We start from the raw sequence: 60,948 nt of genomic DNA, 5'->3' as shown, positions 1-60,948 counted from the left end.
TTCTTTTGTTCGTCTGTTAATTCTTCATCATGATAGTTTAATAATTCATATGTATATTAACCATCATCATTAACATGTTTTAATCATCATAAATCCGACTCAAATCCCGAGTAATCAATATTTGCGGGTTTTTCGTCATTAAATTCAATTCGAGTTTTAGAGATTCAATTCGTTCATGTTGAGTTTCTGGGATTCATTGTTGATATATTTTCACCTGTTTAGTCATTAATCCGTCGTCAATTCATCATGTTTAGTTAATAATTCGTTTAGTTAGTTAGTTTAATTAATTATTCATTAACATCGACCCTTCACATAATTAATCCGTTTATTTCCGTCTCATCCATGTTTTACTGTTTTATGACCTCAATCATATGTAAATAATCTGCTAATAACTTTCATCCGAGTCTAAAATCGCAATCAATCCATTAATTTACCAATTAACATTAACGGTTTGCAGTTCCGGCTTCACAGCCAGAACTCACCCTTGGAACAGACGAAGAATCGCTGCGCGCCTCTTCCAAAGGGCGCGATTGCCGCGCTTGCGCTGTTCAGGTTGAGTTCTGTCTCGAACTCCTTTTCGCCTTGACGTAGTTTAATTAGTTTACGTATTAATCAACTAATATTCGTATTATCACCTTTCGATCGTCGTGTTTTATTCTTTTATTCCTTTTTTTCTCAAGTCATCCGTTTTAAAGGTATTTTCGACATAAATCGTCTATCCAATGTAATCGTTGTAAATTTTTATTATTGTAATTTATAATTATTATGTTTCTTTTATTGTTTGTATGTTTTCACATGTAAATGAGCATTAAATCCTATTTCGACATTAATTGTATGCTTAATTATGTGTCAACCGACTTAGTATAAATTCTCACATGTTAGGATTAATCTATGGATGTTGCATTGCATGCATATAGCCGACAATATATCAAGTGCGAATAACTTCCCTAATCATTAGTAGAGGCCGCTATCGAGGCGGGCGGGATTAGGTGTTCGATCAAAAGAGCTTCCTAATACGTACCCTCACCCCTTACTCCAGATCTCCGTGAGCACCCGTGTTCATTGGCATCCGCGAGAGTCATTCTAGACATAGAATGCTAAGGGTAACGATTGCTTAGTGTTCATGTCACTACTTTGTGTCTTGACATGACACGAGGTATTCGAACGGTTCCAATTTTCCATAAAAATTGGTGGCGACTCCTTACAAAATGCAAACGCTTGTTTTCGAGCCCCTTCACCAAGCGCCCCCGTGGGCGGCCCGCTGTTCACAATATGTTGACGATATATTATGACAATATACGTATTGATTAATAATTTTTTTTTCTTACGAGCTTTTTTTTCCTTCTGACTCAGTGCAATCTCAAATCTGAGCTTGCATAACACCACCAACATGACAATATAGCTAACCCCGTGAATTTCACGGGTAGTAAAACTAGTTCATAGTAAATTGAAAATCTAATCGTCTTTAATTGCTAAATCAATAATTGAGCACAAATTTTGATTTACGTTACTAATTATTCAACTAATAGCAGTATTGTTTATAGGGTCAAGATTCGAATTATGCGTATGGTCATAAATTCAGTCAAGTGTAGGAAATGAAAATTAAATTGTGTTCGGTATTTCAATCAAGTGAATAAACCGAAAAAACAATAAAGTTAAACTGGTGTACTCCATAACTCGTTTTTGCATGTAAATTGTCAATAATCATGATTAAAATAATTGTAACTATGTAATTACGTAAAAATAATAATAAAAATAAAAATATTAATCAAGAGGCAGGAGATAAGACAACAAACACAAAATGATAACCACTAATAGCATTACTAGAAGTCGATGAAATTTAGAAATATGTCATGGAACTAAATCATCTATTATCTGATCTGCTACTAATACAATATCAGTAGAGATAAAGTAACCAGTAGCACTATAACGCTCGCCTTCTTGCACAGTACTCTGTATTAGATAAAACGATATCGTTTTTTTATTATGAGATAAACTTGTCCCTCATTTTATTATCTTTAGGTTAAAAGAAGGCAAGGAGGCAGATAATAAGAGATTAGGCCTAGGATGCTACTGATCAGAGAACTATTACTTGAAAGTCATTTCAGCAGTGTCATCGGCAAATAAATATGATGAATAATTGAATACAAAGAGGAGAGAAAAACTAACCCCATTTTGATAGCTCGTTAAATATTCTTGGAGATAGCTGAAGTGAACAAACATACTGATGATATTATTATGACTGCCAGATAGAATTCCGATGATACGGCCTCTCCAATCAAAGATAGGGGCACCAGATTCGCCCTTAGTGGAATGGATATTAAGCACTTGAACATAAGGAAGGTCCGGCGAGAAGTTGCCAGGCCACATACTGCAATCCTTAGTCAATCTCCTATCAAAATCAACGGTTCCGATGCTAAGATGATGGTCCAAACAATCACGAGAAGTAATCATAAACACCCTCTGACCCATTGTGCATTCAGAAGCAAGGGATGCATATTTGAATTTTAATTTTTCCACCTTGCCTTCCACAGGCTTTAGAATTTGGACTAATGCCACATCAAAGGATATATCTATTGATCTAATTACGGCATGAAACCGCGACATTGGTGATCCAAGAGTATAAACTATAACTTGATCACCCGCTAATTCGAAATGAACAGTCATGCGCATTTTAGGATCATATGATGAAAAAAGATGTGCAGCTGTTAATATTAAGCCCTCAGGGTTGATAATAACATCGTGGCCTCGGCCACGGTCTGGATTACTTGAAGTCTGTATCTGCACAACTCTTTCTTCCCCAAGTCGAGCGAATATATCTAACGAGAGGGGAGTAGCCATAATAACCTACAAAATCAACCATTGAAAATAAGACGGTATAAATGGGATGAAGGGGGTAAGAAATAGTAAGAAACATAAGGTTACTAATAACAAGAGCGGTAAAATAATAATGCTCCAAATGCATGACCCACACGTAGGTTAGTTTTATATTAGGTTACTTCAAGCCATCTGCATACATTATGTAGCAAATGTCGTTCCCAAACTCGTTTCTGATGCGGCATTTCCATCCAATGGTGGAGAGCAGAGGTTTCTCCCCAGTAAGCAATGAAAATACGAATGTTTTCAGTTAAAATTTTCGATCTTTTTCCAAGTTACTATATTGAATCACTAACTCGACCCCTACAATTACCAATCTTTGTTTTATCTCCTCGACTTCAAATTTCGGCTCCGCAACTATTTCCAACTAGACAACACAAAACTTCAGACACGAAAGCAATGACTAGACATCGACAATAAACAAACGACAAAAATACAAATATTAAATCCTCAAATCCGCATTTCATCGAACACCTATACTGCATTCTACAAAACTAGATTTTCATAAACTAGCGATTAAAGAACAACTACCATTTTGATAAATAATTGAAGAGGAGAGAAAACAAATATGATGAATAATTGAACCAGTGTCATCGGCAAACAAATATGATGAATAATAACCTACAAAATCAACCAGTGTCATCGGCAAACAAATATGATGAATAATTGAATACAAAGAGTAGAGAAAAACTAACCCCATTTTGATAGCTCGTTAAATATTCTTGGAGATAGCTGAAGTGGACAAACATACTGATGCTACTATAATTGCCACATAGAATTCCGACGATACAGCCTCTCCAATCAAATTCATAGTATTAGGAAATTGTTTTATCATTTAGTTTTTCCAAATTCACCCATAAATTATATAAAATTATGTATTAATAATCTCACACATTTTGACAATTTTAAAGCTAAACCCAACTAGTTATAACATGAAATTTAAAAAAAAAAAAAAAAAAAAACTATGTGCGCGATTTAGCAATTACGAATTAAATATGCAAAAAGATATTTTTACATGATGACACCATCAAATTTAAAATATTGTTGGATTAATTTAAATATAATTTCATTTTTTGGATTTAGTTGGTTGTATCACCTTTTGCTATCTCAGGGGATGAAGGAGTTACTATCCTTGTTAGAATCCACCATTGTGTTCATCTTACGATTAAATCTGTTTGTTTATTACGTATACTTAGACCATCCACAACAACAAAAACATATAGGCCTACAGATGATATTTTTCCACTCATCACACCACAACAACAAAAACTTTTTATCAACAAATGACTTTTTCCCAAATTCATCCAAAGACAATGAGTTATACAATTAATCTTACACTAGTTTAGGTCCCATGCAATATATGCACGGTATTTATAAAATTTTACTTTTTAATGTACTCTGTATTATTTAAAATTTTACTTTTTAGTGTACTCTGTATTATTTATGGATTTTAAATTGATAATTCAGTTATTTTTTATTGTTTCTCATCACTTTATTTTAATTTGAGCAATAAAACTTAAAATTATAAAAAGTCATGAAATGAAAGTTTTCTTTTTACCGAGAAATTAATGATACTATTTTTGAAATATTTTTACTATTTAACAATTTTGTGCAACTTATTATCATTAAAAGTCAATGAATTTTTATGTACAATTATTTTAAAAAAAAAGTATACAATTTTTTTTATCATATAATAATGGAGATAAATTTATGTATAATGTGAAATAATATGAATATTTTAAATATTAAATTTATTAAAAGATTTTGAGATAATATATGCTAAAAATAATACACTTTATTTTAGGAAATACGGAGTATCATTTAGGCGGGAAAAATAAGAGTTTTGCCTATTCGTTTAGTAAATAGGGGATGTGTCCCATATAATTTAATTGGCCTAAAACATTCGAAATCGACATATGGCATTTATTTTTTTATTTTCCTTTTAATTTGACCCATCTAAAACTAATTGTGTGAATTGTTGCTGGGAAGTTTTTTGTGGAAAATATAATCTTTTTTTATGATAAGATGAGGTGGAAGGGTTGATGACCCACATAAAACCCAATATGTGATCACAAGAGCATTACAGACATTTTACCATAATCTTATCAGATCCGACCTTCGATCACACTGGCTCTAATACCATCATAGAAGAACCATCCCAACCAAAACCTTAAGGTGATAGTTGAGGTCCAACTATTATAATAACATATATTCTGTCAAAAATAGCTACTACTACATTACACTCGTGACCTATCTAATCTGCTAGCCACCCCTATAGACGTTGTAGAACTATTGTTTGGAAATACAGGTCAAAAGTTGCAAGAAGCTTAAAGCCAATGAAGAACTTTGACAAAGGCAGAAAAAAAAATGATGTTGGAATTAGACATCATCTGGACAGATTTATCAGGCATAACATATTGTGACATGATCATACATTCATACCCATCTTAATGCTTTCTTTGATGAAAATAGGAGCTCAAAGTGTTTTACGTAGGACTCATATTAGCACCAAAGACCCATATTTTTCTATTATAAGTCTAGGATACTTATTCTAGAATGTTTTTCTATTAAGAATATTTTCAAACCTAGGACACTTATTTCTCACTCTGATTGTTCGGTAACATTATCATAGAACTACCAACACATAATCAAACCCCACAAAATATCAAAGACATGAGTTAGTACTATAGAACTACTCTACACACTCCCTGGGTTCCCAACAGTTTGGGAAATTCATAAAAACAAAAGGCCAAAAGCTTTAAAAAGTTGTTTGCTGAGCTTGTTTAATCAAATGTTTAAATATAAAATAATCCAGCATTCAAATCGACGGTGAACAACCTTAATAAAATAGAAAATGGGATTGTTGGCTAGAAAAAGTCTTGAAGATAACACATTGTGCAATACTAATAATCACACACGGATGATCTAACTTCATTACCGACTACGGTTGTGTGTCGGATAAGTAGTCTCAATAATTATTGCAACTAATCCAAACACATCATCCATAAACATATAGCACCAATCCCTCAAAGACGAATCTCTTAAAACAAAGTGTACAAAGCCACGGCTGACTCAACCTTGTTCTCTATTTTCTCCATCAGAGCCTCTTCTATAGACCTGCAGTAAACATCGAGTTTTCTAATCATGTTTAGTTAGCTTTTACCAATATTTATGCACATAACTTGGGTGTAACTTCGAATTAGTCATTTTTTGGTCAATTCAGGTCATGTCCGACAAGTGATAAGGTTATTTTCAGTCGTTTGCCTTAATCAAAATAAATCCTATACTACTACTAACAAGATAGCTAGCGGTAAGTCAGGGTCGAATCCACAGGGAGGCGGTGATTATCTAGTTTGTTTATATTTAAATCCGTCTTAAGGTAACCAATTTTGGGGGATTGTTTTGTTTGTTATCTAACCAACTAAGTGCGAGTAATTTAAAGGGTTTAAAACAATTATATTAAAAGTCTAGGATTTCCGGTTCACTAGGTCAATTATATGGGGTCTATTAATCAATTGCTAGATCTGTCAAGCTGTCTAAAGTCATAAGATCGGTCGACTCTATTATGCCCTTTAGATCGATTCTAACATGCGGTCGCTATAATTAGATACAATTTATTTGATTATCGCAGCCTATATTAATTCTAACCCGGTCGGTGAAAGGATTAATTCGCTACACTAATTAACAACTCAGGCCTAAGTCAATTAACTAGAATAAGAACAACAATCAAACGACAACTTATATGATTTCCCTAGCAATTAATCAATTTTACCCTTTTAATTAACCTAGATCCCCCTCATCCTAGATGAGGAATTTAGCTACGCATAATAGAAAGAATAACAATAATAGTAATGGAAAACATGATGAACAATAATAAAGATAAACAAGTAATTGAAATAATAATTGAAGAAAGATTAGAACAATATCGTAATTAAAGGCAATAGATCCGAACAATAATTAAACTAAACTAAGTATTTGAGAGAGTTTTCTAAGGTAGATATACTAAAACTATGTAAAATAAAGCATAATATAACCTAGAGTACGAGTTTTGGTATTTATAGTAGTCATAACCGACTTAAGGAAATTTGCGGAATATTGCGGAAACTAGTGGTTCCTCGATCGAGCCAAGGTTGACTCGATCGAGGCACCAATTCCCAGATACCCCAACTGTCGACATTGAAAAGTTTATTGATTAGGTTGGTTCCTCGATCGAGTCGAGGGTGACTCGATCGAGCATGAAGTTCCTCGATCGAGCCAAGGTTGACTCGATCGAGGCACCAATTTCCTACTTCGCGCACTAAATTTCAAACGGACGCCATTTCTTCGTTACTTGTCAGAAACAAGCGATTTTTGCGGCGTTGGAAAGCTAAGAAGATAATATTTCACCTCTAATTGGAATCACTTAAAAATCCGTTGTAGAACTCAATATATGGCTCTTCAAAGGAGGCATTAGTGATAAGAAGCTCTTTTCTTCGTGTTTTCTTCTTAACTTCTCTTCCTTCATTCTTATGGATTCTCGTGCCATGCTTCGTGTATCCCTTCATGCTCACTCCGCGATGCCCATTTCATTCCTTTGCTCCTCAAATGCATCATTCCTGCATTAAACATCAAAAGGCGGAAGTATCGACATTCTAACATAAAAGGCATGTAAATGATATAAACTAGCACGGAAACCGTATCAAAAGTAATTAAGGGGAGGCATAAATATGTATATAATTATAACTCATAAACAGGGTAATAGCAACATATTTTTATTAAATAAGTAGCAAACCTTGTAACTGCAACAACTCTTCATGATCCTTGCGATCCAGGTCCTCGATTACATTTTTGCTTGACTTCAAAATATTGGAGCTGATCTTTACCGTCTTTGACGCGAACCATAGACGTGTATATTTTTTTCAACATCCTAAAGGAGTGTCAGGCGTCAATTCAAAAATATCAGTGTTACCCCCTAAACTTAATGAAAACATCTTAAAATGTCCAAAATGCTCTAATCTGCCTCTTTAAAATGTTCAGTTTATACATTTTACATTGATTTTTTGGCAATAATTTGTCATGCACTACTACAAATACAGGCAACCACAACGGCCCTTTAACAACGCTTATTCAGGAAAATCATCAAAACACGTTGTAGAATTTATTCCGCGAATTTTACCAAACTTAATTACAACGGTTATGTGTTGTTAGCCGTTGTTATTTGTTTTAACAACGGGTCATACTTAAACAACCGTTGTTAATGAAAAAACTAATAACAACGGTTAAATTTTAACCGTTGTTATTGGTTTGGCGCCAAATTAGTGAAAAGTAATCACAACGGTTATATTAGAACCCGTTTTTAATACTTTTTAACAACGGTTGTAGTCTCAATAACCGTTGTTATTAATATTATGAAAATCTTAAGAACAACATATTGCTTTATTCTGCTATACGCTACAAACACAAACACAAGCTAATACTGCTACTATATCATCCTCCATTCCAACCTGATCGTTTCTCTGTCTTCATCTCCGTCACTGTTGTCACGTCTTCTCTCCCTCATCGTGTTTATCAATCAGGTATATATATGTTTCTTAGCAACGCTTATAACTAGATATAGGATTTTTTGGGTTATTATCTAATTTATTGATAATTTAGCTTAATTGCTTTCCTGAATTTCGTTTATTTGTTTGCCTATTATTGTATTTTCTGAATTAGTTGCCTATTATTACGAATGTAGAATAAGGACTCGAACTTGGATGATTGATGCAAATATGAGTGACCGCACCTACAAGGATGGTTTAGCTGAATTTTATGAATTCGTTTCGAACAATTTGAAAGGTTCTTCTAGTATTGCATGTCCTTGTGAAAGATGTGGTAATATTAGCTATATGGCTTTTCCGGACGTTAAAATACACCTAGAAAAGTGGAGATTTAGTCGATCCTATACACTTTGGATTTTTCATGGGGAATCATTAGAGGAAGAGAATAACTCGGAAGAAGATGATGTTGAGGTACACGAAAGGCTAAGCGATGATCCCGAGTTTGCCGAGTTTTTGAGTTGGAAGAGTTGGAAGTAGAGAAGTTGAATGTTGGGTCTATAGATAATGAAGAGAATGATGATGAGTCCATTGCTTTTGAAGATGTAGGTGATGACACTAGTAATTGGGATGACCTTAACAATATGTATGAGAAGTTGTGTGAGTCCGAAGCACCTCTCGTATCCTGGTTGTAAGTTCACAAAAATGTCTTTGTGGTGAAGTTGTATAATATCAAGGGGGCAAATGGAGTGAGTGACACGTGTTTCACTAGTTTTTTAGCCTTGATAAAGGAGTTGCTTCCTGATGGTAATGTTCTACCTGTTAAGACATATGAGGCGAAAAAACTAATAAGAGGAGTGGGTATGAAATATGAGAAAATACATGCATGTCCAAATGATTGCATATTGTATCGGAAATTATATCAAAACTTAACCAATTGCCCTAAATGTTTGGAGTGGCGTTATAAGGATAAGGAAGGGATCCCGGCTAAGGTGTTGTGGTATTTTCCATTGATACCAAGAGTCATAAGGATTTATGCGAATCCCGATGATGCAAAAATGTTAACTTGGCATGAACAGGAAGAATAAATGATGGAAAACTAAGACACCCGGCAGATTGTAAGCAATGGAAATCGTTCGACGCTAAGTATCCCGAGTTCGGCAATGAACCTAGAAACTTACGTCTAGCGCTGTCCACTGATGGAATGAACCCACACGGAAACATGAGTAGACAACATAGTACTTGGCCAGTAGTGTTGGCTATTTATAACTTACCTCCATATGTGTGCATGAAAAGAAAGTATTTGATGTTGTCGTTGTTAATTTCCGGCCCTAAACAACCTGGAAATGATATAGATGTATATTTGGAACCTCTTCTAGATGATTTGCAATTGTTGTGGGATAGTGGGATAGAAGTATTTGATGCATATAAGAACGAAACTTTCAATTTGAGAGCGATGTTATTGTGTACTGACTATCCGGCTTATGGCGACCTTTCTGGGCACACAGTTCATGGGAAAGAGGCTTGTCCATTGTGTGGGGAGGATATCGAGTCTGAATACTTGAAGTCTTCTCGTAAGTATGTGTATATGGGAAATAGGAGGTTCTTGTCTCATGACCATTGTTATCGCAAGATGCAGAAAGCATTCAATGGAAGACAAGAACTTCGTCAACCTCCTAGAATTTTGAGTGGGCATGAAGTTTATCAGAAAGTAAAGCATATTGAGATAGATTATGGGAAGAAGAGCGGCTCTAAATTGTCTACTCGTGGGTATAAGAAAAGATCCATATTTTTTGATAAACTTCCATATTGGCCGACCGAAGGTCGCATTTTGCCTCGATTTCATGCACATTGAGAAAAATGTCCGTGATAATATTATCAATACCCTTCTGAATGTTCCTGGTAAAACAAAGGATAACGCCGCAGCTAGGGAAGATATGAAAATGATGGGTATTAGGCTAGAGTTGGCACCACAGAAGAGAGATAATCGTACATTTTTACCACCAGCAGCTTTTACCCTTTCACGGAATGAGAGAAAAGAGTTCTGTGCATGCTTGAATGGAATTAAAGTGCCACATGGTGATTCGTCGAACATCAAAAGCTTAGTGTCGATGCAAGACCTAAAACTCACCGGGTTAAAGTCACATGATTGTCACACTTTGATGCAACAATTACTACTGGTGGCTATTCGTTCCATTTTACCTGAAAAGGTAAGATATGCTATAACTAGATTCTGTCTCTTCTTCCAGTCCATATGCGAGAAAGTCATCGATCCCGATGACGCGGATTCATTGCGGGACCTCGTTGTAACCTCTCTTTGTCGAGTTGGAAATGTATTTTCCACCCTCTTTCTTCACTATCATGATTCATCCGACCATTCACTTGGTTAGGGAGATTTTGTACCTTGGGCCCGTGTACTTGAGATACCAGTATCCTTTCGAAAGATTGATGAAAGTCTACAAGGACTATACATCTAATCGGTATCGTCCAGGAAGGTTGTATTCTTTGAACGCGCTATTTTAGACGAAGCTCTTTCATATTGTTACGCTCATCTCTCCCCGAAGGAGTTGATTGGCGTTCCTAAGAATCGTCATAGTGACTGGATGACCGGAAAAGGTATTAGGGGCGGGTTGAAAAAATTGTGACACGTGAAATGTTGCATTTAGCACACATGTATGTGCTAAACAACGAAGATGAGGTGCAACCTTATATTCAACAACACAAAAATGAGCTCAAATACGATCACCAAAACAAGACCGAGAAGTGGATTGCGAATGAGCATACGAAGACGTTTCCAGAGTGGTTTAGGAATATTGTCTTACGATTATCTTGATCAAACTAGTGATGACATCTCTCCTAGGTTACTACGTCTTGGTTTAGGTCCAAATGCCAGGGTCACCTTTTACAACAGTTTTGCCATTAATGGATATACTTTTTACACCCGCGAGCAAGATGAGGTGAGCACAATGCAAAATAGTGGTGTGAGTTCAGAATTTGAGGCAATGCACTTTGCTACTTCAAAAGATAAAAAGCCTATTTGGGGAAAATGCCTTTATTATGGTGTTATTCAAGAAATATTGGTACTAGATTACATTGATTTCACAATGCCTTTGTTTCGATGTAATTGGGTTGATAACAACATCCATTGTGTCCGAAAGGATAAGATGGGATTTACGTTGGTCAATATGGGTAAGGTTGGCAATAATAAGGATGATCCTTTCATAATGGCATCCCAAGCTAAATAAGTGTTCTATGTCACCGATCCTATGGATAAGAAGTGGTCTGTTGTCTTTGTCTATAAGGAAAAGAAGGAGTAGTCCATCCGATAATGATGATGATGATCGGGATGTCGTTTTTGAGGGAATGGATCAGTCTACCACCGTATCTTATTTCGACGATGTTGACACTGATCATGAGGACACCGAAAGCATCTATATGCGTGATGACCATGGTGAAGGTATTTGGGTTAACGAAGAAAGCGTGACATCCAAGAAACGTCCCCGATCCCGAGATAGTTCATCAGGACACGGTATGCATGCATCTTTGGTGTAAGTTGTCTTATTTTCTTGATCTTATTATTAGATGTGGATACTGGTGTTGAAATTTTTGAATAATGTTGCAAAGTATATGGTGCTTCTTCAACATTAGAGTATGTATTGTTACAGTTTGACTGTAATGGAATTACTGATAATTTAAAAAAAAAAAGAGGTTCAACAATAACAACGGTTATATTTAAATTACCCGTTGTTAATACTTTCAACAACGGGTGTAGTACCTCTACCCGTTGTCAATTATTTTTTTGACATATTTCATTTTGGCGCAAATTTGGTGAAAATATATTACAACGGGTATATTTTAACCGTTGTAATAAACTTTTGACAACGGTTTACTTTTATTGACCCGTTGTTATTAACATATAACAGCGGTTCTTCTTTGAGCACCCGTTGTCAATAGTTTGTCTTAATAAAAAACTAATATAGAAACCCATACAGCATGCCATACACAAACACACACAACATTATTAGTTCAACCGTTGGTATCCTGTGTTAATTCTTCTCTCTTCCTAGCTTTTTACATTCTCGTCGCCGGCCGTCGCCCGATTTCAAGCCCGATTCCGTTGCCTTCCCTTATCATCCCGCTCGTTCTCTTTATCATCATCATCAACAGGTATGTTCACTTTAATTTTGTGTTTCGTCATTAGGGTTTTAAGACGATCATCTTGTTTCTTTTTCATGCATCTGTTTGTTTTTCGTCTTCTTTGTTATCTTTATCATCCCGCATCATCTACTTTACTCCTCTTATCAGGGTTTAGGATTTTAAAAGCTCAATCTGTTGTTTTAAATTTTCATTCCTATTAGGGTTTAGGGTTTTAGATAATACTCTGCATGTACGTTGTTAAGTTGTTCATTTCCAGCTATATCATTCATATTTGGGTTTTAGGATTATCATGGGTGAAAAACGTAAAATAAGTCCAAAGAATAATGAGCCTGGTGATAATAAGCCTGGTGAGAGGGGTGCTACGAAGTGCAAGAAAGTCCTTGCAACTATAGCCGCTAAACAGCCGTTCCAAATAACATGGAGTGAGATGGGTTTCCCCTTTGGTCCAAATGCGGGTCTTTTTCTCGAGTTGGATTGGTGCTTGCACAAGACAGTTTGTGCCTATCCATTTAGATGATGTTAGAACTTTGCATCCAAAATTGGCGGAGTTATACTTGGCTCGTGTAAAGGAAGGCTTTATTATACCCGATAAAAGCCATGATGAGTATTTAATGCATAAGGCCGCGGATGTCCACAGCGGTGGAAGTGTGGCGTTGCTAGGGATTGGTTGTATGTGGACAAGGCAACGGGGAGATGCGTAAGAGCCCACCGGAAAACAAGTGTCCCACCATCAAGCAGGAAGAATGGGATCTTTTCAAAAAGATGAGAACTGCGAGAAGTTTCGGGTTAAATATCCTCGCCTTTTAACGATTTACCTATCATTTTTTTAATTAATGAGTCCTTTATATAATCTTTTTATTATCTCATCTACTTGCGCTTTTATATAATTATTTGAAGGCCGTTAGCAGAAGAAATCGTGCTAACATTTCATGCAAGAAGGGGAAATTCTATGGTTCTCGAGGCGATTCTGAGAAAGATAGAAGAGGACCTCGTAAGTAGCATGCATTATTCCCCTGTGAGACTTTATTTTTTTAATCACACTTGGACTTGCATTGATACACATTTACGTGTATAAATGTTACCATGTTAATGTGTAGGTGGCAAAGGGAGTGAAAGAGGTGGATCGGCATGTAACTTATAAACAAGGGCACACGCCTAAAGGATCCCGGTCGTCGCATGACAAATATGATGAGGAAGTTTTGGCCAACATAGTAAGCATTATTTTATTAAGACGAGTTCATTACTAACTTTATTATTTTAGTCACAAATATAATTTGAAGTTTATTTAATATATTATAGGATAACGTATTGAAAGAGGTAGAAGAAGAGAAATTCACTCCCAGTGGTCGTAATGACGTTCTTGCTAGAGCGATCGGCCGACCCGAACATCCAGGTCGTTTGAGGGGCGTCCCGTTACGGGTTGGAGTAACGAAATATTATGGGAAAAGCGCCCGAGATAAAGAAGAAAAGGGAGACTAAGTCCGAGAAGGCCGACATGGTAACATTTATTCTATTATTTTCATTTAAGTTCAATTCACATGTTATTGTTGGGATAAAAATTCTTTGACATATTACATTCTTGGCAAGCGACTTCAATTAATGGCATCCGTACTACTAAAGTGAATCTTTGGAGGTAAGCTTTCGAAGAAGAAGTGAAGATGATGGAGGATGTCATTTCTAAAGGGTGTAATAATAAGGTACAAATGAGTTGGTCAAGAGGCCGCTACTACCTTGGCAATACATGAGAAGGAAGTATCGGTCAACGAGATTCGAAAGATCGGTACCTAATAATGCTTTCGAAGTTGTAACAACTAAAGCCGATCGGTACCTAATACTTCCTTATTTTTTTTTTTTTTTTTTTTGGGTAAGATCAGGGGGTGTGTTCACTTTGCCGGCTCTAATGCTATAACCGACATGGTGCCATTGAATTGGTTAATTTTATTAGGTAAATAATGGGTCCGAAAAGGAGATGCAACTTGAGAAGACGGCTGATGGAAAACAACATACATCCCCTTCAAGTCGGTTCCTGTTTTTGATAAGGTATGCATGAAGTGTTTAATTAGTTAAATTTATATGAATCTTTGAAGTTTGTGCAAAAATCGGCCTGAGACGAGAAAGCGTTTTTGCAAAATCTTTTGAATCTTCAAGCGTTTTTGCAAAGATATAATAATGTATGTGTATATTCTTCAAGCCGTAAACAAGAGGCCGTTATTCTTCTTGACCATAATAGAATCGAAAAGCCACATGTGCGTGTTGGCCGGGGTCTCGTAGAAAACAAATCTGCAAAGAATAAAAATCGTAGTTTTTCATGGCGAAAAACTTTTGCCGAATCATAGAATAGTAGAAATAACTACAGTCTTTCCAGGCCATGAAAACTTTCAACTGGCTATCCTAGTTCGTGACGACATTACCATTCTGGGAGATGCGCTTGGAAGTTTCATCCAATGGCCTGAAACTCACATCTACTTGGCGAAGATATCTCCGCCGCCTCTCAGCCCTAAGTCCAGGATCCCCACCGGTCTTACTCGCTACTACTACCTCATCATTGAAAGAGCGGGTTGACGAGGTATTTAATTAAGTACGCTTTTATTTTTATTACTCCAACTAGGATATGTTACCTTTGGATTTTTTATTATTTTAATTATCTACTACATGTGTAGGCTGGTGGTAGTAGCACAAAATCAAAGACTCATTCTTTCCCGGACCTGAAAATTAGGAGTTTAAACTCCACACAATATAAAGGGAAGGATTACATGCAAAAAGTAAGAACGGTGACGATGAAGAGGCGCATGAGGAGGTGGCCATCGCATAGCCACCGAGCAATTGATAGTTATTCCGCTCGAGGAGGATATTCTAGGGGTTGAGCGCCAAGCACATCTATCATGGGATGTGCTAGCCGTATGGGCTGGCCTAGACCAGATTGATATCCAACACATATTTGTTTGGATGAAGTAAGTTTCTTAATAAATAATTTCATAGTCTAATATTCGGACTACTAGATAGTGTTTTAAATACCGGAATTAATACCGTAATAATGTAGGATATTGAAATTGAGAGTGATCCCGGAGAAGAATATTCCATCCGATCTATACGGATTTCTGTGCCCCCATGTTTTATCTTTATTTATTCCGGATTTCTCGTTCGAACAACGGGTAGATTATATTGCTCGCAGATGGCGACAACCAAGAAGTCGATTTTTGGCGCTTATAATGAAAAAGGGTAATAAACAAATTAATATTACGTTTCCCCTACAATTGCATTTTCATACCTAATATATGTACTTGTTAATAATGATGATGTCTCTTGATGTAGGACTCATTGGGTGCTAGCGGCCATCATGCCGACAAGGAATAAAGTTTTTACGGTTTGACTCTTTACATCATCAACCAAGCGAGACTTTTAAGCACTTGATTAATATGTAAGTTTATAATACTGATTTATTTATAATAACATTTTCATTTTTTATTTATAGAAAAAAGCTCTTTCATATTTTTGCCCATAAAAAAATTAGTTTCTGCCTCCTTTTTTATTTTTTTAAAAAAAGGGCCTTTAAGAAGAAAAGAGCAAACGAGCGGGGATCAACCCACGGAAGATTCGATGTTGGCCCCGATTTTATTACGATAACAGTGGGTACGTGCTCAAATACAATAACATTAAGTGCAAAATCTGTGTTTAATACTAATACAATACCTAAAGTTCAAGATTCCGATGTGAGCCTTCTCTCGTCTGTTTTTTTTATGTAATAATAGGCCCCTCGCCAGCCAGATAGCATACAATGTGGATACTACGCTTGTCGGTTCATGTTGGAGATTATTAGGCGAAGATATCTCGTTATTCCAGAAAAGGTTAGTAATAATTTAAACATGTGTTTATTACTTTTTTTTTTAAATTAGAGCTAATGTTGTCTTGCTTGCTGCTATATATACCATGATGTTGCTAATGTTGTCTTGCTTGCTGCTATATATACCATAATGTCTTCTCTTTGTTTTTGCCGCAGTATGCAATCAACCGATACCACAACAGATTGAGCAAGTACTCAAGTGTAGATATAGACGAGGTAAGAGACATGTGGGGCAACTACGTCTTAGAATATATTAGAAATGCATGATACTCAGAGTTTAGATCAACTTATTAGTAATTTTTTTGTTGAAGTTAGGGAATGATTAGTTCATGTAAATTCAACTCCTTGTAAGTATATATATATATATATATATATATATATATATATAGAGCAAAGTTCTTCTAAGTCCCTTTTTTTTTTTGAGTCCATAAGTCCTTCCCACAACCATTGGATCATGCATGGTGGAAGGTTGAGATTGAAAACAAAAAACACACTTAACACTAATGAATTCACTTCTCTCTCTAGTTTTAATAATACATTCACTAATTCATTATCATACACAATTAACACCATATTTTGTCTTATACTTCAAAGTTTATGAAAATTTTGTTAACATTTTTCCAGTTTCGATTTTTTTCGTTTTTTTTTTCGAGACAAGTTTTCGACTGTTTCGTTTTTTTCGTTTTTTTTTTTCGAGACAAGTTTTCGACATTTTAGCGTTTTACGAGTGTAATTCTAACGGCAAAAAGTGTAATTTTAAGAAATATTTTCGAGAATTTAGCGTTTTACAAGTTTAACTTCAATCTTTTCCGAGTGATTTTAACGAATAATATTTTGAATTTTTGTCATTTTATCACAAGTTATTGTAATTTTAGCATTTTAAGAGTGTTATTTTAACAACAAAAAGTGTTATTTTAGTCCATATAAGTGTAATTTCAGTCCAATGAATTTGTTATTTTAGTCCAGGAGAATGTAATTTTAGTCCAGAAAAAGTGTAATTTTAGTCAAGAAAAGTATAATTTCAGTCCACTGAGAATGTAATTTTAGTCCATTGAGAGTGTAACATTAGTCCATAAGTCCAATGAGAATATAACCAAGTCCATTGAGAGTGTAACATTAGTCCAATAGAAGTAAGGGTAATTCTAGCAGAAAAAGTGTAATTCTAACGAAAAAAAGTGTAATTCTAACGAAAAAAAGTGTAATTCTAGCAGGAAAAAGTGTAATTTTAATGAAAAAAAGTGTAATTCTAGCGAGAAAAAGTGTAATTCTACGAGAAAAAAGTGTAATTCTAACGAAAAAAAATGTAATTCTAAAGAAAAAAGTGTAATTTTAACGGTAAAACTTTTTTTCTTCAAGAATAACACTTTTTTCTTTAGAATTACACTTTTTTTCGTTAGAATTACACTTTTTTCTGTTAGAATTATATTTTTTTCCGTTAGAATTACACTTTTTTCTGCTAGAATTACACTTTTTTTCATTAGAAAAAGTGTAATTATAACGAAAAAAAGTGTTATTCCAGCCGAAAAAAGTGCTATTCTAGCCGAAAAAAGTGTTATTCCAGCCGAAAAAAGTGTTATTCTAGCCGAAAAACTGTTATTTTAATAAAAAAAAGTGTAATTTTAACAAAAAAAAGTGTAATTCTAACGGAAAAAAGTGTAATTCTAACAACAAAAAGTGTAATTTTAACAAAAACAAAAAGTGTAATTTTAATGAAGAAAAGTGTAATTTTAATGAAGAAAGTGTAATTTTAACAGAAAAAAGTGTAATTCTAACGGAAAAAAGTGTAATTCTAACAACAAAAAGTGTAATTTTAGCCGAAAAAAGTGTTATTCTAACGAAAAAAAGTATAATTTTAACAGAAAAAAGTATAATTTTAACAGAAAAAGTGTTATTCTAGCCGAAAAAAGTGTTATTCTAGCCGAAAAAAGTGTTATTTTAATAAAAAAAAGTGTAATTTTAATGGAAAAAGTGTAATACCTTAAAAATAAGACTATATTTTAAATATATCTAAGATTAAAATCAACAAATAATCTTAGATCTATTTTGTACATCTAAAACTAAAATAAAAATATCTCACAAAATAAAAATAAGAACTAAGAAAAAAAATATAAAGAAAATATTTCATATTTAGTAGATTTAATATTAAAATCAAAATATAATATAATTTATAATAACAATTCACAACAACAACAAAACTTTAAGATCTGAAATTTTTAAAACTAGATATTATGTGAGATCTAAAAATTTTAAATATCTAGTTCATAATGAAAAAAAACAAAACATGTAAAAACAAAAGAAAAAAAAATCAGAAAAAACAAAAGAAAAAAAAATCAGAAAAAAAAAAAAAAAAACGACTGACAAACCTAAAAACAAAAGAAACAAAAAATCAGAAAAAGCAAAAAAAAATGACAGACAAACCAAAACACACACAAACCAAAACACACACACAAACGAACAAAATTGAAGAAAAAAAAAAAAGAGAACTGGAATTGAAAGACGGAAAAGAAAAAGAGAAGAGGTGTCGGTGAGGGTGGAAGCAGACGGTGGAGGTGCAGCCGCAGGTCTGGGGTGTTTTCGGTGTGGTGGTGGGTGGGCGTGTGGTGGAGGAGGAGACGTGGAAGGAGGGAGAAGAGGAGGTGGTGTCGTGGTGGCGATGGTTGTGAGTGTCTGGTGGTCGTGAGTGGTGTGGTTGCCGTGAGTGGTGTTGTTTGTTATGGGTGGTGGCGATGGGTGAGGTGGTGTTGTGGGCGGCGAGTAGGAGGAGGGAGGCGGAGGAGCCGAGGAGGTGCTTGGTGTTGGCGAGGGGTGAGGAGGTGGTGTCGGTTGTGGGTGGTGTTTGTGGTGCGAGGTGCGAGGTGGAAGGAGGCGGTAGTGGGGTGGTGAGGTCACGGTGGTGGTAAAATGGAGGGAATTTTTTTTATTTTTTAGATTTTGAATTATTTGGGTTTTTTGGATGAGAGAATTATTTGGGTTTTGAATTAATTTGGGTTTTAGAGAGGGAGTAGAGAAGTGAATTGTGTGAATGAGAGAGAAGTTGGTGGAAAAATAAAGGTTATATAGTGGATTAATATTTGATTAGTGTGGATTAGTAAAGTAGAGAGGGATAGTGTTTTATTAGGCATTAATCCTCCTTTTTTTGCTTCCAATCTCAACCCTCCATCTTCCTCATCCAATGGCTCTAAAGGGGACTTATGGACTCAAAGGTAAGAGAAGGACTCAAATGATCTTTTCTCTATATATATATATATATATATATGATGCAGCTGCTGTTGTGGTTGAATTGAATCTATTGAGTTCTGATGAACCCAGCTGTGATTTATCTTTGGTCTTTGGTATATGGTCTTTGTGACGATATATGCGAGGTTTTGAATGACATGAAACAAATTTATTTTTTCAAAACAATAGGAGTTCGTAATAAAAACGGTTACTAAAAAAAAACCGTTGTGAATACCTTTCACAACGGTTAATAAAAATAACACCGTTGTGAATGACATTCACAAATACCCGCGCATAATATTCAACAACAGGTTTTAAACGAAGAACCGTTGTTAAAAGTCTTCACAATTTTGGAGGTAAAATTACAACAACGGGTATTAAACAAACAACCGTTGTTACTAAAAATTTCAACAACGGGTATGTACCATAAACCCGTTGTCAAAAGACTTCACAATTTTGGAGGGAAAGTTACAACAAAGGTTATACATACGACAACCGTTGTTATATTATTCCCTCCAAATTTTTGAAACACTTTCCACAACGGAGAACACCCAACAACAACGGCTTTTAACCGTGGTGAATACTTTAGACAACGGTTTCACTAAATAACCAAACCGTTGTAAATACCTTCTACAACGGCCGCTTTAACAACGTCCGCTTTTTTATTTTACAACGGTTTTTACCCGTTGTTATAGGCTGTATCTGTAGTAGTGATGCCATTAACAAACATCGTTTAGTCAGTCGTAAACATATTTTCTTAACAAAATTTAACTCTTTAAAAATGTGATTTTTAGTAATTTGAGCATTTTGAGAACATTTTACAAAATTTAGGGGTACTACTGATGTTTTCAAAAACGTAGGGTATCACGTAGAATTTAAAAAAACACAGGGGTACCCGGTACCACATATAATAACCCTTAACTTAAAGTGTCTTTTGATTCTAGCAAACTTTCTTTTTTCTACCTCTTACTAATATTATATTTAGTAGATTATAACATACAATTAACAATACTCGAGTATGCCTCTATATAGAAAAAATCTTCAAAATACCGTGCTTTAGCACGGGATTTACAGTAGTACTTACAACAAGTCAAATAGTTGAATATTTATATTAACGAGACAAACTTTTTGCTAATCCCTCCGCATTCGACCTTTTACAATACGTTACTATTTAATCCGTTTCAAAATAAGATAAGATATATTTCTTCATCAAAAATTTCACTGCATTGTAAAACAGACCCGAATTAACAAAAACTTTGCAAATTGTTTTCTTAATGAGTTATGCTTTTTCATAGACATGATTTATTCAATCATGGGCATAATTGACCAATTTACCCCTTTCATTACTGTTCCGGGTGTAATTCCAGAGCAGATTTGTTACCACGTAAGCTTGTAGAATGATGACTTTGCTTGACTCTTCCTTTCGGCCTCTCCTGAAACAATGAACAAACCGAGGGCTCGGCTTGGTATCGAGCGAACTCACTCCGACGCTCAAGTCAGTAAACTTAAAGGGATTAAGTTGTGTGTTACTTGGCAAAGTATATTGTAGAGAGATAAGGGAGTTTATACCAGATTAATTGTGGATTATTAGCTTATTTTCGGATCCTTTCCTCAATGAGGGTTGAGGAGTATTTATAGACTTTCACCTTTTGTCACGTAGTGGCCAAGTGGCAGAGCAGGTGGAAAGACTGTTCTACCCTCGGCCGAGGGACCCATGGCAGGCCGGCGGGCCCTGTTGACTCCATGCCGAGGGGTCTTGGATGTGAGTACGCGGATAGGCCTCCCGGCTGGCTAGTTGCCTAGCCGAGATACAAGTGACAGGCCGGCTGGCTGCGTCGGCTAGGCTGTCCAAGGGGTTGACTTGCTGTGGATATCTTTGACCTTGCTTAATATGTTGACTCGGTCAGCGGGTGCAGAATATGTCCCATCAATTACAATTCCTAATTTTTTAGTTTTCTCTCTTTTTAATTCGCCCTTTTTCAATTCTACCACCTCCCTCCACCACCTCAGCCACCAACATGACCAACCATCTGTATGTGAACCCCTCCCCCTCGGCCCTTGCTCACCGACATGCCTCTAATACCTCCAGACGAGCTTCCCACCCCTTCCCCATAAACCTTAATTTCACAAATCCTAAGTTTATCTAACCTCAATTTAATAATTACATGATTATTTACATTTTTTTAAATTGATATAAAGAATGAAGTAACAATTGTTATTTAATTACGAGAATTACGATTTTAATAATTGAGTAATTTGATGAAGATTTGATTAAAAAATTGGTGAGAGTGGTAATTAAGTTTCATTTGGAGCAATCAAACCCTAAATACGTTTTTAATTTGCATCTCTTCTCTCTCATTTGACTTTTTACTAGTCTCCAATCTCCAGTTTGATTTCAGTTAATTCCCCACTCTGAAAAATGAGTTGTACAACTGTACAAGCTAAGTAGTGGTCTCATACTCTCATGCACTACATACACAACTCCTCACTCACGTATATAAAACCTCCTCTTCAAATTTTTCCATTTTAATTTCAACTACTCCTTAATTATTCCAACGTGCACTTCATCAACTTTTGGTCTCCATCTTTTTCTCTCTAAATCAATCCACGCACATTGTCGATAAATTTCTCCAAATATCGCACAGTTGAAATCCCGACGACGACGCAGGTCAATTTCTCGATTTTTCTTCAAATTTCTTGCTGTTTTACGGTCTACATATGCTTGATTAGGTTTTCGTTCTTGTTTTTAGCTTAATTTTTTGCTTGATCACTTATTAATGCTGTAATTAGCTCATAATTTTATCTTTTTATGTTATTTACTTGATTAATTTTCGTAATAATGTTAGTTTTACTGATTTGAAGTGGTTTACATATATATTTTGTTTTCCGTTTAAATTTGCGCTCGATCATTAATTACCGCGGTAATTAGCTCTAATTTCGGCATTTATATGTTTTAGCTTGATGATTTTTCATGAACTGGTTTACATATTCTTGTTTTTAGTTTACGTTTGTGCGTGATCACTCATTGATGCTGTAATTAGCTCTAATCTTGATCTAAATATGTTATTTTCGCGATATTTTTCTTGATTATGCTAGTGTTGCTGATATGAAGTGGTTTACATTTGCCTGATTAATTAGGGTTTTGATCTTGTTTTTTTTTTTTTTTGTTTAAATTTGTGCTTGATCACTCGTTAATGCTGTAATTAGCTCTTGTTTTGACATTGATATGATTTTGGTTGATGATTCTTCATCATTATGTTAGTATTGCTGATATGAAGGGGCTTAGTTTGCAGGGATTGATTGGAGAAATGACGAGTAATAAGAAAGAAGATGAGAAAAATGAGAAAATTATTCGAGGTCTTCTTAAGCAACCTGGCAATCGCAAGTGTATTAATTGCGATATTTTGGTATGATTTTCTTTTGCTTGATACTCTCTACATGGTAATTCTGTTGACTAATTTTCACGGAGAAGGAATATTGAAAACAGTTTGTAGCTTCTACAAATTTTTCATGCTGTTATTTTTTTGGCTATCTACTTTCGCTGCAATCTGTTTGATGTCCGTTTATGGAAACTCCGCTTAATATTATTCCGGAGGACTTTTGCTGACACACTTGTTCAGTTTAATAATTTGCTATATTTGTGGTGGTTTTGGTAATAGTTGATTCGGGTTTTTTGGTAGGTTCAACAAGTTTACGCCAATACTTTTGTCTGAGACGGTTTTTTAGTAGTAATCTAGTTTCATTGTTTTCTTCCATTGAGCAAAAAGTTGGCATTTAACAAAGGAATTGCTAGCTGGATTTCTAGTTTTGATCGACTATGTTAATGCTACTTTCTACTGTACTATTGTACGAGTATTTCTTATGCGGATCTTCATGTCATTCTCATTCGGAAATCACTACACACACTGTCTTAGAAATGTCGCCGTCAAGAAGACTTAAGTCTTAGCTATCATGGTCAACATTCGGAAATCACTACACACACTGTGACTGTCTTAGAAATGTGGCCATCAAGAAGGCAACGTTGCTATTTCCATTCCTTAGGTTATATGAGTAGCATCTTTACATGAACACTTTCTTGTTTTGGGCAGCTACTACAAGCAAGATGATAGTTTTTCACTTGCATGAAGTATTTGGTGCAGAATTGATATAAGATATTTGAGAAGTGGATTTATATAGTAAAGTGTCAAAGAAAACGGAATTGCAACCAATTCCGTCATTATTTGTGTGTTCTAAACTTCTAATGGGTAATTATTGTCAAAAATGGACATGTTTTATCTCGCTTTGTTTTCCATGTTGATTGTAGAATTTGGAGTCTTAGAAATTTGATGCATGGGGATCACCTGCAAATTTTTTTTGGCTTTGCTAAGGAAAAATGCTCGTTCGCATCATGTCCAACCTTTGAGTCTGTTTAAATTGATGACATTCTTTAATTCAAAAACTACTGTGTAAATATTCAAGTATCCGCAATCATATCAAATCTTGAGAACCTTCTCAAGTATTATGTTAACCTTCATACGTTGTTATTTAGATGCTGGAACTGATTAACATCTCTGGATGTCACCAGTGACCTTACAATATGCTAGTGTTTTGCCTTCTTTTCTCCTCTATCTTTATGAACTGACAGAGAAAGTTAGGGTGCTCTCTAAATATAAAGGCCACGATAGAATTTTAGTTGCTAGCGCTATGGTTTTTGGATCCATGACTGATTTTAAGATGTTACAGAAATGTGTATATGTGCTGTAATTTTTTTCCAAAGAAAATCAGTTGTGTGTATATAGATACTTATTTATGTTTTTTATTCAGGGACCCCAATATGTGTGTGTCACCTTCTCAACGTTTGTTTGCACAAACTGTTGTGGAATTCAGTAAGTGCTCTTATATTAATTTGGTACCTTGTTTGTTTGAGAATCGGTGCAGTGATGCTTGCTTGAACTGCTTCATTTATTTTGATGTTATAAGTTGAGGGGGCAGAAGGTTGTTGACGTTGGGGTTCTGACAAAGTTTTGTACTTTTTAGCCGTGAGTTCACGCACCGAGTTAAGTCAGTGTCAATGGCTAAATTTACGCCAGAAGAAATTGCATCTCTTCAGGCTGGAGGAAATGAGGTCAGCTGACAGTAAATTACAGTCAACGACTCAATAATATATATTTTCATTGATCATATGAGGTTTCTCAAAATAATGCTTTTGTTGCTTACTGTACTTTCAGCGTGCAAAAGAAGTTTTCTTCAAAGAATGGGATTCTCAGCATCTAAAGGCTCCTGATAGCAGGTTAGATCTATTTTTTCTTTGTTTTCTGTTTTATAAGCGCTTACATTGCTGCCTTCTTAGGATGTAGTAGTTCCGTTTGTTTGTGAGTAGCTATTGCTGGCACTTAAACGCAATTATGTAGCTTTTCTTAGTTTCCGTTCTCTGCTGCTTTATGGGGGTGACCTTTTTCCTCTGCTAATAGTCTAATTCTGCGGCAAAATGAAAGGAGAAGTAGTGAAAATTATTTTTCTTCATAATTGTTTAGTTGTTGAATTGTCTTGTTTATTGCCTTTTTTCCCTAGCAACGGGGACAAGCTACGAAGTTTTATCAAACATGTCTATGTAGACAGAAGATATACTGGTGAAAGAAGCATTGACAAACCTCCACGGTCGAAAATGGTTAGTTCATCTGAACCATTAACCTTTTCATTCTTCTAGTATGCTCGCATGACAGTGGCGCTAGTAGTTTCCTTAGCCTAAACATTTTTACTATATTTTAGGGTGACAAAGAAGAACCAAATGAAAACAGGAGGCAATCAGACCCACATCAGAGTAGTTCTCGAAGTTCAGTGAAAGATAAAGAACGTCGTTATAGTGACAGGCCAAGTCCCAGTCATGATGTGAGAAGAAGCACTGCATCTGATAAAGACAATCAGAGGTACAGTGAGTATGGGAGAAATCCTGTGACTCCCGTAATTGTTAGTAATTGGCGCCGTGAAGATAGATTTTCTAATGGCAAAAAGTCAGATGATCGTCCTAGTCCTGAAGGAGAAATAAAGCCTGAAATCAAGTCACCTGATAGCCAAAATGATTCAAGTAATTCTAGCCTTCCTGCTGTCCAGCCTGTTGGAGATTTACTGGGGGAGAATGTCATGCCTCTTCAAGTTAGCGAGCCTCCAAGTGCTAATAGTAGTGGGATTGCTGAGGGTGCTGTAACACAGGTGACTGTCGCATTCACGCTTTCATTTATTACTGGCTTAGTGGGTTTTTTACGACTATGTTATCAACTATAGTCTATTAGTTTTCTTATTGTTCATTAATAAGTTATCTATGTTCAAAGAAATCTTATGTTCTATTTGAAATGGCTGTATGGCTTTTGATTAATGATTCTTTTCAGGCTCCATCATATCATTTTAGATGTTTGCGTTTACATGCGTTGAGCTTTAGAGCGCAAATTTTTAGTATTACTCCCCCTTCCTCTTTTATGTTGTCGCCATTTGATTTTGGCAGTGACCTAATATTTTTCTCGTAATATCCAACAGCTACAGCTTTTTTGAAATACTAATATGAAGATACATCAAATGTGGAATTTTTTTTACAGTGTATCTTTACATATTGATATTGCTAAAGAACCTAATGTACAAATTTTACGTCCGTAGACTACAAAAATCGAACGGAGACAATAGAAATGGGAAGAAGGTGGTACAAATAGTGACAAGTCCCTTATCAACTACAAGTCTTTCTTCTTCCCTTAACATAGACACAGAGATAAAAGAGAAGTTTATTCAGGGAGATCACCTGGTGCTCAACTTGTTTGAACTACTAACTCAACATTTATTATTATCGTATGTACGCTCCTTTGAAATCACCGTACATCATTTTCTGCATTGGTTACGTTTCTTTTTGTTGTGAATACATCCGCACCCCCCTTACCCGGTGATTTGCGGGAGTCCTTGAGGCACTGGGGTAGTGTTATTGAATGGTAATCCTTGCTGATTCTTGACAGCTTGTTTCGTAACTCTGGCTTGTTTGCTAAACCAGCCAGTATCATGGTAGACTTGTACTGATGAATCTGATGATTGGTCTGTGTCGATTTTGTGTAAATCAGGACTGCTGAGGTCTGTGTCGATTTCGTGTAAATCAGGACTGCTGAGGTTTTGTAGGAGATTTGCAGAAAGTATATTCTTCAGCTACTTTTCACTGGTTTTCACTGAAAGTTTGGATGTGCTGCTTGTTATGACTATGTTTTGGAAATATTTTGTTGGTGGTATGCTAATAATCTGGAACATGATTTTAAATGTTTATGTAGTGTTTTTAGTTATCAATTTTCATTCTGCTGCTCACTGTAACATTATACAACACTGCTCGACTGTTCTAAATTATTTGAAAAAGAGAGTGCATCTAAAAAATTCCTTCAAGCTGTAAGATGAACAATTTCATCAAGGGATCGGATGTACTCTCCTCAAGCAATTTTTTTTTTAAAACGATTTATACTGGCTGAACATGTTGAATAATCTGTCCTGCAGGGAACGACATCTTCTGATAGCTTGGAATTAAGTAATGGCAATCCAATAGAGCTAAAAGAGGAAACATCTTTGATTGATTTTGATGCTTCATTTGAGCTTGCTCTGACTGTTGCTGTTACTCCAGATCAGCAATCAGTTATTGGTGAACCGGTCCTCACAGAGTTGTCGGTTCCCACTCATGCCCCCGTGTCTGGGATAACTAGTGATGCTGGTGCTCTTATACCTTCAAATGGCATGTTTCCATCTTCATCCAGTAGCGACTTTCTTTTTGATTCTTTGGGCTTAACCAGCCAGGTGAGCATTTACTAATCAACTTCAACATCAACAATACAACATCACTCCAATGCCACAAGGGACCCTGCAAATGATGGGGGTAAGGGTAGGGGTTTCACATATGCAGCCTTATCTACTGGGTTGGGGTTGTTTAGATCACAATGAAAATTGCATCAATAATTCTATTATATGATCGCTAATTCGCAATTTAGAAGGGCAACCAGTTTAATGAGCTATCTTGTTGTATTCTATTATAATTCAACACCAAAATATATTGAGTCTTTGGCACCAGAGGAAATGGATTAGACTGATAAAATATGTTAATTTTAAGTAGCCATTTCAAGAAAAATAAATAATTCAAATATATGCTTTTGACACGCTTTAGATGCATGCACAGGGAGTGACTGTGAATCCTGCTGTTCAAGCACAACAAGCATCACATGCCGTCTCACAAGCGCCACAACCTATTTCAGTCCCTGAAGCTCAAATACTAGAAGCTAATACGAGTAGGACTCAAGAGTTACCGATGGTATGGTTATACTCATATTCACTTTTTTCTCAGTTAATGGCTAGATAGATTATTCTAAAGCAGTATACGGATTGCACTTCAGGATCTTTTTACTGCAACATACCCGGCCAGTCCTTATCAAGGACCTGCTTGGCAAGCTGGTCCAGTTCCTAACGTGGGACTTCCGATGCAATATAACTCTGCAATGGTATATGTCCATTCTACATCATCATCTTTTAAGATTGCGTTCTTTTACTACTTTCATGTATAAAAGTTGATTTCCTATTTTTTCCTCTCCATGAACAGTCAACACCAACATTTATTCAACCAATGCAATCGGCTAATCCTTTTGATGCGAATGCTGCAGCATCTGCTTCGCAAGCTGCAGCGGTAGGTCTTCGATCACACGTTTAATATGACTGATTTTTTTTCCTGTGTATCTTGTTTCCAGCAATGAATTGAGACTCAATCCTCAAAAAAATTGTCGTAAAAAGAACCACCATCAGATGATGGTATCTGAAGTCAGTTGTGTTTCTTGAATTTTGTCTTACCATTTATTTAGGAGCTAAAACTTCTTTAGCATAGTTACGGCTCCATAATTAACTTTACCTTGGTTGCTCGCCGTTGTGAATTGGGCAACATGATAGCATCTGGCTGGCGGTGAGATGCTGTGAACATGTACAAATGCTAATATATTTGCTATTCATGCAAAGAATTATAAGTAGAAAACAGACAAAAATTGTCATCCGTGGTCGTAAAACAACTAGGTATATTTTTACTTAGATACTGTAGCATTGTGTGATGAGATTGACTCTTTTAATTTACAAACATGTTCTCGTGCAGTTCCCTTCTATTTCTTCCTTGCACGCAACATTGCCTAATATGGCAGCTCAAGGAGGATTTAGCCTTGGTATCGGTAGGCCCTCGTGGATGCCACCTCACACATCTTCTCATCCATCAGTTGCGCCGCCTCATGGTTCATCAATTAGACCGCCTATACCAGGTAGTAATTCAATGTAATCGTTGCACTTCCACCCATACTTTCATTTTCCGCATTTTAGTATATAATCACACTTCTCTATACTGCCAATGAGTTGGCATTGCTTTTTATGAAGTCCGAGCTTATTTTGCTACTGACGCTTGATATAAATCATCAGGGGCATACATGGGCCAGCAACTCGGCCAATTCCAGAATAACATGCCACCTTCCAGGTAAAATTTGTGCTGTTTGATAGTGGCTACACCTATCTTATCAAATGGTATACTCGACTCACAAATATTGAACAAAACGTATAGAATTTGGCTCGAACAGAGGGATTATATTATTATGTCCGTCCAAAAGGCTGGGTGAGGGGGTTCAGATTCACATAACCTCACTTGTTTGTGCATTTCTTGCATATTACAAAAGCCGCGGTTTTCTTTTCACCAATTATCCCATTTAACAACTCCGTTAGAATCCATCTTAAGGAAAACAAACCCTCAAATGCTGCTACATTTCTCATGCTAATACACCTAGATTGGGCAGCATTCATTAAATAGTTTTGAACGAACCATGCAGGCCTCAAGGATTGGTTTCCGTAAACCCAGCTGCTCCTACACCGAACCCTTCACTTGGTGGAAACCCATTTGGTTGATTCTTGAGAACAAAGTATATATTTGCTACTGCACCCATTCATACCTGGCTGCCAAAGAGTCGTCGCTGTAGAAACACCAGCGGGATTTTTTTTTTAAAGTCGCCTTGCTCGACGTGGGTTTGTTTTCCATATTGTTGTACAATTATTGTGCTGCTCTAGACAAGACAACCATAGAACATATAGAAATACAGGACCGAAAGTCATTTGTTGTGTGGCGGTTTTGGTGAACATTAAGCTAAGCTTACACCCTCGCCTTATTTAAACTTGGTTTCTTTTTGATGTAGAAAAACCACAACCAATTTTTTAGGACACAAACCTGTTTTGTATCTCACATTTATACATCATCTTTTTCTCTACATTTTACTCACTGTGACGCCTTGTTGACGTTGGTCTGTGCATTTTTTTTTACACTTGTAACATAGACTGATAGACTATTGGATGAGACGATCAAAATAAATAACGTAAATAATCAGATGAGAAAGCTATTAGCGCTATACATTATCATTCTAATATATGTAAGCTGTAAATTAGTTACAAAACTTGTCAGTGATTCCCAACTAGTCCCTTTTACGGCGACCACTGACTTTACTAAGCTACTGTATCTCCGAAAGTCAACTCACTAGACCAGCGACACCACCAAACCAGTGACCGGGTATTAAGTTCCTAAGGAGTTAAAATGTACATCGTCACACAAGGCCACCGTTGTTTCCGAGTTTGTCTTCTGATGTCACTGGATTAATAATGCATCACCAGGCTGATAATCCTGGAGAAATAACTACTGTAATTCTACGCGTTTTTGTCAGGGAATTTCACTAACTTGTCTATTCTTTAGTATAACAGGAGCCACCAGCATCCATACTGCTCATCACAACACAAGATATTCGCCTTCAGAATTCTGATCACTAAACAGTAAGAGCAGATATTGGATACTCCCTCGGACTCAACTGATTCTTTACGTTTGATTAAAATACTCGTCACAAAACAATAAAAACGTTTAGAAACTGTTGAGTCGGAGGAAGTATTTTTAAATGCATTTTGTGACTTACTGTATACACAAGCTGCCAGCCATTCGTTAACTATTCTCACCCAAGTACTTGTCCAACCAACATCAATTGTCCACCTGTTAAAAACCGAGTTGGTTTAAATCAGGTTATTAGGACTGGGTCAGCAGCCTCGTGATACGAAGCATATGGTTAGAACTCCATGTTCTTGCAGAGAAATAAAATAAATCTGCTCATATAAATGAAAACTTACTTCTGCATATGATGATGAGAATTCCAGCCGACGAGCAGCATTGCGAAATACATTGCTCCAGTAGCGAAAACAAGATGGAAGAACCCGTAACCATATGGTACATCTTCCTCCTCTTCTGTTTCTTTTTTCAAGAACTGTAGAACATGTTAACGATTATAGTTAGACCAAGTCCCTACTACTACTGATGCTACTGCTACTGCTACTGCTACTGCTACTGCTACTGCTACTGCTACTGCTACTGCACTCCTTTCCATGAGGGAGATATATGAAAGAAAGTATTTACCTGGAAGCACTTTGAATCAATGCCTGTTGAAAATGTTGCGAATACTATCGTCAGTAGTGCAACGATGAAACTCTGCGACAAATCAAGAATGAAACATTTCGTCAAGAAAAGAAAAAGGCAGATGTCAGCTAGCTTAACTGGCAAATCATTGAGTGGTCTACTGTATACTCAGATATCGCTCTTTGATGTTTGGATGTCTACGTTAGTATAGAGTCATGAGATCGTTTCAGATGAGAATTTGTGTATTTTCCGAGGATAAATTTAAGAGTATAGTAATTTGCTGAGAAATTACAATGAGGGTAAGCCAGTCAGTCCTCTTCGAAGCCTCGGCCTTTCTGTTGCAACTGGTTCCGGGAGGTTCACTGAAAAAAAAGGTAACGATTCCAATTAATCATCTGAATTATTCATAAGATTCGAGATTATGAGTGACAGATTCATTCAAGTGAAGTTTCTTATTGAAGTCTTGCCTTCTGATCGCGCACCAACAGAGAAACACAATGTACAGGCCCATTATACCAGGAGTCAGGAAACCTTTGTTGATCTGCAGAAATATGAACATTACTTAGCTACTACTACTACTACTACTACTAGACCTCGCAAAACTGATCCGACTCAAATGACGTGATCTGCACTTACTTTGGGTTGCAGGGCAACACTAGTCATCAGCTGAAGAAGAACAATAGTCCAAGTGATGAAAAATATGTTGAGGATACATGATGTATCTGGTGCATACCACAGGTACATCAAGATTACTCCCACTATGCATATAAAGTATGAAGCACTGGCAACTATCGTCACGTAGACCCGACTGCAAAAGACAGATTTTTCAAGTTAACACCATTATTATTCAACCCTTTCAAAAATACAGAAGGGGGGATGTTAGAGTATAAAACCGATCAAGAAACCATCCCAAGTCCCAGTGGCTTAAGCTGATGGTTGGAGTCCCAAGATCGGTTTTATACTCTAACAGGGGAATAATCGTACCATGTTTCTGCGGTCTTGTCGGTCTGGAAACAATCATTGAGCCAGGTAATGAAAGTAATCACACTCACAAGCTGGATCAAGAGAAATATCCTGTAAGATATTGATGAAGGAAAAAGATAAGCTGAATGTATAGATAATAGATTAAGCATCAAATACTTGGATATCTGCAACCACAAGAGGTTATACCCGGCTCCGAAATGTGCAATCTCCCCTGCCAGAAAAAGATAATCATGTCATGACTAAACTAATGCATAAATTAACAAATTACAGTCATGTATCTCGACTAGACCTGTCAAACGGGTCGGGCGGGTCGGGTCCCAGGTCGGGTTGAATACGGGTTAGGATCAGAATGCGGGTCAACAAATAATTTTCAACGCCTTTTTTTAATGATTTTTTGGATCAAAAAAATATTTTTTTAAAAAATTTAAAACATATTTAAAATCAATATTTATTCATATTCAATGTTTACGTTAATTATATTGAGTCATTGACATACGGGTCTTGAGCCGGGTCGAAATTTTCGGTTCTTGACCCTGAAAAACGGGTCGGGTCAGAATTTGACAGGTGCCTTTGAGACACTAGGAAATGTTTAGGTGAAGGAGTAGACTTACCATAGAAATAAACAAAAGAAGGAGGGAACAAGAAAGACAAGAGCATGAACCCTACAAACATGGAAGCCTTTGCAAACCACCACCCTGAATGCCATGTATCTCGACGATCATATACCTTTGAGGTTCCAACTGTAGATATGAACATTGCCATAAAAAACATCTTTTTTTTTTGTTAAGGCTAACTTCATCTCATAATCATTTTGTTTTTGTCAAAGAATATGATAAATCTAATATACGAATTACTATATAAGAATAATATGGTGACCGAGAGGATACAAAACAACCCAAGCTCACGCGTAGTACTCCTATAGTGCCTGAGCAATCTCGACCACCATGGCATTCCTTAAATCCTGTCAATGAAGATACGCGTCAAGCTAAGTTTTTCATTCAATAAGGAGAGTTAAGAGCATGTTTGGCCTAACTTGTTGAAAATGAGTTTGTGTTTTTTAAGTTTAATTTTCTAAAAGTGTTTTTCAAAAGCAGAAGTAACAAATTGCTGCTTCTATTTTTATGGGCAAAAAGATGATTTGTTGGCTTTTGAGATTAACTTTTAAATAATGATATGTTTGGCCAAAAACTGTTTTTTAAGGCCAAAAAACACTTTTAAAAGTCAGTCAAACGCACATTAAATTTATGTAATTCGGTCTCATACTAATATAACACAAAAACCAACTACTTACTTCCCGGTTGTTTCATTCCGAGCAATTTTATTGCATCTTGACCATAATCGCGAACAACCCAAGCTAGAAAATTTGTGACGAGGAAGATAAAGCCATATACATATCTTGCCATCCAAGGGTTGGACCCATATCGAAACTGGGTGAACCAAGATCCATCTTTTATCCCTGGATACTTGCCACCTTTAGTGGTGCAACTATTGCTTGCACCACTCTCCATCTTAATAATGTGAACAATCTTCAAGTAGTAGTGAATTCTACTACAACTCCTTTTCTCTTGATCTACATGTTAGGCAATTGATGTTGTTACTTGTCATAAATTAGGTGTTTTTGGACGACCCATAATGAAAATTATCGTCCAACTCGTAAGAATTTAAACAAGTTTAGTGAGCATTTCTTCTTCAAACAATATGAGGGTGCATGAAAAAAAAAAAAAGAATTATGATATACTACTACTCCCTTTGTTCTAAGAATTATTGACTGGGACGGAGGGAGTAGTTTGTTACAAATGAGGCCAAATCATTGAATTTTCTTGTTAGGTAACACTATCTAGGTTATAGAGTATTTAACCAAAACAACCAAAAAATAAATTTCCAAGAAATTAAATGAGATTTTTCAAAGAAATTCTACTAATTGATTGTAATAATTACGTAAAGGCAAAATCTTAAATGATCATAATTTGATGGAAAGTTGAGTTAAACTAATAAATTGTTGAAGCCTTGAAGGAATGCTACCAATTTAAGGACATATTGTATTACAGTCCACTAAAGATTCTTAATTTCCTCTGCACTGGCTGGTATCCTTGAAACAACACCATTACCCCGATGCTTCACAAGCTCCCGCAAATTGCAAGGTAAGAGGGTCGGGTATACACGGTCTTACTTCTATATCAGCAACACAAAGAGGTTGTTTCGAATTATCCAGAATGAAAACTACGAAAAAAACTACATTGAATGACTGATACTTCACAATAAAAAGAAAAAATAAAGCTAAAAAACTGTAGTAAAATAGGTGAATAGCACAAAAATAAAATAAAACAAGAAATAAAGTGTAGTAAATTAAAGGTGGGTAATTACCAGAGATAAGGAGTTGTAGAAGAAACAGAGCAAAACAGAGAAATGTTGATTAAATAAATAATGTGTTGAAGAAGCTCCCTTTTTGCAACGATTTTCTTCTTCTTTCGGTGATTAAGACAGACAAGTTGTTAATACTGTTAAAAAAAGAGATTAAAGGTCAAATTATGCCGTTAATTAGGAGTAGCTTTTTCAAGGGTTTTTGTCTCTTGAATTTTTTTATTTTATATCATTATGTGTAGTGTGTTTATATTATATAGGGTTGAACACTTTAGCATGAATCATGGTATTTTTTTACGAGTATTCTTTTTATTTATTATTTTACGCATTTATTACGATCTTTGCTTTTAGTTTTTTTCCTTTGTTGCTTTTTTTTTAGTTGTAACTTGTAAGCATAAATGGAAGTTTTTCGTTTATATAATTATAAGTTGAATATATGTCAGAAGTATTTTATGTGAAGGAGTAAGATATAGACTAATAGAGCTATGATATACTAAACATGTTCATTTTTAGTAAGTATGTAAGATTTAGGGGTTGATGAAATCTTGAAACCATTCACTTTTTAAGTAAGTACCTAAGATTTAGGAGTTAATAAATCGGGATTATGATTATAAAAAATATTACGTATTAGAGTTGGAGTCATGACAATAATTCATTCATCATCTACTAATACTCCGTTAGTATTACATCTCGATTTTATCATTTTATATTAAAATAAGTCATTTTGAGTGAATCTATGTTACTGAATAACAAACGTGTTTAATATCATCTTCAAGTATATTTAACTGATATTACGAGTTTTTAAATCTTTATAACTCGATCGTGATATATTACATTGGCTTGAGTCTTTTTCTTGAGAAGGCAATTGCCCTTTAACATAAAGAGAAGAGTCCACTAAAAAGAGCTTACATTTTGAAAAAAGAATTCAATTTGTGTTACTCCTTGTGGCTATTTCCTCATTCGTATTATCTCATGTGGTCTTTTGGCTTGTAAAGTTGCGATAATGTAGAATAGTTGACACACCAAATTTTGGAGGTTTCAAGCAAAATGGAAGATGCACTATCTACTAGTATAAAGTTTTTAGCATTGGAATATTTCAACTTGATAACAATTTCTTTCTTCATTTTTTTTAATAGGACGACATATTCTAAATCATGAACGCATAATCTCAGGTCTGTTATGTCGATACAAATCATTGACTCATCCATGTTTTAATCGTCCGGGCTAAGTAGCTAGCCGACAAGCTGATAGACAAGCTTTCTAGGTTCAATCTGGCGTCACCAGGCATCTGATGGTATCGAGTCTTGGTATCATGCACCCTTTCATATGTTTCATGAAACGTCTATCAAATTAACTATCCCTACATAATTAATGTGAACGAATAATAGTATCAAGACTCGGTACCACCTGATAGCGATATTATTATCACTATAAAAACATTTTGTATCCAAGCAAAAACCTATTAAAACATGTGGCTTTGTAAAGGTCTTGAACAGAAAAAGAAGTTTGTATAGGAGTGTCTTACATAGTTACATGAACTAACCTTTATTTAGGTTGACAAGATATACTAATACTCTTAAAGCTAATACATACATACTTATTTGATTCTCTTTTGATATACTTCGTTTATATTATTCTTGTTATGCTATTTCTATGGATGCATGTGGTGGTGGATTTGTATGTATTCGTTGAGGATAAAGTGTATTAAAAATATGAAAGAAATAAGAAGAAAAGATAAAATGTTGACGATATGGATTAAAGAAGGGAGTAGCTAGCATGCATGGAGCTTGGTGAATTGTGAGTAGATGCACTAGCTTGCATTGTGGATGTTACACTCATAATCACAGGTCAACTACGTCTTCATGCATGCCCAACCATTTAATTAATACTCATCTTAGTTTCTCAAAGCATTTTGTAACACCCGGCCCAAACCTAGGGTCGAGAGCGGTTACTTATGATAGCTCATCTTAGTTTCTCAAAGCATTTTGTAACACCCGGCCCAAACCTAGGGTCGAGAGCGGTTACTTATGATAGCTCATCAGGTTGTGTACATGGCCCACAGATCAACACGGGTCCTTTATAGCGCATTTTGTCCTCACTCATGCGCATCCCGGAAACCTTCCCAGGAGGTCACTCATCCTAAGCCTACTCTCAACCAAGCACGCTTAACTGTGGGGTTCTTTTGCATGGATGACCATAAAAGAAAGTGCATTTTGTTGATATGAGTAGTACTTTCAATCCCTTTAAGCACTAGTCATTTAAGCCTATCACTGGACCTCTTCAATTAACGTGGAGTGTTACACATTTATTATACTCCCTCCGTCCCGGTTATTTGTTGTCCTATTCCATTTTGGGGTGTGTATCTCAGTCAATTGTTGTCCTTTCTATTTTAAGAATGAACTTGATGAGCAATTTGATCATTCATCCTCAATTTGTTCCACTTGTCATTTAGTAATTGGCCCTTCCCCTTTCCTTGGTCTTTGTGCCAAAACCAGAGGATAACAATTGACCGAGACGGAGGGAATAATATATACTTATATAGGACATTGCATTTTTAACACACCTACATTAAAAATGTAGCCAATTTCGTTATTTTCTGATGTTAAATGAGATGCCAAGTTCAGTACAATATGTGAGAGGGGTGCGTACTGCGTAGACCAAATCCGAGCTTAGTAGAGCTTGGTTAGGCTCGTATTATTTTATTATTATTAATTTTAGTACGTATTTTGCATTTGTTTTGTTCTTAATCAAATACGGAGTACTATTTTAGCATTATCTAAGTTGAGCTCAAATCGACTCGCTTACCCTAACGGCCTAAGAATGGTTAATTGTTAAGATCAATTTACTAAGAACACAAAGCAGTAAGTGGATTATACATTCGATGTATTACCACCAATTGCTCAGTTTTTGAGCATTACAATAAAATTTTCGAGTTTTGTTTTAAAGTTTTTGAGTTTTACTATAAAGTTTTTGAGTTCATTCAATTAGATATTAAGCTCAAAAAATTACAATATAACTCAAAAACATTACATATAAGCTCAGCTAAATTTGAGTTTTGACGGCAAAAAATTAAAATGCAACTTATAAACTTTAAAAAGCTCAAAAAAAATACACATAAACTTAAAAATTAATGAGCTCTGAGGTATTACATCAGATGTATGTTCCTATTTCTCAACACAAAGCCTGAATAAATTTACTAATTGGTTGAAGGTTTGCATAAAAGAAGGGAGTAGCATGCATGCATGGAGCTTGGTGAATTGTGAGTAGATGCACTAGCTTGCATTGTGGATGTTACACTCATAATCACAGATCAACTACGTCTTCATGCATGCCCAACCATTTAATAATTTCTCAAAGCATTTATTATAATATATACAGTACTTATATAGGTCACTGGATTTTCAACACACATACATTAAAAATGTAGCCAATTTCGTTATTTTCTGATGTTAATGAGATGCCAAGTTCAGTACAATATATGTGAGAGGGGTGCGTACTGCGTAGACCAAATCCGAGCTTAGTAGAGCTTGGTTAGGCTCGTATTATTTTATTATTATTAATCAAATACGGAGTACTATTTTTGCATTATCTAAGTTGAGCTCAAATCGACTCGCTTACCCTAACGGCCTAAGCCCCAACATAATCAAAGGTTTCTCGATCAATTATAAGTCTAAAAAACATATTGCGTGCATCTTTAACTAACATGTCACTAATAAATTTTTTTTTTGACATACTGACAACTAATTTTAATTATATATACGGAGTATGTACTTAAGATTGACTTTACAAATACGAGCAAATTATTAAGATCTAAATAAGTTATTTACAAATATGCATTTTTAAAGCTCAAGAATGGTAAATTGTTAAGATCAATTTACTAAGACCATCCCCAAGCAAGGTCACCGACTGGGTCGTGACCTTGTTGGGTCACCTTAATGACACCTTAAATTAGGATTAAGGGGTTAATTTTGGTGACCTTCAACTACTCAGGGTCAATTGGTGACCTTGAGTTGAGTTGGTGACCTTGTTGGTGACCTGCTAGGTGGCACACTCCCATTATTTGGAAACAAAAAAAAAAGGACAACGTCAAAATAAAGAGAAGGTGACCTTTGGTTGAGTATGATGACCCGGTAGGTGGCACTCTCTCATTGGTTAAAAAGTGAAAAATAATTGGGTTGATGACCTAGGTCGTGACCTTCTGCTTGGGAGGATGAAAATGGGTCAAGATAATTAAGCTGTGATAATGAGGAAAAATATTGGTGACCCGATTAACTCGACCTTCTGCTTGGGGATGGTCTAAGAAAGCCTGAATAAATTTACTAATTGGTTGAAGGTTTGCATAGTGTTTTGCACTTTTACCTGGGAATGATTCTCTTTCGCCCTATAATCTTGCCTGGAGTCTTGTGATAATGATGCGATGTCACTTATTAATTAGGTTGTCTAATCATAATTAGGGTAATCCAGCTGTATTAATTGCTTTAGTCCCGTTGTACTAATTTGTAGGTTTGTTATCACTAAACGCTTCTTGCTAATATTATACTCCCTCCGTCTGGTCATATGTTTACCTAATTTATTTATGGGTGTAATTAGAGGTAAGGTCAGAATTTTAATTTTTATATAGCAAAATTATACTCAAGGTAAAGTATATAGATAATTAGTGTAAAAGCAGTAAATATTGGTGTAGCAAATTACGAGATTCTAACCGAATTTTTCGTTTTCGGTGTAGCGGCTGATACACCAAAGGCCTTGTTGGCCTCGCCCCTGGGTGTAATTTATTTATTTACCTTTTTATATTGAGAATACTTTTAAATAGTGTAATTTGATTATTCATCTAACCAATTGTACATTTGTCACTCAATAAAAACACCCACAAATGATCCTCTACCCTTTACTTAGTTTTTTTTGTCAAAACCAAAGATAAACAACTAATCGAGACGGAGAGAATATCACTATATCAGCTAGTTTTGTGTTAGGCAGATTTACAATAATATAGTATCAAACGGATCCAAATTACGTGTAACTCGACCATGGTTTAGAGTTCATTTGCAAACCTACAAATTAGTACAAATTGCATTTTCCCTTCAATTAGGAGCCTAGAGCATATTAGTTAGGTCTTACTTAAAACTGCCTTAATTTAAGATTTTTTTACTTTTTTTTTTTCATCTCTATGTTAACTAGTACAAATTGCATTTTCCATTCAACTAGGAGCCTAGGCCATACGACTTTTTTATATGCTGACGAGTTTAAACCTCAGTTACGAGATTCATTCTTTAATATTCAATAAATCGGATAAGTTATCACCCCAAAAGATATGATTATATGAAATACTTCATATGAGTAATTTGAATTTACGCATGCTAGTAAATAGTAATGATATGACGAAGTGCTCAACTTTATGTGCATGGGATTTGATGGCAGTGAAATTTAATTACCATGCATGCTCAGGATTTTGTATCCACGTACCATGCATTATGCATAACTAGTATGGTCCATAAATAGCATAGATTTATCACAAAATCTCATTATAGACGTAACTATCCGTCTATAACTAAAAACGGGCCAAATAACATACCACATTACGGATAAGACAAACAACAACTTGCATGGTAAGGTCCAAACATATCACCATTTTAAGGGTATTTGACCCGTTTCTTGCTAAAGACGGATATATATCCGTATATAGCAAGCATAAAATGTATGTAGCACAAATTATGGGCTCATTTTCATGTTTAATTTCTATAATAAATTAAATTAAAGGCTCACCTGACAAACATGCAGAAACTCTAGTTTGGTTAGCAATTGAGCAGTGTCTTCAGACTTCAAACCAAAGATTTTTTTTCAAAAAGTAACCCTAAACGATGAAATTATGTAATTTTTTTATATAAGAAAATGAAATGATGAAGTTAAGGTTTCTTATAAATTAAAGAGCAAAAATGACTACAAGATTAAGAAGAGTGTATTTATAAGTACACGCAATGCAAATGAGCCACTAGATAATCATCATAAATAGTTAAATACTTAAATGCATAGCCACATAGATATATTTCAAGTTTCAAATTTTTTGTGTTAAATTAAATAGTATAGTTTTATTTAGATTTGATATTACACCCTCGGTTTCAGTTTTTCGGTACCTATTTTATTTGGGATGTATTAATCAATTATTTTTCCTTGTAATTTTTAGAATATTATTAACTTATACGATGAATTAGATAAATTGATGTTCACATAAAAATGACATTTTAGAATTTATCGATGAAAAGAATATGACCTATATATGTTCTCAAGTCATTTTCATATTGGAAATTAAATTGTGAAGCTACTATATTCTAGTTTCAAAATAAAAATCTTGCGAAAATATTGGTATATAATATCAATATATATGACGCATTACAATTGGCATACTCCAAAGGGACCATAAATGTGTGGCGTGCCCATGCTATGCATAATGCATTGGCTTCTAAGCTAGAAAGCGTGCATTGCTATCCATGCATGATATGGTTCAATGTTTGTTGACGCAATCATAACTTTATTATCTAAAGAGCACCTATGCTAAGTTTATTCCTATGTTTTTATTCAAGTATATAAAATTTTTGATTTTTCCACATTGGAGACTTAAATCATCATTGAATTAGTTAAATGTTTAGCCAAAATCAACGTTAAAATACGAGGTGATCAAACACAGGATTGAACTAGATGCAGGCTGGGTGGGTTAACATTCCTTTTAATTTTGACTCGTGAGAGAAGTTTATACGACTCGACAAGTCGCGTCTTTCGTGGATTCTACTTAAATTGAGTAAGAATAATGAATGCTATAACACTTACTGATATACTCGTACTTGCAATGTAATTCAAATTCAAAATTTTGAGAAATTAAAATTTAAGACAAATTACACTTAATGACAAAATAAATTGATTGGAATTTCACCTTAATTAGTATCATTCAACCTCTATATCATTATTACCTTGTAATAATTTCTTGACCTTATAAATAATATCATGAGGAAAAAAATGCATTTCAAGAAAAAATTGTGATTAGGAAAAAGTTAGAATTGAATAGTTTTTGTTTTATTAATCCTTAAAGGAACACCATGTCTTTTATGTGGATCAACCTTGCTACGTATCTCAAGTTATAATCAAGTTTGCTTCTTTGTTGCTTAGCGAAGTTGTTGTGAAGGCATCAACCAAAAATGAGGATAGTATATTAATGTCTTCACAAAATCTTAAATAGAATGGTCGAGCGAGTATTTAAAAGACGGTTTTTCACTAAATTGTTTAAAGAACGTTTTACAATTTAAAGAAAAAGATGGTGCAAATAGTTATAATATAGATACTCCCTCCATCTGTCTCACTCATTTGTTCATCTTTAATTTTGACTTAAAGGCAAGGAAATGGAGGAGACCAATAAGTAGGCGAAATTGAGTGTGGAGGATCAAATTGTCAATCAAAAGCATTCCTAAAATATAAAGGTAAACAATTGATTGAAACAGCCAAAATAAAATAGGTAAACAAATAACCGGAACAGAGGGAGTACATTATGAATAATATGAAGCACCGATTAAAATGGTCACAACATATATTGTAAAGGGGGTAAGTTTATCACGAAAATAGGTACAAAATGAAAGAGTCATATTAAGCCACGATTAACAACAAAACAGTTACGAAAAACACATAAAGATTTACGCAAAATGGTCTCTCAAAAATTTAGTGAGATATCGTCTCTCCCAAGCTTTTGTGAAACTCTTAGGCCTTGTTCTTTTTTGCTTAATTTCAACTCATTTCAGTTCAGCTTCATTCAGTTCAGTTCAGCTCATCCCTTCTTAAATTAATTCTTAATTCAGCTTCATTCAATTTAGTTCAACTTCGTTCAATTCAGTTTTGTTCTTATAAAAAAAAAAAAGCCTTAATCCGAAATTTATGAGAGGATTTTAAATGGGAAGAATTGAGGTAGCCTCTTACGAGAAACCAGTAACTTAACTTAGATTTGGTTTGCAGAAGATTATATAATGTGGTGGACTTGTAGTCATGTGTATTGAGCCTGTCATTGAGGGCTTTATTTACTGGGCTTATGTTCATTTAAATTGGAAGAGCATGAATTATTTGGGTTTAATTTTGGTGGTAATGGATCAGTACTTACATTGCTAAAACGTAATTCATGATCAAGGCCCAAAAAGGGTTCAACATTCAAATCTTATAGCTTGTGCGGTTGTGCACTACTTGTGCCCTGCTAAACCATGTCATATCTCCAGAGGTGATTATTAGCGGGTTTGGGTCGATATGAGGGTTTACATTTGAATAAATCATGGGGCGCGCCTAGATTTATTACCCGTTTGGTTATAGTGAGTATATTTTACTTTGTTCACTTTAGATATTTCAGACCCCTATATTTTATTTCGATTTTCAAAATCGTTTTAATTTTTATTCTCGATTTAAATTTTAAGTTTTTATAAAAGAAATTCGGACTTCGATTTTAAATCTATAAGTTTACCTTAACTTATGTATTACGTTTCACTCTCCCTTTTGTTTTTTTTTTTTTTTTGAATACCCCAAAGCGGGATTACCTCATATTATTATAATCAGAAAAAACCAGAGATATAAGATTGTCCGGAAGGCAACCTTCCCAAACACGCCTACCACTATTAAAACCATTGAAATGAGCTAAATCGTGCGCACTGCGAGAGTAATGACGCCTAACGAAAGACCAAATAATATCATCTAGACTAGAGCTAAGGGCTCGAATTTCGTCAATGATCGAAAAGAGATAGCTCATGCCCATCCTATTACTTTGCAGAATGTCGATGACCGTCGTGCTATCGCTCTCAACCACCAGTCTTCGCTGACCCCTCCGCACAGCTTCCTTAATCCCTTCCAACACCGCTTCCGCCTCCGCCTCTCCCACTTCCTCTACGCCCCTACGTCTCTCCACCAGCGCCCAAACAACAGCCCCCTCATCAATACAGCAGATCACCCCTAACCCGGTACCCCACCCTTCTTTCACACCAGCATCACACGTAAGCCTCACCCATCCCTCACCCCACACGCCGCTCTCTCGCCTTCCCTCCCTCATTCCCTTTCCATTTGCAGCCTTGGTGCATACCACCCCAGCCTCCTCTATAGCCTTCATCTCCTTCATGAGCTCCTCCACACGCCGAATAACGTCCAGCGCAATGACCCTTTTCCCTTCAAACACCCATTTATTCCTCGCTTCCCAAATTGCCCAACACCCCACCATGAACTTTCCTCGCTCCTCCTCCTCCTCCATCTCCCTCCACACATCTTCCACCCACTCCCTCACCCCCAACCCATTCCAAACCCCACCCACCCAACCACACCCCTTAACCAAATGGAGACAAGTCTCCATCTCGCTAAGACAAATAAGACACATAAAATCACTACCTCGAATTCTTGGAGTAATATTTTCCTTCGTAGGAATCGCCTCACTACAAATCTGCCAAAAGAACATCTTCACACGAGCAACTCTCCCTTTTGTTTTTCATTTTTTCCTTTTCTATTTTTTTTCCGCATTTTGAGGTTTGCGTTCGCTCATAGACGATTCTAAAGGATGATTCATGTCAACCGACCCCAAATCATTTTGGGATTAAGTCTCTGATATTGCGTTGTACATATAATGAATAAAAAATCAGATTTCACCTTAAGATCATTCCGTTTATTATGCGAATTTTCTCTATTATTACCTTGTAATCATTTCCTTACCTTATAAATAATATCGCGAGGAAAATAAATTTGTGATTAGGAAAAGTTAGAATTGAATACTTTTTGCTCTATTAATCCTTAAAGGAATACTAGTATGTCTTTTATGTGGATCAGGCTTGCTAGTTGGCTAGTTGCTACCTACGTATGTCAAGTTATAATCAAGTTTGTTTCTCTGTTGCTTAGCAAAGTGTTGTTAAGGCATCAACCAAAAATGAGGATAGTATATTAATATCTTTACAAAATCTTAAATATAATGGTGATGTATAATATACAACGATCTTATAGTAAGTTATATAGTATTACTAACTTACTAAAGTATTATTAAATGGCGTGTATCATTGTTGTCAGAATCCCGATTCGATCCTACGATTCTACGATTTCACGATCTAAAAATGCTTGACCGATCCTGGATCTTACGATTCTATCATGGTTGTAGAATCTTACGATCCTAATCATCTAAAAATTTCTAGAGGTAGAATCATAATACGATCCTACGATCTTACGATCCTACGATCCGATTTCATAGTAAAAAAATTAATATATATTTTTATATAATGACATCGTAAAACTAAAATTTTGGGTAAGTTGTAGAAACATGTTCATATAATAATATTAAAATCATTAGTTATCAATATTTTATGGATAAATATTAATAAATAATTATTTTGATCTTCAATGATATGTTTTTACCAAATAAAACACTATATTTGGTGAGTTTGTAGAATCTTACGATTCTACGATCCGATTATACCGATTCGATCCTACCCTCCCCATCGATCCAAAGTAGAATCCCGATCCTGACAACATTGGCGTGTATAAATTATTATAAAATCATTAAACGCTATACTAAATGACTTTTTAGTAATGATATTTGATCTTTGAGTAAAAAAACAAAGCATCAGAGAATTATAACATTCTCTCAATTCGTCACATTTTTCATATGAATATTAGAAATTTGTTAGATGATTTTTGAACAAACGTATCGAAATAGAATGCATGGAGCTGATTAACTGATTACTTACAAGGAGTCTATAAGGGCATGAGATTGTGTAATGTTTATTATGGTGGACTTGTAGTCAAGTGTATTGGGCTTGTCATTGAGGGTTTTGTAGACTGACCTTATTCAATTAAGTTGTATAAGGTCATTTGGGCTTAATTTTTGTTATTCGGGAATATTTTATGTATTAATTTCATTTTTATAAAAACATGTTATTTTTATGTATTAATTTCCTATTTTAATTGTTATTTGGGAATATTCTATGCATTAATTTCATGTTTATAATAACACGGTCACAAATTCTTGATGTTTAGGATGATATGATCATATTCATCTTAAACATGAAACGACTCAAATAGAAATATGAGATAAAGAGTTGAATGTCTAGGAAGTAGGAATGACGTATGGGGTTATACTTGACCTGTTTTAAACTTAAGACGAATATGACCGTATTAAGGTGTCCAACACTAACATGGTACACAAAATATATATACTCTCTGTGTCTCTATGAAATGTTTACATATTCTTCATACACAATGACCAATGTAAAAATAGAGGGAAATTCCTTTTAATATTATTCAAAACTAAAGTAGAGAGTAAAATATACCATTGACTGAAACGTCAAAAAAAGAAAAGTGTAAATTATTGACCGGGATGGAAAAAGTAGAGGGCTGATTTTCATCGACGACGTTTTAGTAACTATCGACGACGTTTTCATTCCAAAAGACAATAATGCCCCTGCACATTAATACTACTTTCTCTCTCTAAACATTTTTCTCTCAAATTCTAGTAAAAACCAATTAAATTAAAAAAAAAATAACAACAACATCAATTAGCATGATGAAACCCGAACCACCGGTACGTAAACAAATAAAAAATGTTAGAAAATAACCCACAACGACTAGAAAACTTAAAAAAATTAAGAAATCGGCAAATAAAAGCATTAAACACGGTTTAAAAGAAAATTGACCAAACCACGAACAAAATGTTGAATTTCAACATTTGTCCATGGAGCAAACCTTGCGTTTTATTAACATTTGCCATGTACTGAAAGTTGAAATTCAACTTTCAACCATGAACCAACCTCAAAACCCTACTTTCAAGTTTCAACCATGGAGGAAGGATGAAATTCAACTTTCGACCATGACATCAACGTTGAATCCCAACGTTTGCACCATGGATGAAAGTTGAATTTCGACTTTCGTCCTTGATGTTCTCCCCCTTCCCCAATTCGACTTAATTCGACACAACAACCACAAAAATCGACACACAAATTCACCCTATTTCGGCAACAACACCACCCCAATTACAATCAATAATGAAATCAAAAACATACAAACTAATTAACAAGAAAAAACTAAACCTAATTCAAAAACTAATTCAACTAAATTGGATAATAAAACCTCAAACAAACAACTAATTCAATGTTGGTGGCGGCGTGCTGGTGGCAGTGGTGGTGGCAGTGTGGTGGCATGTGGTAGTCGGTTAGGTGGTGGTGATGGAAGTTGGGTGAATTTTGGAGGATTTTAAATTAGAGAGAAAAGAGTGAGATGTGAGTAGACCTGGCAAACAGATCGGGTCGGGTCGTGTCGGGTTCGTGTTAGTGTCACATGTAAACGGGTCACAGACCCTCCAACCCAAACCCGACCCAATTAAATGTCGTGTCGTGTTCGTGTCGACCCACTTACATAAATGGGTCATCAAGCCTCAACCCTAACCCATTAATTTCGTGTCGGGTTCGGGTTGTGTTTTCGTGTCTTGTCCATATTTGGAAAGTTTAAGTATATTTATGTGATTAAAGATCAAGAAAAATTAGGATTAATTTAGTAAACAAATCTTTCGTATCGGGTTCGTGTTTAGAGAGCTCAACCTAAACCCAACCCAATTAAATATTGTGTCGTGTTCGTGTCGGCCCACTTACATAAATAGGTCATTAAGCCTCAATCCAAACCCGTTAATTTCGTGTCGGGTTCGTATCGTGTTTTCGTGTCATGTCATTGTTTGCCAGCTCTAGATGTGAGGGATAATACCGTCTTTTGCATTAAAAACGTCATCAATAATTATTAAAACGTCGTCGATGTTTACAGTAAAAAAAGTATTTAATGTGAAAGCATTACATAAGAAGACAAGTAAAAGCATGTGACCCCGCAATTTATGCAACTTTTAAAGCCTAAAGAAGTGTGTAATTTTCTTTGACGACATTGACAATTAGCAAGTCCTCTCTATCGACCATAATACGTAAGGTTTGAAGCTATTACTATGTGAATTTATCTCGTAAGGTTTTGGTGTCTACCGGCGACGCTTATCTGTAAATGAAATATTTTATATGTTATTTGCATGATATACTAATATTAGAAGTAATTATTTTATATACGGAGTAATATTTTTCCATTATTTAACTTTGATTGGGTTTTGAATCGACATACATTCAAAATTGAAAAAAAAAAAACATATGGTTTGAGAATTAAATTCCAATTTCAAACTGCCCAAGGATGATTCATGATTTCAAACCTCAAATTAAAGGTCTCTTAAGAGCAAGTGCGATGGAAGAAGTATATGTCAAGTCATTTTTCATCAACCCCTAAGCGTACCTCAAAATAAAAACGTTTTACTTTATTCTCAATAATTATTCCTTAGGATCCATTACTAATATTCTCCTCATGAATCTGTTTTACCTTTGCAATACATAGTTTTTATTTTGACTACTTAATGAGAACCACAATGAAAGAATTTTATTTTTAAAGTTCTTATTGACAAACTCAAGACTAAGAACTGTTGCATTTGTTCTAAGTTATTTAAGTACTTAATCCATTTTTTTGTTTTCTGCCTATTTGATTGCACGACCCTCATTATGATACCATAATCACGTTTTTCGTGCATCTATATGTTAATTTTTTTTTTTTGAAATAATTTTTTAAAGACTTTGAATAGAAAATGTAATTATATTAAAATTATATGAAAACTCATTATAATTTTTAAGATATTTAAGGTCAAAATATTGAAATATTTACTAAAAAGTCAAATGTGGAGAAAATGAAAATATGATATCCCGTATACTAGAAGAAAAATTGGATGTAGTATAAGTTTCAGTTTTAGATGTACAAGTAATACTTTTGTAAAAATAAATGATTGGGACGGAGGGAGTATAAACGAACTATTATCTCTATCCCGGTCATTTGTTTACCTATTCGGTTTTGGGACGGAGGGAGTAATTTATATGAAAAGTCATTATAATTTTTAGTGGTTAAACCATTGTCTTTATATGAAAACTCATTATAATTATTTAGTGGAATATTTGACACTCCCGTGAAAAGTTTTATAGTGGTTAAACCATGGGCTGCCAACAGATCACATGGGTAACCAATTCACATGCAAAATTGACAGGGGACACCAAATGTTTTGGTACTGGTCAGTGAATTCTAGTAATAACTGTCCCTTAATTAGTGGGGTCGGTGACTTAATTTAGTGTTCATGACTCTCACGAGATAAATAAATTGTGTGTCGTCAGCACTACAACGACCACCTTTAACGACTTAACTGTCATATACACTCATACGGTTTGAGCTGAGAACCTGTAAATAAGAGTCAATATCAAATAACAATACTTTGACTGTTAAAATAGATAAGTTTTTTTTGTAGAAATAACTATTTTTAGGTTATCATATTTAAAAATTGTGATTGTTTTATCTTGTGACAAAATGTCGAATAAAGTAGTTATCGCTTGATCACCATAACTATAACTAAATGAAAACAGTTTTATTTTAGTGGGCAACTATTTACTGTTACGATTTGACCTAAAACATAGCTCTTTCGTCTCGGTCATTTATTTATCTTTAATTTATTTTTTGACACAAAAACTATTAGAATATGTCAAATATTCTCTTGTTATTTTGTATATACTCAGTCAATGTTGTTGTATCAGTTGCTATTTACGTGTATCTCATATCCTCTTATTTAGGATAGTAGTTTAGCTATTTGTTATATATAGGATGCAATGTATTTGTTTATACTCAGGCAATAGAATTCTCTCCTTATCTAATTCTTATATGGTATCAGCCATCTCGATCTTCTCTTCCGCTCTTCTCTACAACTCGTTTGCCTCATTCTTTTTCTGCAATCATGACAAACGACACCCAAACCAGCTCCAAATCATCCTTTCACCCAGCCTATTCTGTTTCTAATATCAAGAATTATGTGCAGATCACTCTTGAGACGGAGAATGTCCACTATGCATCTTGGGCCGAGTTGTTCTTGAACACGGCCAGCGCTTTTGACGTTCTCGATCACCTTGTCCCACCCAAGGACACCGTGATCAACAAAGATGCAACATGGAACCGTCTCGATGCCATTGTTAAGCAGTGGATATATAGCACTATCTCGGTTGATCTCCTTCATACGATTCTTGAACCCGGTTCTACTGCTCAGACCGCGTGGGATCGTCTCAAGGATATTTTCAACGACAATAAGCATTCTCGGGCTGTCCTGTTGGAGCAACAGTTTACTAACACCCACATGGACAACTACCCGAATGTGTCGTCGTATTGTCAAGCTCTGAAAATGATTGCTGACCAACTCGCTAATGTTGGTTCTCCCGTCTCCGAAACGCGTCTTGTCCTTCAATTGGTCACCCACGTCTCTGACGGATACAAGGGAATTGCTACCATCATTCAACAAGCGGATCCCTTGCCTTCGTTTTACAAGGCTCGGTCCACGCTCGCTCTAGAAGAAAGCAACCAGCGCATCCAGGCCGCTCCCTCTGCTGCGGACACTGCACTCCTTGCCTCCCACTCGTCCAAAGATACGGGTTCCAACTCTCAATCTGCCCCAAATAATTCTAAGGGTGGTGGGAATTCGAACCAATACAACAACAACCGAGGCAAAGGAGGGCGCAACCGTGGTCAAAAGGGAGGGAAGAACAGTGGCGGTGGTTACAGCAACCGCAACAATAACAACAAGAATGGACAGCAGCAGCAACAGGGCACGTGGACATGGGTACCCTTCAATTCTTGGCCGTCGACGCCTTCGCAAGGCTGGACTGTGCCCCCGTGCCCCTATCCTACGGCCGGGTGGTCTGGTCCTGGTAGTCGGCCGCAACAGGGGATACTCGGGCCTCGTCCAACTCAGCAAGGACAGGCGTTCATTGCTCAATCGAGTAATGGAAATCCTCCAGGAGCTTTTGTTCCGACGGATATCGCTGCTATGATGCAATCGCTCTCCCTACAGCAGCCGGATGACAACTATTATATGGACACAGGTGCGTCGGCGCACATGACTTCCAATAATGGTAATCTCTCCTCTTATTCTTCTTTGAGTAAAACTCGTCATATAGTAGTCGGAAATGGTGATATGATTCCTATTATTGGTTATGGTGCTATGACTCTTGCTTCCCCAAACCCACCCCTCACATTAAACAATATTTTACATGTGCCTCAATTAATTAAAAACCTTGTCTCTGTTAGAAAATTCACTATTGACAACCATGTTTCCGTCGAGTTTGACCCATTTGGTTTCACTGTGAAGGATCTCAAGACGGGGATGCCGATTATGAGAAGCAATAGCACGGGGGACCTCTACCCACTACACACCCCGAACCATGCCCCGGCCGCCACCTCACACCCACAAGCATTCACCGCACTTCCATCTACCATTTGGCACGGACGCCTAGGTCATCCAGGCTCCGAGATTTTTAATTCTTTATGTACTCGAAAAACAATTCCTTGTCGTCCTTTGAATAAGTTGTCTGTTTGCAACTCTTGTCAATTAGGAAAACACATTAAGTTGTCTGTTTGCAACTCTTGTCAATGAGCGAAGATGAGACCATTTGGGATAAGTGTTATTGGATAACAAACGGACAATGTTGAATGTGAAAAATCTCTTATAAATATAAAAAGGTAAACAAATGAATAAGAAACTCAAAAATGAAATAAGTAAACTAGTAACCGGGACGAATTAGAATACTATTTTTCTTATTATCCATTAATTTTAGCTTAAAACCTCACCCGATTATGATTTGTGAGAATTCGAACAAGCCCATGTTAGGCTTATAACTTATAAAGTGTGTTTGTGTCAACTTTAACAAGTAGTCCGTGCAGACTAACATTGTAATACCTATGCCTAATTATCATTCCCTCCAATCTTATTGGCTGATAATACATACATTACATTTCCTTTTCAATTCAATCTTAAAATAAATATTCTGAACTTCTTCAAGATGTAAGTCCAAAATATTTTACATCAAAGAAGCAAATAAACATATAAATTAGTGTCTTATGCCTGTTTTCTGGACTTAATTTCAGTTCTAATAAGTTCAGTTCAGTTCAGCTTTATTAAGTTCAGTTCAGTTCTATTCAGTTCAGTTCAGTTCATTTCAGATTAGTTTATTTTAACATTAATATTATTATTCTTATTTTATATTCTTATTATCAGTTCAGTTCAGATCAATTCAGTTCAGATTAGTTTATTTCAACATTAATATTATTATTCTTATTAATGTCAGTTCAGTTCATTATTATTATATTATTCAGTTCAATTCAATTCAGACAATTTCAGCCCAAAAAAATAAGACCTGTGAGATAAAGAAAAAAAAATACATGAGTGATCGATGTTATTATAATGTACGGCATGAACATTTTACCTTAAAAGGGTACAATACTATAATGCGATGTTAATGTTGCCATACCATATTGTCGGTTAAAATCCATGAATTTAAAAAAGAAGATGCCTCAACCCATTTCCTGTACTTTTACCACATTCTCATGCTCTTTTCACTTGCATTGTCAAAAGATATATCATAAAATAAGCAACAAACCAAAACATCCAAAACAACTAATCACTTCTTATTTGTGAAATGACTCACCAATCACCCATACTATGCTTTTGAGCTTAACGACATTAACAGTTTGGTAAAATTAGATTCCCACATTCTAGTGCTATAACAAAACCTAAAGAATAACAAAGCGTCTTGCTTGTGACGGGTTTAACCCGTCTCAAGCTGAAGACCTCTTATAAAAAGGGAGAGGGGATAAGGTGGGGCACCCTCCATGTGCTTTCCACTCACCTCACAATGAGTATTTTATGAGAGGAAACGGTATCCGTCATAAGCTTATGACGGATATCGCCCGTCTTCAATAAGATTTTGTGAAAGAATAATTGGATGCAACAATTTTAATTTGTATACTTTATTTAATGACGACAAGTTATCAACATTTCGTGAGGCTAATAAAGTAACCGATTGTATAGTTAATTTGGGACATTGGGAATTTGGGGTTTTACTCTTTTTCGGTGGAGTGAAAGTCAATAATGGCTTCCACTCTTTGCATTCATCTAAAATGATGAGATGAGGTGGTCTTCTTTTAGGAAATCGACCTAATTTTCTTTCCTTATAAAAAAATTTAAAAATCAATGACATAGAAATTATTAAAGCTTGTTCTACATCCATACAGCGGTTTTATTGGAGAACTTAATAACAAAAAAAAAGTTTTATTTAATCTTTCAAATATTAAAAAACTAAATAGAGTCTAATATCTACTCATAATTGCGAAGTTAAAAAGGCAAATAAATACACAAAGTTAGAATATATGAAGTAATCAAGTTCATATGCGATCGTTAATATATAACAACAGTTTTTACAATACAGTCAATTACTTTTTATTTATATAACAATTTTAGGGTTTTTTCGATTAAAAATTATCTTCTATTTAGAGATATTTGCAAAAAAATTACTTTAATTTAATTTTTGGTTTTCCCCTAACTTTGTTTTATGTATTTTTGCTCAAAAACTATCTATTCTATTAGTCCGACGAGTTCTGGTCAAATTTTAAATACGAAATATTAATCAGGCTCATATGCTTAAGGAAGCCTTATGTACCTCCCCTATCCATACTTTTGCACATTGATTTATCTCTCTTCTTTCCCTAAAACAAGTTACATTCCCCCCTTGCTTTCTTCTCTAAAGCAAGATAAGATCCTCACTTGCACATTTTTAGGCATGAAAAATAAATAAAATTATAAATAAATGCCGCCTCAAGTGTGTGAGTTTGATCAATGCCGGAAAATTAATTAAAACTCACTCAACTTATCTTATATGCAATTTTCGTATGAAAAAAAAAAACAAAGATAATGAAAAATGAAATAATAAAATTAGGGCCGTCTTTTTACTAACATCCCTAAATTATTGTTTTTGACCAAAATAAAGCACGATTTTAATTGAATTATTTTTCTTTTCGAAGCTTACATAATAGTACATCTATTAAAAGTGTAATTGTTCATAGAGGTCACCAAAGAGAATTAAAAAGTGAAAGTAGTAAAGTTCAAGTAATGACGATGACCAAGTTTGAAATTTGAACAAATTATGGAATTCGGTGGGATCACGTGAAAGTAATCGAGTGATTAATTACTACTTAATTAAAATCAAATTAACTATGACTTCTCAAAAAAAAAAAATCAAATTAACTATGATAAAAATTGTTTGACTTTTACCAGAAAATGAGCAAAATCGCAGATTTACTGTCCCACCCAAGATCTCTTTATTCTCTTTACCTCGGTCGAAAATTATGGATCACCAAATCATAATAATCAAACAACTAATCACTCACCTAAACAAAATTAATTATAAGAAGTACAGATTCTTTATTTAAGACGGATGTATCTGTTTTAAGCTTAAAACGGGTTAAATAGTAATAATAAAACCAAAACAAAATGCATGGTAGAAAAGCAAATGATTTGCCTTATATAGTTATATACTGAAGTGGTATGATATGATACTTTACCTATTTCATTGTTAAGACGGATACTTTTATCTTATTGGAGACTAATCGAAAGTTCAAAATATATAATTTATTATTTTCATGATCAAAAGCTGAAAACAATGTCGTACTCCGATATCTAAGCTAAAAGTTGAGTATATATTTGATCAAGTTGCATGGAAATTGGAATTTGATCACTAGATAACCAATCCCATGTGGATTCCTAATCTTGATAATTTTGATGTAGACTCGAATGATGCACACCACGAGAACAATTCTTCGCGGACATGAAGTAGACTCGATAAAATTGACTATATTTGATAAGTCGATCAAATATGTGAATTAAACTAATTTAAAATAACTTAAAATTCAAGTTAGCTTCGCCCTATTTTGACCCGAAGTTTGTGTGAATTGAAATTAACAGGAGCTCATAATCATTTGATTCGAAAGTAACTCGACTGAAAATGACTAGCGTAGTAATGTCAAGTTATACAATTGTCCACATTGAAGTTAGTCACGACGATAATGACTACAATATATATATAATCTGAATTAAATCGAATTAATATAAAAAGTGGTTCGTACCCGAGATAATCAAGACAAAACCTGAAGCGTGATTGTTTGTAAACTCAATGACAACTCAGATGAAATAGACTTCCAAACACTTCAACTTGACCATACTAACCTAGCTCCTTTCTTAGAACAAAGGTAAACAAAACTAAACAGTAATTTAAATGCTAATAAATTTTCACTTTATATAATTGACGGACCATCCAATTTTATACATAATTCGCACTTGATATTTATAATTTTTACGCACAAGAATGACGAACAAATAACTTTGTACTTCGTATAAATCATAACTTGAGTATATTCAATACACTACATGAAATTCCAATAACATGATCAATAATTCAAGATTGTACGAGAAAAATAAAATAAAAAATGAAAAGAGTATGATCATAGAACCTAATTAAAAAAAGAGTTAATTAAGAACAATCCCAACAAATTACCAGCAAGAATGAAACACCAAGAGAAGTGTTAGCACAGCTGCAAATCCCCACAATTGTAGTTCATCAAATTTGCATAATAAATCATATACACACATTTTTTTACCCCGTGAAAATCCTACTGCTTTTTTTTTTTTTACTGTTTTTTATGATTGTTTTTATTTCAAAATTTATTTTCCGAAACAATTCATTTCAAAAGAATTAATAGAAAGGTGGTGGTGGTGGAGAGTAGTAAGGCAAAGCAGTAATTGGTGGCAATGGGCCTTCATATACCGGAGCCGGTGGCGGCAAATGGTGATGAGGAGGTGGTGAGTGATGTACTGGTGGCGGTGGTGGTGGAGAAGAATATATGTATGGCGGAGGCGGTGGTGATGAGTAGATGTAAGGTGGTGGAGGTGGTGATGAATATAAATATGGCGGCGGCGGTGGTGGTGATGAGTAGATATAAGGTGGCGGTGGTGGTGGTGATGAGTATATATAAGGTGGAGGCGGTGGTGGAGGTGAGTGGACGGGAGGTGGCGGTGATGGCGGGGGTGGTGATGGCGGCGGTGGAGACGGTGGTGGAGGTGGTGGTGAGTGGACGGGAGGTGGCGGTGAAGGCGGTGGTGGAGACGGTGGTGATGGCGGTGGTGGAGAAGGTGGCGGTGGTGATGGAGGCGGTGGTGACGGTGGCGGCGGTGGTGGTGAGTAAACGGGAGGTGGCGGTGGTGGTGAAGGCGGTGGTGGTGATGGTGGTGGTGGTGGTGAAGGCGGTGGTGGTGATGGGGGCGGTGGTGATGGCGGTGGTGGTGAAGGTGGTGGAGGTGAAGGTGGAGGGGGTGATGGAGGTGGTGGTGGCGGAGGTGGTGGCGGTGAAGGAGGCGGGGGTGATGGCGGAGGCGGTGATGGAGGTGGAGGTGGCGGAGGTGGTGAGGGCGGTGGGGGTGATGGAGGCGACGGTGGCGGAGAAAACACCGGTGGAGGATAAATAGGCGCAGGAGGAACAAAAGGCTTGCACCTAAACGCATTACAATCCACCGGTTTTGATAACACCGCTTGACATTGAGCGGCATTCCGCTGCAACGGTCTCCCCGGAATACAATTCCTCTTATCATCAAACGCCTTAACCCGCAAACACACCGGCGGCTCGCCGCTAAAGAAATTATAAGAATAAGTAAAGTTCTTCAAATTCTTCAAATCACAAATACTTTCCGGCACTTCTCCAATTAACCTATTATGTGCAACATCCAGCTGCTCCAAACCAGTAATCTCACCTATAGACGCCGGTAACGGCCCGGACAACTTATTAAAACTCGCGTCGAAAACCGTCAAATTCTTCAATTTCCCCATATCACTCGGCAAACAGGACCTCAACCCATTATTAATCAATAAAATTTCATTCAAATTGGACATGTTCACAATATTCTGAGGTAAACACCCATGGAAATCATTATTCGCCAATACAATTACCGAAACCGGCGAATTCCCGAAATTATCCGGTAACTGGAAACGGAACCGGTTATGGTTTATAAATATTGCATCCAAGTCCTTATCGAATAATTCTTTAGGGACATTTCCTTCAAACTCGTTAAACCGTATGTCCAAAAACTTCAAACTCGGTAACTGGAGGACCACACTCGGAAATCGTCCTGCGAACCGGTTGTTGCTAAGATCCAACTCGAATAACAGTCGCAAATAGGCGAATTTCCGAGGGAGGGTCCCACAAAACCGGTTTGAATTAATATGGAACAAAGCGAGGTCCCGGAGGAGTCCTAGCTCCTCCGGAAGGTACCCGGCGATATCGCCGTGGTTAAGATCAATACCAGCAACGGTATTGATCGTAGAGTTATCTAGTGCAGGTGCACAAAACACTCCAGTATACTCACACACATTAGGTCCGACCCAATTCCGAGTCAGGTTCCTCGGGTCGGATAATATAGCTTGTTTCCACGCTTGGAGCGCAATGTACGCGTCCCGAAGCCGTGGACTATCAAACACAAGGTTTGGTGGAACCGTAACTGTTTCGCCCCGGTCACCATACTCGTCTTTGTAGTATAAAAGCTGACGACGTCGAATGTAGCTCGCCTCGGTGTCGGTTAACGTACTCGTACCGATGAAATTTCCATTTACTTGAATTTGGAGGTGTGGAAATATGAATAATAATGCAAAGGTGGTGAGAAATGTGAAATACAAGGTTGAGAAATTGTTGGTATTATTGGTTTTGTTCTTCATCTCACGTTAGACATCTATAAGACTATAACAATTAACAATATTCAACATTCACTTGAATTTCTTGTTTTTTTTTAAGTGAATGAATGAAATATAAATTTGTCGATAATACGGAAAATAATTTCCGAAAATTTGAAATTTGGGAGAGAGAAATATGGGATTTTGGAAGAAGAAAAAGAAACTAAGAAAGTTGTATGTGTGTATTATGTGTATGAAATAAAGGAGAGGTGAAAGATATAAGGCAAAAATAATGTGAATGTGGTGGGTTCAATTTAGTGAGGTTAAAGACTTAAAGCCAACTTTATTGAATTTTTTTAAAATTTTTTTATTTAAATTAATATATTAATATTTTTGGAATTATTTTTGAAGGGGGATATGATTGATGTAATTGTGTGGGTAATGGGTTACATCTCATTTATATATAAGGAATAGTAAGGTATACTAAGGTGGGCGACTTTGTTCGTTTCTTATGAAACTTCAACTAGTTTTGGTATTATAAATCTTGGAAGGTTATACTCCATGGAATATGGTATATAGAATAATGTGGACCAACCAATTATATGACAAAGAAAACTTTTGTTGTTATTTTAATGTAATTAGGTGGAATTATGAGTGTATTAAACTAATTGTTGAGTATTATTAAGGAGTTTGGTTGTTAAATGAGACAAAGGCTAATCATACTTCTAATCCCTAACCTCCACAAAAAAATATAAGATTTTTCTCCGTTATATCATTATCCAGCAAAAGCATATTAAGTTAAACGGTGCAAAATAAACCTGACAACCAGATCAATTGAGTCAGACAAGTAAATTTGGGCTGGCTCATGTGCGAGTATTCAGCTCAGATCAATTCGAATTACAAGTTAAGTACGTTCGAGTCCTCAATTCGGTGTCAAATCATGTACAGATCAGATTATTCACATTGGTCAATTTACGAGGTCCAGGTAAAAATAAGTATATTCAAATTGAACAATTGACATGACAAAAGTTAAAGAAGTACTCTATCCGTTCCAGTCATTAGTTTACACTTCCTTTATTTCACCCTCATAAAATAAAGAAAGTGTAAACATATGACTAGAAGGAGGGAGTAAATGAAAATGTTGACTAATTCATATTACTCTTATTATAATTTGGGATTCCTTATAATTTAACCTCAATGATGAAGTAAAAACACAATTTAGTTCAACTACTTGAGTTAATAATAGAGGATTAGTTAGAATTATGATTAGAAATGGTTTGTGGTTTCCATTTAACTAATGCTAGTAGTTGTATACTTGTATCCGTATATACATACCATGGCTTCCTAGGACAAAACTTCATGAAGACATTAGCTGGATTGCATTAGGCATTATGTACCGTATTAATCATCTAAGTCCATTTTTCTTCTAAATGCATTAATTTTTGTTTAGGGTGTCTCCAACTCATTTGAAAGTTATCTCAAACTTGTCCTACTAGGGGATGCCGTGATACAGTTATACTCCCTCTAACCTATGTATTTATATACTCTTAATTAAAAAGATAAATAATTAAAACAGAGATGTATGTATATGTTCGTGGTTATAATATAACCTTCTTTAATTAGAACGGAATTTAATTTACCTTTTCTTTTTATTCCCTTCCAAATAATATGGGTTATGAATTTTGATATGTTTGACATAATAGATAGAGAGTTCTGGGATGTTATACTTCATTCATTTACACATGTATATATTATAGTCGGTTCATAAACAAATATGAGATAATTTGTATAGTTATAATGAGTACTTGTTGCACTAATGGAGAGGAATATCAATGAGTAGATTATACAACTTGTTGTATGCAGTTGTATGATGTGGAATCCGAGCTGTGTACTAAAATTTTCGAGTTTTGTTTAAAAAAATCTGAGCTACGCATTAAAGTTTTTAAACTCATCACTTAAACATAAAAAAAATAAACTCTTACAAAACTCAGAAAAATCACATAAACCCGAATTAATGTACAGAGTTGTACAATGCTTATTATACAACTGGTTGTATAATAGTATTTGTGGGGGAATAAAGGGGCTGACTTAACATCGAGTCTTGCATACGTTTAAGGTGTCAATACGATTATTTATGTATTTTGATGCAAAGGGAGCCAATAGGCGCGCGTATTTGTTGTTGACGAGATTTGAAATTAGATTATAAATTACACAATTTATCACTTTACCGATTTAGCTAACTGATACTGTATTTTAATATAATAAAAAATATACTATTTGGGAAAGAGAGGCGGCATGTGTTAACTGTAAAGTAGAAAGAGCACTTTGGAGTAATGCTTATAACGACTCTTGAATTGGAGTCACATGATTATTGCGACCACCGCGCCCCTTAACGTTTACTTAATTACGTCGACTACGCTCCGTTGATGCTTCAGTTTTGTTGTTTGCCCTTAATATCCATGTCATTTTAATTTTGGATAAGAAGATATACTTATACACCCCCTATATAAAACAAGACAATCACATTCTATGCAATAAAGCATTAGTAATTTAGTATAGACTCCCTCCCATCCACTCAAAAGGTAACATGAATTCATTTTTCCTCTCACAAAAAGTGAGTTCATGTTACCTTTGGAGTGGATGAGAGGGAGTAGTTTAGTAGTACTCCGTATTACTCTCTCCGTCTCAGTCAATAGTTTAATTTTTTTTATTTTCCTCTCGAAAGATTAAGTAAATGTAAACTATTCATTAAAACAGGAGTAATATTTAAAGGAATAAATTGGCCAAGAGTAGTAAAAAGAATTTCCTAATTCTTGGGTAAGCCGGTAAGACAGGCGCCTCGTGATATTTATATAAGTTGATTTGTTTTACATAACTTTTGTATAAAGTTTATTACATGAAAATAACCCATAAGAGTTATTCATGGTGGTTTCTGTTACAAACAACAAAGTTTAAGGTGAAAATTTTACCTCCGTGATTCAATCCACATGTAAAGTGCATTACTAGTACATTGTATAATTTGAGTATATGAAGAATGAGAAAATACACATCATTTGTGTTATGTGCAATCAAAAGTTTTAGTATGTCAAAATTGTTTTCAAATTTATGTTAAATTATTACTCCCTTCCATCCAAACCAAATGTTACATTTGACTTTTTGGCACTATTCATAATTGTAGAGAATCTTTGGTATTATTAGTAATGTATAAGAAAAAACATAGTCATGCGAGATCTTGTTTGATTCATCGTCATGAATGCTATTAGAGTATCAAGATTTTATAATTTTTAATAATGTGTAACTAAAGATATTCACGTTACAAAACGCGCCTCGGTAAGCGTAATAAAGTCAAATGTAACCTTTGTTTTAAATGGGAGTGAGTACTTTTTTTGTCTCTACCACTGAAATTCATTTAACTGTGAATTTTAACTTCGCCATAACTTGTGTTATACTCTTTCGAGGGACATTACCATAACGTCGGAATTAAGGACTATATCAAGTAAATGCTTGAAGGTTTTGCGTTATGGCATTACCTATCTTCATTCCGATAAATAGGAGGAAGTACTCTCTCCATTCCAATCTGTAGTTATCGTTGTTTCAAAATCTCCCTCACTAAATAGTCAAATAGATAACTACCTCCGTCCCCCTGGGTAATAGTTCACAAATACTATCCTACAACCAGTTAATGTATCATACAACTGGTTGTATATACAACTTATTTAATGTAGTTGAGCTTTGTTATAAAGCTGTCGAGCTCTACTAACAAAATTATCGAGTTATGATGCAAAGTTATTGAGCTTTACAGAATAATTTTTAAGCTCAATAAGCTAGTTCATAAAATAGCTCAATAACTTGTAAAATAGCTCAACAACTTTGTGTAAGAGCTCAACAACTTTGAGGCGGTGGTACAAAGCTACTATACAA

At 35.4% G+C, this 60,948-nt stretch overlaps 5 protein-coding genes across 7 annotated transcripts; 2 read left to right on the top strand and 3 right to left on the bottom strand.

Moving 5' to 3' along the window:
• The first annotated feature begins 22,167 nt into the window (after positions 1-22,167).
• On the top strand, positions 22,168-29,832 carry LOC141597324 (uncharacterized). Of its 2 annotated transcripts, XM_074417741.1 has the most exons (14): positions 22,168-22,276; positions 22,902-23,015; positions 24,412-24,473; positions 24,625-24,712; positions 24,816-24,877; positions 25,159-25,255; positions 25,357-25,797; positions 27,103-27,396; positions 27,773-27,904; positions 27,987-28,091; positions 28,190-28,273; positions 28,727-28,886; positions 29,041-29,095; positions 29,442-29,832. In XM_074417741.1, the coding sequence occupies exons 2-14, from the start codon at positions 22,917-22,919 to the stop codon at positions 29,515-29,517; spliced, it is 1,755 nt and encodes a 584-aa protein (XP_074273842.1). In that variant the 5' UTR covers positions 22,168-22,276; positions 22,902-22,916; the 3' UTR covers positions 29,518-29,832. The 2 variants fall into 2 exon arrangements, with proteins under 2 accessions (XP_074273842.1, XP_074273841.1); XM_074417740.1 differs by lacking the exon at positions 22,168-22,276 and having other exon boundaries at positions 22,856-23,015; positions 29,442-29,820.
• A 126-nt stretch (positions 29,833-29,958) lies between these two features.
• LOC141597326 (uncharacterized) lies at positions 29,959-40,255 on the bottom strand. 2 transcript variants are annotated; one of them, XM_074417743.1, is made up of 13 exons: positions 40,163-40,255; positions 33,330-33,608; positions 32,926-32,999; positions 32,650-32,809; positions 32,225-32,249; positions 32,039-32,128; positions 31,691-31,862; positions 31,522-31,595; positions 31,347-31,416; positions 31,055-31,126; positions 30,772-30,905; positions 30,564-30,637; positions 29,959-30,375 (listed from the first exon to the last, which is right to left on the bottom strand). In XM_074417743.1, the coding sequence occupies exons 2-13, from the start codon at positions 33,544-33,546 to the stop codon at positions 30,317-30,319; spliced, it is 1,221 nt and encodes a 406-aa protein (XP_074273844.1). In that variant the 5' UTR covers positions 33,547-33,608; positions 40,163-40,255; the 3' UTR covers positions 29,959-30,316. The 2 variants fall into 2 exon arrangements, with proteins under 2 accessions (XP_074273844.1, XP_074273843.1); XM_074417742.1 differs by lacking the exon at positions 40,163-40,255 and adding an exon at positions 34,403-34,625.
• Positions 40,256-42,953: 2,698 nt separating this feature from the next.
• Positions 42,954-43,658, bottom strand: LOC141595748 (uncharacterized). The gene has a single exon (XM_074415714.1). It carries the CDS (start codon positions 43,656-43,658, stop codon positions 42,954-42,956), a length of 705 nt encoding a protein of 234 aa, XP_074271815.1.
• A 5,568-nt stretch (positions 43,659-49,226) lies between these two features.
• Positions 49,227-50,912, top strand: LOC141595747 (uncharacterized). The gene has a single exon (XM_074415713.1). The coding sequence runs from the start codon at positions 49,227-49,229 to the stop codon at positions 50,910-50,912; it is 1,686 nt and encodes a 561-aa protein (XP_074271814.1).
• A 3,764-nt stretch (positions 50,913-54,676) lies between these two features.
• LOC141597323 (leucine-rich repeat extensin-like protein 4) lies at positions 54,677-57,508 on the bottom strand. The gene has a single exon (XM_074417739.1). It carries the CDS (start codon positions 57,070-57,072, stop codon positions 55,063-55,065), a length of 2,010 nt encoding a protein of 669 aa, XP_074273840.1. The 5' UTR covers positions 57,073-57,508; the 3' UTR covers positions 54,677-55,062.
• Positions 57,509-60,948: the final 3,440 nt, after the last annotated feature.

The sequence above is a fragment of the Silene latifolia genome, chromosome 8 (assembly GCF_048544455.1).
Source record: "Silene latifolia isolate original U9 population chromosome 8, ASM4854445v1, whole genome shotgun sequence".
In the NCBI taxonomy this organism is placed as follows: domain Eukaryota; kingdom Viridiplantae; phylum Streptophyta; class Magnoliopsida; order Caryophyllales; family Caryophyllaceae; genus Silene; species Silene latifolia.
The sequence above is the reverse complement of the archived record's forward strand: the minus strand, read 5'-3'. Positions and strand labels throughout refer to the sequence as shown.

Excerpts from the sequence above, each read along its gene's own strand:
- LOC141597323 (XM_074417739.1), bottom strand. The coding sequence starts at position 57,072 with ATGAAGAACAAAACCAATAATACCAACAATTTCTCAACCTTGTATTTC.
- LOC141595747 (XM_074415713.1), top strand. The coding sequence starts at position 49,227 with ATGACAAACGACACCCAAACCAGCTCCAAATCATCCTTTCACCCAGCC.
- LOC141597326 (XM_074417743.1), bottom strand. The coding sequence starts at position 33,546 with ATGGAGAGTGGTGCAAGCAATAGTTGCACCACTAAAGGTGGCAAGTAT. Across the intron at positions 31,417-31,521 it reads TGTTGGTGCGCGATCAGAAG|TGAACCTCCCGGAACCAGTT; the intron begins GCAAGACTTCAA and ends CTTTTTTTTCAG. Across the intron at positions 30,906-31,054 it reads TTGATTCAAAGTGCTTCCAG|TTCTTGAAAAAAGAAACAGA; the intron begins GTAAATACTTTC and ends CATGTTCTACAG.
- LOC141595748 (XM_074415714.1), bottom strand. The coding sequence starts at position 43,658 with ATGGAGGAGGAGGAGGAGCGAGGAAAGTTCATGGTGGGGTGTTGGGCA.
- LOC141597324 (XM_074417740.1), top strand. The coding sequence starts at position 22,881 with ATGAAGGGGCTTAGTTTGCAGGGATTGATTGGAGAAATGACGAGTAAT. Across the intron at positions 23,016-24,411 it reads GTATTAATTGCGATATTTTG|GGACCCCAATATGTGTGTGT; the intron begins GTATGATTTTCT and ends TTTTTTATTCAG. Across the intron at positions 24,474-24,624 it reads ACAAACTGTTGTGGAATTCA|CCGTGAGTTCACGCACCGAG; the intron begins GTAAGTGCTCTT and ends TGTACTTTTTAG.